The sequence below is a fragment of the Alligator mississippiensis genome, chromosome 15 (genome assembly GCF_030867095.1).
Source record: "Alligator mississippiensis isolate rAllMis1 chromosome 15, rAllMis1, whole genome shotgun sequence".
NCBI lineage: Eukaryota > Metazoa > Chordata > Crocodylia > Alligatoridae > Alligator > Alligator mississippiensis.
The window spans coordinates 23,303,784-23,366,995 of record NC_081838.1 but is presented as its reverse complement, the minus strand read 5'-3'; the positions used below and the strand labels follow the sequence as shown (position 1 = coordinate 23,366,995).

Genomic DNA, 63,212 nt, shown 5'->3' with positions numbered 1-63,212 from the left:
TCCCTGTGTGTGCATTGGTAGCATCACTGGGGCTGCTTCTTTCCCAGAGTGGGAGGCGATTACTCCTCTGCCCTGCTTTCTGGCATTCACGGCACAGTGCAAGTGAGCCACAGGTGCCAGAGCCAAAGGGCAGCACCATGGGTAGCAGGCTGTCAGGGTGCAGCTCTGCAGCCTGGCCTGACACGGTCAAAGCCAAGGCCTGCACGCAGCAGGTGGGGGCAGGAATGTGGGGTCCAGGGCAGGTGCTGGGAGACGGGCTGCCGCCCTGTACCCCTGCCAGGCGCCATCTCCCTTCTGCAGCAGCAGTGCCCTGCAGTAGACCTGGCAGCCCCACCATGTGCCCTTAGCACAGGAAAAAACTGCTTTAGTTCCTTTTCCCTGGAAACTTGGCCCTGCTGCCCAGACATCCCCTCTCTCCCACCCTTCCTGGGATGTAGGTTTCTCTTTCTTGTTCAGAGCAATTCCGGGTCTGGGCTAGATTGCCTCGTCTTCAGTGAGCGGTTCTGGGCTGGGGTGCGAGATACAGGATGCCGCTGGCTCTTGCAGAGGCCAGTTCTCTGACGCGAGCACTAGGTATGTCGCATGGAAACAGGTTTCATCCTTTATTTCACTCCTCTGCTTCTGAAGCCAACGTTTATTGAAGCTCAAAACTAAGATCTGCAGAGCGACCAGTAGCTAGCCCCGCAGCACTTATGCAGCAGCAGCCAGATGGCATTTCTCCTCTTTGCCAACTGGCCCTTTGCCAGGCAGTACAAGTGAGGCTCCTGGCACCCCTAGGACCCCCACTCCTCCATCACAGCATCTGTACTGCAGAGCCACAGGCGAGAGCAAGATCATTCTCCACAACATATTCTTGTAATTGAAATTACTGGAGAGCTTAAAGGGGTCGGAGCCTCGTTATGCTGTATGCTGAGCAAACAGCCTCTGCCCAAAACTGCTTACAATGTTCCAGCTGGGCTAGTTTTGAGTCTTTCACCCACTCCCTCCGGAGTGTGTTTGAAAACAGATCCCTAAGGGACAGTGATCCCTTCAGCTTCTTGTACTCATCAAGGTCTAATCGGCAATATATGGCAGCAGTTTGCTATTTCAGTCCAGTTGGGACAGTGTAACAGGTGAGCAGCCCGCAGTGGTGAAAGAACAGGTTAGGGACTATTTAGAAAAGCTGGACATGTACAAGTCCCTGGGGCCAGACATGATGCACCCGAGGGTGCTGAGGGGGCTGGCTGATGAGATTACAGAGCCACTGGCCATTATCTTTGAAAACGTGTGGCAACTGGGAGAGGTCCCAGGTGATTGGAAAAGGGTAAATATAGTGCCCATGTTTAAGAAAGAGAAGAAAGAGGACTCAGGGAACTACTGTCCAGTCAGCCTCACCTCAGTCACTGGAAAAATCATGGAGCAGATCCTCAAGGAATCCACTCCGAGGCACTTGGAGAAGGTGGTGATGGATTCATCATGAATCCATGGATTCACTAAGGCAAGTCATATGATGGGATGGGTGGGATACAGTCACCAAGGCAAGTCATATGATGGGATACAGTCTTCCACAATATTCATGCAAGCAACATAAGGAATTACAGGTTGGATGAATGGACTGTAAAGTGGACAGAAAACTGGCTGGATGACTGGGTTCAGAGGGTAGTAGTCAATGGCTCCATGCCTAGTTGGCAGCCAGTATCATGTGGGGTGCCTCAGGGGACATTGGATTTATTATTAATGCCAGTACCTGCAGAGGTCAATTCTCTGACAGCTTCTGACAGTCACTGGAAGGGATACCTCCCCCCTGATTTTTGGTTTATATAAATATATGTAAAAAGATATTTCTTTTACTCTGTTCTCAAAGCTTAGCCCTCTTTCGAGCTGACATGGGAATCGTGGGGAAGCGGGCGGGGTGTTCTGGATTCTGCATCCTCACTGCTGCCTCTGTCCTGTGTGTGCAAACAGAAGCAGGATGCCACGTAACCCCACCATGCCCCTGGGCTGATGGCAGGGAGGCTGGGTGAACTGTAGAGAGGTGAAGGGCACCAGGGGAAGATTATGATCAGGGCTTTGACCAAGAGTGAGGAAAGCCATTGGTGAAGGTGAGCATGTCTTTGTAGGGATGTTGCCTGGGGGGCTAATGTGTTTGGCATTGTCCATGTGAGATATTAACCTTTCTTCTTTGGCTACTTCACAAAGGCCATCTGCAAAAGGGCAGATTGATGCAAGGGCAACAAGTAAATGAGGTTTCAAGGGACAGCCCTGAGTTTGTGACCAAGAATATTACTTCTAGTCATCAGTTATCCCACTCCATTTTTTGGCCAGAGCTGTCAGAAGGAGTACGGGCTGTGCGCTGCTCTTGGATTGGGTTCTGCTGGCATGAGAAACATCTCAGGACTTGCACTGTCAGCACCGACTTAAGGAGGAGGCTTCAGCAGGGCTTCCTGTTTGCCTTTGGGGGTGGCTGTGAAGCGATTTGGTACTGGAGCCTCCTCTCTTCTCTCCCTCTTGCCCTTTTTCCCTAGAGGCCCTAGCTCTCTCTGTATCTGCACCCTCATTTCTCTATCTACATCAGCTGGCTCCCAGCCTTTCAGCCAGGCAGACCCCTAACTGCTGATTGCCTGTAGCTGGGGCTCAATCCCTGCAGGCTGAGCGCCTTTGTACGAGGTTCTTTAATCTTAATTGCATACAATGGCTGGCAGCTTCCAGCACCAAGCAAGGCCCCTGGGAGCAGGGGCTCACAGACACCAGGCCAGGGGGCACTGAGACACCTGAGCCTGCAGCAGAGATTGGCTTCCCATTACTGAATGCTGTGCCTCAATTTACCTGTCAGGAAACTGGGCAAAAAAAAAGCTATTGACTGGTTCTTAAGGATGCTTCTGGCTGGCAGAAAGTCTCTGTGCTTGGGAACAAGGTTGGGGTGTTCTTGGGGGAGGAGAGACTTCTGTGGGTCTCCAGTTTCTGGGGGGAAGACCCCCAGACTAGGATCAAGAGGTCTTAGGTGGTGGGAAGGGATCTGACAGCCCACAGACCCAGCTGAAGGAGCATGTACCGTAAGGCTGTAGCATGGGGGGGCAGTATCAGGGCACTACTCGGGGGGGGGGGCAGGGGGGAGCGCTGAGGATGTGGGATGCGGGCATGGAGCCTCTGCTTGTGGTTTAGGGCCACATGTGGCATTTGCTTTCCAGGCCCATCAGGAGCAAGGCAGCCCTGGCCCTCATGGCTGAAGCCTGATCCTTCCTGAGGGTCACATGGCAGCTCACCCACTTGTAGAAGAGGGATCTGCCATGATGGGGCATAGTGTTGTCATTGAGGCGTAGGCCTGAGGTCTTCTCTTGGGTGCCTTAGTTGCAGGCAAAGGAAAAGGAGGCTAAATGACCATGCACATGTACACACGCACACACACACACGTGCGTGCGAAAGCACACATGTATAAACATGCACATATGTACACATAAACATATGAATGAACACATGTGCACACGTACACATATGCACACACGCAGGTATGCTCATGTGCTTATGTGAACACACAGGTATGCATGTGTATGTGCATACATATATGCATACTTGGATGCCAACCTTCCCTGCAATGATGCTGAGTGCTAGGCAGGCCTGATCCTGAGTTCACCCTCTGCTTCCCTGATGGAAGGGGCCAGGGAATAAGGCTCAGCGGCCTCCTCTCCTGTGTCTGCATAGTGCAGGTTGGTCTGTGCTGCCTGAGCATGCTACACTCATGTGCATTACCCTCTTACATGAGCCCAGGGTGCTGGGAGGAGAGAGACAAGGGTAGCAGGGGCAGGCTGGGCAAAGGGACACAAGTAGCTCCTGGGGGCACCACCAGGTATAGGCCACCATCACATTTGCTTGGAGCTGGGATTCTGCTCTACCCTCCTGGCACCATCAGGAGCTGGGCCTTTCTGCAGGGCTGCCTGCCCCTGCCCTATTCATCAACTCCCCTGACTGAGCCCCCTGCCCCTCAGTGAAGGTCTTGTGATACTGGGACACAGTGGGAAACTGGCTGGAGCTCAGAGGCCTAACTCCTAACCAACTGGTCTCATGCCCTGGGTGGCTGGGGGGAGATGCTGCCTCCTTTGCTTGTAGCCAGTGCACATGTGGAGCAGCCATATAAACTCCCAGACAGAGGAGGTGACAGGTCCCCTGCAGCAGCCCCCCGCTCCCCACTCTGCCTGAGATGGGGCCACGTGGGGACATGCTGCGGGGGGGAGGGATCTCCTCTAGCCCCGCTCCAGCTGCCCCTGCCCTCGGCTCCATTCTGGCACCCCAACCTTAGGCACTGCCCAGGGCTTGTGCTCTGTTGGCCCACCCGTCCTCATGAGACTCTGAACTGCCCCTGCCATGACACGGCTGTGCAGGGTGCTGGGACTCATATCTCGAAGGGGCTTATTGGTCAGGGCTTTGCTGTCATATAAATCTGTATGGCTACTAAGGACACAGCTTTCCGGCCCCTGCCTTCCCACATGCCTCTCTCCTCTCCCTCCCCTGGTGTTGGGGTTCAGCTTCGACTCAGGGTCCCTTGCCTCCTGTTCGGGGTCTCATAAGGCCTGTCTTGTTGGCAGGGATGACCAACTGGTGGCCCCCGAGGGGTAGACCTGCAACCCCAGGCTCCCAGTGCTGTGGGCCCCTCCCTCTGTCCTCAGGGGTGGTCAGCATGGGGCGCACAGACCACAAGTGGCACAGGCAGCCTCACTGTGTGGGACATGACAGAGCAGGGAGGGAACGGCAGCACAGTGGCAGACAGGGCAGGGAGCAGAAAGCAGAGCAGCAGATTGGGCAGGGGAAGGGGCTAATTTGTGGATCACCTGCCAAAAGGTTGGTCTCCACTTCTCCAGCTCCTGCTTCCTGCTCCTGTTAGTGGGGGCAGCGTGGCCTGGAGGATTAGGGATCCCATGGCTGGAGGCTCCCACGTGGCATGGCACAGCGTGGCCTGTGGCCCACAGTCACTCAGAAGTTGGACAGTGTTGCTCTAAGGGATGCTCCCAGGTGCTGTGGGCATCAGAGCAGCCAAGCTGTTCTGGAAGGGAATCACCTCTCCAGGAGTGTTTTTGGGCTCTGGCAAGTTTTTTCTTGTCTCAATGCATCCAGGATGGTAGAGGAGGGGGCTGACCCACCCCCCCATAGAGAGCAGGGGTGGATCAAGGGGGTACTGTGGCATGGTCAGGGGCACCCCTCTTTGATTCTTGTTGCCAGGGTAAGGAGGAGGGATGGTAGAGCAGGGGTAGCTGCAAGAGAGCTGGTGCAATGCCCCCAGGTTCTCACAGCTCCAGTACTGGGTGCAAAAAGCGACTTTCACTCACTGAGTGGCATGGGGTGGGGTTGGGGATAATGTGCAGACCTCCTGAGAGCTGCAGTGGCATCATTACCTGACACAGCTGAGCTCTCTGCACGCCAGCAGCTGCGCTGGAGCACAAGCTGCTGCATGGGGTGCTACCATATCTAGAGGGTGCAAGTGGGGCATGCGCTCTGGGAGCCAGTGTGGAGGGGGCTCGAGATCGGGGGCCCTGGGGAGCCCACATGGGGGGAGTTCTGCAGCCAGGGCAAGGGGAGCCCATCCCCAGCCTCAGCAGCCGGAGCCAGCACCCACTCCTGAACCACAGCAGCAGCAACTGGAGAGCAGGGTGCTTGAGGCATGCTAGGTTACACCCCTGCTACTGAGCTCAGGCTACCAAGGTGCTGCTGAAGCCCCTGGGCTGGCAGGTTCCCCCAGGAGGGCCAGCAAAGAGAAGTGCAGGAAAGGTGAGCCCATTTGCTGCTGATACCACCCCCAGATGACCCAGGCAGAAGAGGAGCCCCAGGGTGGTGGGGGAGACTGGGGACTGGGTGGCAAGAACCAAGGGCAGGAACAGAGATCTGCCCACCACTGACAAGTCCAGGGCCCTGCGCAGCTGCTCACTGAAGCTGGAGCCCCTGGGCGGACAGGGGACCCTGGGGCCTAGTCAAGGACCAGATGCAGAGAGGAGGGACCCATTCACCCACTGCTGTACCCTTCTGGTCTAGGTGATGGGGAGCCACAGAGGTACTCAGCCCTGCTTCAGGCTGCAGGGGACATTTGCCCCATGTTGCATGGGGACAGCAACAGCCATGGGTATCTTCCTGCCACCCCTGTTGGTATCTCTTGCTGGGCCCGGGGCTTCAGTTGCACCTCATTCCTTCCTCTCATGATCTGAAGAGCAGCACCAGTGACATCTGCCACATCACACCCCCCTCCTCTTCCACCCATGACTACGGCTGACAGGGGAATGATGCTCCAAGCAAGGAACATACATTCCCACCATAGGCAGGAAGGTCTACTTCAGGTGATGTGATGAGACCTCCTTCTCGTCTCAAGGGCCATGAGCCAGGACCTTCCTCCAGGCTCTCCTGATGGCAGACAAAACCTCTTTGTTCCTCAGACTGTAAATGAGGGGGTTCAGGGCTGGTGCAACCACAGTGTAGAAGAGGGCCATCATCCGGTCTCGGAACAAGTCGAAGCTGGCAGCCGGGCGGAAGTATAGCCAGGCCACGGTGCCATAGAAGAGCAGCACGACGGTCAAGTGAGACCCACAGGTGGAGAGGGCTTTGCGCAGTTGGCTGACAGAGTGCTGGTGGCACAAGGAAACCCCAATGAGGGCATAAGAGGCCAAGATAAAGACAAAAGGACTCAGCACCGATATGACGCCCTCAGTGAATAGGGCCATCTCATTGAGGAAGGGCCGAGTACAGGAAAGTCGCATCAGGGTTGGCAGGTCACAGAAGAAGTGTGCGAGTCGGTTGCTGCAGTAGTGCAGCCGGGCGACCAAGGTGGTGTGCAGCAGGGAGTTCAGGGTCACCATGACACAAGAGGTCCCTACCATCTTGAGGCACAGGGCACGTGTCACTACAGCAGCATAGGACAGTGGATTGCAGATGGCCATGTAGCGGTCAAAGGCCATGATGGCCAGCAGGTAGCCCTCCATGTTGCCTGTGCAAAGGAAGAGGAACACCTGAGCCATGCATCTAGAGTAGGAAATGGCTTGATTCTGTGTTAGGCTATGCACCAAAGCCTGGGGTATAGTGATGGATGCAAAGCTCACATCCACCACAGCCAAGTGGCTGAGGAGGAAGTACATGGGGCTGTGCAGCTGGCTATCAATCCACACTGCACCCAGCAGGAGGGCGTTGCTCATCACATTCACCAAGTAGGTGGCCAGGAGCCCTGCAAATATCAGGGGCTGCAGGTCCCGGCGCTCTGACACGCCGAGGAGGATGAATTCAGAGACAGTGGTCTCGTTGATACCCTCCATCACAAGGGAATATGTTGGCACCTGAGGGGAAGGAGAAGGGAGTCAGTGATTGTGGAGAATGCAGAATTTTTGTCACGTTATAAACAGCAAACTCAGCTCTTGGCAAACTCCTGTGTGTGTTGCTGCCCTGCTGTTATAAATAGAGACATTGCTCATCAGAGAAAGAGGAACGTGGATACATTTTCCCATGAGAAGAAGTAAGAAAGGGTCATCAAGCATTGTACACATGAATAGGGCAAACTGGAGAGACCACAGCTGCTTACACAGGTGGGAAGAGTGGAATGGTTGATCAGGGAGATGAGAGCTCTTCTAACCCCTCTGCAAGCAGCAGAGAGCTTGGAGACAGAGACTACAGTGTGGACACAGGTTTATAATACTGGGAACAGACACATGGAGGGCCAGAAGAATTGCAGAATGATGTGGAAAGCTGGGCAGTCACTCCTGTGTCTATGGACCCTGTCTTTGGCTGTCTGGCATGCTACCCCAAGGCTCAGCATCCTGTACCCCTGGTGGACTAAGGCAGGGTGGCCAGTTTTGGAAAGACTGCCTACATTGCTGGCATTGCTACCCTTTGAGGCAGCAATGCCAGCAATGCTCAACACGGAGTTGAGCAGATTTGAAGTTTTTATAGATTCATAGATTCATAGACGTTAGGGTCGGAAGGGACCTCAATAGATCATCGAGTCCGACCCCCTGCATAAGCAGGAAAGAGTGCTGGGTCTAGATGACCCCAGCTAGATGCTCATCTAACCTCCTCTTAAAGACCCCCAGGGTAGGGGAGAGCACCACCTCCCTTGGGAGCCCATTCCAGACCTTGGCCACTCGAACTGTGAAGAAATTCTTCCTAATGTCCAGTCTAAATCTGCTCTCTGCTAGCTTGTGGCCATTGTTTCTTGTAACCCCCGGGGGCGCCTTGGTGAATAAAACTTCACCAATTCCCTTCTGTGCCCCCGTGATGAACTTATAGGCAGCCACAAGGTCGCCTCTCAACCTTCTCTTGCGGAGGCTGAAAAGGTCCAGTTTCTCTAGTCTCTCCTCGTAGGGCTTGGTCTGCAGGCCCTTAACCATACGAGTGGCCCTTCTCTGGGCCCTCTCCAGGTTATCTGCATCCCTCTTGAATTGCGGCACCCAGAATTGCACGCAGTACTCCAACTGCGGTCTGACCAGTGCCCGATAGAGGGGAAGTATCACCTCCTTGGACCTATTCGTCATGCATCTGCTGATGCACGATAAAGTGCCATTGGCTTTTCTGATGGCTTCGTCACACTGCCGGCTCATGTTCATCTTGGAGTCCACTAGGACTCCGAGATCCCTTTCCACCTCTGTGCCACCCAGCAGGTCATTCCCTAGGCAGTAGGTGTGCTGGACATTTTTCCTCCCTAGGTGCAGCACTTTGCATTTCTCCTTGTTGAACTGCATTCTGTTGTTTTCTGCCCACTTGTCCAACCTGTCCAGGTCTGCTTGCAGCTGTTCCCTGCCCTCCAGCATGTCCACATCTCCCCATAGTTTTGTGTCATCTGCAAACTTGGACAGAGTACATTTCACTCCCTTGTCCAAGTCGCTGATGAAGACATTAAAGAGTATCGGTCCAAGGACCGAGCCCTGTGGGACCCCATTGCCCACACCCTTCCAGGTCGAAACCGACCCATCCATCACGACTCTCTGGGTGCGACCCTCCAGCCAATTCGCCACCCACCGGACTGTGTAGTCATCCAAGTCACAGCCTCTTAACTTGTTCACCAGTATGGGGTGGGATACTGTATCGAAGGCCTTCCTGAAGTCTAAGTATACGACATCCACCCCTCCTCCTGTGTCCAGGCATTTCGTAACCTGGTCATAAAAAGAGACTAGATTGGTCAGGCACGATCTGCCTGCCACGAACCCATGCTGGTTTCCCCTCAGCATAATTTGTCCTGCCGGGCTCTCGCAAATGTGAGCCTTGATAATTTTTTCAAAGACTTTGCCAAGGATGGAGGTGAGACTGACTGGCCTATAGTTGCCCGGGTCCTCCTTCCTCCCTTTCTTGAAAATGGGGACCACATTGGCCCTTTTCAAGTCCTCCGGGACTTGGCCCGTGCGCCACGAGCGTTCGAATATTCCCGCCAGTGGCTCTGCAATGATGTCGGCCAGTGCCTTCAGCACCCTCGGATGGAGCTCATTCGGGTCTGCCGACTTAAAGGCATCCAGTTCTTCCAAGTGACTCTGCACCGTCTCAGGGTCTATGCATGGACGTGTGGTGCCTTGCTGCTGCCTCTCTACAACCCCAGTGAGTAACAAGGAGTAACAAGGAGTAACTGGGAGTTACTGGGAGTAACAAGGAGTTACTGGGAGTAATAAGGAATAATGGCCATAAGTTGATGGACAGTAAATTCAGGCTAGACATCAGGAGGCACTACTTCACAGTCAGGGTAGCTAGGATCTGGAACCAACTTCCAAGGGAAGTGGTGCTCACTGCTACCCTGGGGGTCTTCAAAAGGAGGCTAGATGATCACCTTGCCGGGGTTGTTTGACCCTAGCATCCTTTCCTGCCCATGGCAGGGGGTCGGACTTGATGATCTGCTCAGGTCCCTTCCAACCCTACCAACTATGAAACTATGAAACTATGAATAATCAACTGAAAATGAATTGAGACAAGACAGAGGTGATGGTGGGAGGCAGACCACATGACTTGTGGGGCATGGTGACACCAAATCATCAATGGCATTCAGCCTCAGGTTTGCAGCCTGGGAGTATTTATGGATCCTTTGCTGCTCCTGGATCTTAAGGTGGCAGCTGTGGCTAGGACTGCCTAGTTCCATCTGGTGACAGATCTGTGACCCTTTCTTTCAGACTGCTCTGGCCACCACCATTCAGGTCTTTAACCTCAAGGATAGACTATGGCAGTGCACTCTGTGTGGAAGCATCCACAAGCAGGAGCTGATGCAGAACACAGCGGCCTGCCTCCTGATGGGGTTGGGTTGCCAGGAGCATATCAATCCAGTGCTCCAGAGTCTGCACTGGGTCTCAGTAGCTGTCTGGGTGCAATTCAAAGTGTTGCTTTTGACTTAAGAGTCTCTAAGTGATCTGGGGCCTACATACCTCAGGAGTCTCCTGCAAGAACCATCGGTGTGCCACGTCCACTTTGTAAACCTTCATGGGAAGTCATTCTCTGCAGTTATTCCTCACCTCTGAACTCTGTCCCTTTTGAGGCTTGCAGAGCCCAAGCCTGGTTATCTCTTGGAAGCAGTGCAAGGCCTTCCTATTTGGGCAGGCATTTTCCAAACAAAACTAGTCGGAGGTGGTGTTTAAGGGGTCTCTGTTTCATCCTGCTGTTCCAGTTCCATTTTAAATTGCTTCAGTCCTGTTGTCACTCTCCTGTTTCCTGGTTCATGCAGAGATGCCTGGGAATGAGAGACGAGACTATTCCACTCTGAGATTGACTCACCTCAATGTGGCTAAATCAGCTAGTTCAGAGGGAAGAGAGCAGGATATGGGGCCTTTCCCTACTAGGGAACATCACTCCAGTTAAAGGAGAAATGAGACGATTTAAGGAAAAGGATAATATGTACCACCCCATCGTTTCCGCACTCTCTCATGTACCCAGTTGTTCATCTCTCCACTGATCTGATGTTTTAGAGAGGTGCCTACAATGACTCCAAGGTCTCTTTCCTGATCTGTAAAAGCTAATTCAGAACTCAGCATTGTGCATGTATAGCTTGAGGTTTTTTCCCCCGTCTGCACCACCTCATACGTGGCAATACTGAAGTTCATCTGTCACTTTTCCCCCCACTCATTTCACCTAGTGAGATCTTTCTACAAATGATCTCATAGAACACAACAGATATTTTTTTTGCAGGAACAGTGGGTGAAAATGATATCTTTTTAGGTAATTTTGTGAAAATTAATGGGATTTTCCAACCAGCTCCGGTCCTCTGATTCCACCACCTCTCTGGGTAACCTGTTCCAATGTTTTACTGACTTACTAGTGGGATTTTTTTTCCTAATATGTATCCTCAACTTCCCTTGCTGCAACTTGAGCCCATTGCTCCTTGTTCTGTCACCTGCCACCACTGAGAACAGTCCAGCTCCAGCCACTTTGCAACCCCCTGCAGGGAGTTTAAGGCTGCTATTCAACCCCCGTCAGTCTTCTCTTCTCTAGACTAAATAAGCCCAGTTCCCTCTGTGGCAGAAATGCCACCGTCTGGTCCCTCTCCAGAGATCTGTCTCTGCCAGAGTGAGAGGCTGGTGTTGAATCCCTCAGGGAGGGGGATCACAAAAGCCTGGTTCCTCGGAGGTGGATGCTCTGGTCACTTGGGGAGGGGGGGGGAAAAGCCCCGCTCACCGGCCCAGGTAGCCAGTGATGCTTTTTAAATTGGTTGGCTAGTGGCCAGCACTGGCAGCTTCGATTGGACCGGGCTGCTGAGGTCAGGAAGGTTATTTAAAGACCCGGTCCAGGAAGAAGGCAGCCATTAGCCATGCGGTTATCCAGGTGAATCTGAAACTGGGAGAGGAGCTTCACCATCTGAAACAGGCTCTCTCCTCATCACCGCATGCTCCAAGAGTGCCCTGCCTCCAGAGGGAAACTCCAACCACCTCTGGATGATGCGAGTGAGTAAGCTACTCGAGATCAAACTAGATATTTAGCTTACAATGACTCAGATGCGAGATCAAAAGGCTACCTCAGCCACACTGGTTTGCTCTATGGGATTCCTCTGATATTCCTCTGATATTCCTATGATACTGCTCTACCTTTTACCCTGTTTCCGCCCTACCCCCTGTGATCAATAAAGTTCTCCTTGTGACCGGTGTGGGAGACTTATTGAGGGGTGGGTCTAAATTATGCTGAGGAGGCCCCTTAGGTCTGTGGACTAAGGGAGGCTTCCCTAATAAGCCCCTGACTTGGGAAAGTGCCCCAAGTGCCTGTATTGGGTCTAGCACCCATTGGACGATCAGGCCTGCATTCTCCAAGGTGCGCAGAGCCAGAAGTGAGTCCAGAGCCTTGGATGGTGGCAGCGGGAACCCCAGGCTAGCGGGTGTGCTCCAGGGAAGGGGTCGGCCGGGTGGGAAGCACCCCAGGGAGGCACTCGGAGCCTGGAAGGTGGTCGGGCGCAGGGAGGTGGGCGGCTCAATGCAGGAGTGCCCCCTACTGGCCTGCCACACCCTTAGCCTCTCCTCATAAATCATGTGCTCCAGCCCCCAAACCATTTTTGTTGCCCTCTGCTGTACTCTCCTCAATTTGTCCACATCCTTTCGAAGGGGGGGGGGCAAAACTGAACACAGGACACCAGACGGGATGTGGCCAGCATTGAGAGGGTCCAGAGGAGGGCCACTTGCATGATCTGGGGACAGCAGGGCAGACCCTATGAGGAGAGGCTACAGGACCTTAACCTGTTCAGCCTTTACAAGAGAAGGCTGAGAGGGGACCTGGTGGCCATCTATAAACTTACTAGGGGGGACCAGCGGGGAATGGGACAGACCTTGTTCCCCCGAGCACCTCCCAGAGTAACAAGGAATAATGGCCATAAGTTGTTGGAGAGTAGTGTCAGAACCCAGTAGGTGAGTGCCTATGTCACAGTGGAAGGTTTCATTGATTTGACGCCTATAATGCAGGGGAATTTCTCGCCACAGTGGAATTTTCTGCTACGGTAGAAAACCCCGGTGCAGTGAAAAGTTCCCGCCAACTTTATGCAAACACGTGCACCACCATTGGCCGGTTATAAATTATTCATACTTAGTGACTAGTAATTGGCTCGCTAGCCATATAAAAGTTAGACCAGTTTCCACCCAAGTCGGAGAACTCTGTGCACATCTGAGTGAACTTGGCGGACTGATCACCCACCAACGACTCCCCATCGCTGACCGTCCTGACATACCCCCGTGCCCTGCAGGCCCGATAAGCCGTTCATGTCTTACTCAAAGAGCTCACGTTTGCAACTGTAACCTAAGCCAGTTTCTTCTTCCTGCGCTGTGTACACTGACGGCGTAAGTAAATAATCTCTTTGTTTAACCGATACGCTTCAGTGCCTAATTCCGCTCCATCGGTCAAAAGTACCCGTCTGACATTTCGGGGCTACTGGCCACAGCCCGGCCTACCACTCGACCGCCACAAGTAGGTTCAGACTAGACATCCGAAGGCAGTACTTCACAGTCAGGGTGGCTAGGACCTTGAACCAACTTCTAAGGGAAGTGGTGCTGGCTTCTACCTTGGGGGTCTTTAAGAGGAGGCTTGACAGTTACCTAGCTGGGGTCATTTGAGCCCAGTTTTCTCTCCTGCCCAGGGCAGGGGTTGAACTAGAAGATCTACAAGGTCCCTTCTGACCCTACATCTATGAATCTATGAATCTACGAGATGTGGCCTCACCAGTGCTGAATAGAGGGGAAGAATCACTTCCTTGGACCTACTGGCAACACACCTACCAATGCAGCCCAGGATGCCGTTAGCCTTCTTGGCAAGAAGGGCACACTGCTGGCTCATATTCAGCTTATTGTCCCCTGTCCCCCCAGGTCCTTTCCTGCAGAGCTGCTTCCCAGCCTGTCAGCCCCCAGCCTGCACCGGTGCATGGGCTTGTTCTGTCCTAAGTGCAGGACTTTGCACTTGTCCATGTTGAACCTCATGAGATTCCTTTTGGCCCAATCCTCCAATTTGTTTAGGTCACTCTGAATCCTAGCCCTACCTTCCAGCATATCTACTATTCCCTCCAGGTTGGTGTTGTCTGCAAACTTTGTGAGGGTGCACTCTGTGCCATCTTCCAGGTCGTTGATGAAGACGTTGAACAAAACTGGCCCCAGGACCAACCTCTGGGGCACTTCACTTGATACTAGCTGCTAACTAGACATCAACCCATTGATTACTAACCTCTGAGCCTGATGCTCCAGCCAGTTTGCTATCCACCTTTCAGTCCATTCATCCAGCCCGTACTTCCTTAGCTTGCCTGCAACTATGTTGTGGGAGACTGTATCAAAAGCCTTGCTAAAATCAAGGTACACCAACAACATCCACCAGTCTCCCCACATCCATGGAGCCAGTCACCTCATCATAGAAGGCAATCAGGTTGGTCAGGCATGGCTTGCTCCTGGTGAATCCCTGCTACCTAATCCTAATCACCTCTTTCTTCTCCAAGTGCTTAGAAATGGATCCTTGAGGATCTGCTACATGATTTTTCCAGGGACTGAGGTGAGGCTGCCTGGTCTGTAGTTCCCTGGGTCCTCCTTTGTCCCTTCTTTAAATAGGGGCACTATGTTTGCCCTTTTCCAATCATCTGGGACCTCTGCTAATCGCCATGAGCTTTCAAAGATGAAAACTAGATTTCCATGAGTGCTCTGATATTTGGAGCAGTTTCAAAAGGGGAATGGTGCAAAAGGGCAGCAGTAGGGTATATTCTAATTGTTATGTGTGAGCCAGCAGCAAACAGTACAGATGTAGCATAACCGCTCCAGCTTTAACAGCAAATCAGACTCTTAGTCCTTATAGGCACCTTACAAGTCTAACAGATAGAGATTGATAAGACCAGACAAGATATTAAAACCAGGATCCATGACCTGGCAAACGGGTCTTCCTACTTGGTGTGAAGGCTGCATTCTCTGGTGAGAGCTAGGATGTGTTTGCTGTAAACAGGATGCTCTTTTGACTGGTGCATAACAGAGGGCCTGGAAATCCTTAATGATTTTGTATAGGGCTTGGGGGTTACAGTAGCATATTGTGCTCATACCTTGTCTGCTAGTGACCAAGATAGCATCGTGTACCATGAATAGTCATGGATGCTAGTGACTAGGCTTGTTGGTTGACAGTGAATTTGGCTGAGCTGTTTTTTTTACTAAGAACCAAGCCTGGAGTCACTCTGTGGGTATAAGTAGGGGGGTCATTAGCAGACACACACTGGAGGCAGTAGCAGCTAGGGCTGTGTGAGGCTTCAGACAGAGCTTCGCATCCGGAGAAGCTTCGGACCCTTCGGGGGCTGAAGCAGCACATCGGGTCGAAGCGCTGGCCTAGAATACACAGTTCTTCCAGATGGTCCACAAGATCATCCCCCTCGGCCCCTGCTGACCACACAACACCCTTCATGCCCCAGAGAACACTTTGGATTCAGAGTTCAAAAATACTCCTTACAGGGCACCACAGGACAGTGACAAGAGAGCCAAGTGTGCAATGGCAGGGGTAGCCTCAGTCCAAACTCTCGCTGCTTCATCCAACCCCCCTGCTCACACCTACCCTCCACTTCTCCCATCCCAGCTCCTCTCACAAACTCAACCTCACCTGCGAGAAGTCAGATTGGAGGCCCGCCCCGGACAGCACGAGGAGAGAAACTGTCAGTCTGCAGCTCCCTGTAAAGATATATTCCAGGATAGAGGCATCAGGGAGACCAGACTTACCTGTAATTATCCCCTCAGGGAATGCTTTGGAGATTTCATTCATGCATTCATTTGTTATTTATTTATTGATTTGATTTCTGTGCCAGCCTCTCTGAAAAAGCTCAAGGTGGCCTACAATAGTCATAAAAATAGATAAAATAATAAAACAATCTATATACTGATATGCCAAGGCATAGATGGTCTGAGAACATTTTAGGGTATTTGCACAGCCATTATGTACCATTTTAAAGCTTTAAATGTAGATTTGCACAATCTTAAAAAATTGCAAAAGTCTAGAAAAAAGGCAAGAAATAAAGAAGTGGCTGTAGAAAAAACATTATATGATACAGCACGTGCCCTCATATCACCTAGAAATGCTGGCAGGCACTGCTGGGTTTCAGTCCACTGTGAGATTTCATGCAAAACAGATCAATACTGGATCTTCACCTGACAGAGTAATACCACCTACTTAGAACAAACTTTGTGTGCACACCTTCTAAACATGTTTAATCACAATTTCTTTTCTTTTCTGTACTTTAAGCTATAACCAATAATTTAAGCTGAAGTTACTGCATTTTTCTTTCTAAGCTAGAAGTAACTGCTTAGGTTACTACATGGTGGGCACATCTACACGTGCAATTAATGCGAAGCAATACATTTCAAACCTTATTGTTCACGAGTTTATTGCTCTTGGGCGTGCCATTTGCATGTGTGCCCAGGACCACAGCATGTTGAACCAGCTCAAAGCATCCCCAGCTGGCAGGGGGTCCCAGGGCTCAGCCTGCCAGCCCAGGGCTGCTCTGACCTGGCTCAATATGCTGTGGAGGAGCTGGCTGGGGCACAAGAGTGCTCCAGTGAAGGGCTAGCTGGCAGACAGGCCCCACACTGAAGCACCCTCATGCCCAGCCAGCCCTGTCAGAGCCTACATGTGTGTTGCTGTGGAGTAAAAAACTCTGCAGCAGGATAGCACTTGCATTTACAAGTACCATCCTGCTGTGAAGCTAAGTAGTTTACTCCAGCTTAATAGGGGCACAAGCATAGATGCGTGACATTTACTGCTAATAATAATATGACATTTACTGCTAGTTAATATGTTAACCCTATAACTTTTATTCTTATTCAATTTGTATGTAGTTAAGCCTTAACACGTGTCCTGGCCTTGCTCTATAGGGGAAGGAGGGAATCTGTGCCACAGGCAGTTTCCCCCTTCAGCGCACCTGCCCTGCTAACATTTCCTTCATTTGGAGAGGGGAATACATCATTGGGTACCACCTGGGTTACAGACAGAACTGGTATGTTCCACTTTATTGAAGAGGGATGCGGATAACCTGGAGAGAGTCCAGAGAAGGGCTGCTCGTATGGTTAAGGGCTTGCAGGCCAAACCCTATGAGAAGAGACTAGAGAACCTGGACCTTTTCAGCCTCCGCAAGAGAAGGTTGAGAGGCGACCTTGTGGCTGCCTATAAGTTCATCACGGGGGCACAGAAGGGAATTGGTGAGGATTTATTCACCAAGGCGCCCCCGGGGGTTACAAGAAACAATGGCCACAAGCTAGCAGAGAGCAGATTTAGATTGGACATTAGGAAGAACTTCTTCACAGTTCGAGTGGCCAAGGTCTGGAACGGGCTCCCAAGGGAGGTGGTGCTCTCCCCTCCCCTGGGGGTCTTCAAGGGGAGGTTAGATAGGCATCTGGCTGGGGTCATCTGAACCCAGCACTCTTTCCTGCCTATGCAGGGGGTCGGACTCGGTGATATATTGAGGTCCCTTCCGAACCTAACATCTATGAATCTATGAGTTCAAGGTTTTTTACATGAATTTTATGCAAATTTAACGCAGAATTTGACTAAAGATCAGATGAAAATGTAGAAAGAGCACAGCAGAAAGGAAGGAAGAGGAGAAATTGTGAGAATGAATTAAACAAGTTTGAGTGGATCAACAGCATGACAGATTTAATTGTGTGCTACAACCCAAAGCATCTTTTAGCTTTAAGCCTTGAGAAGGCTCACAGTTGTCAAAGAAATTCAGGGTAAAGAGTTATTTGAGGAAAAAAGTGTGTGTGTGTGTGTGTGTGTGTATGTATAAAGCAAATATGCAAGTACAATAAACAACTTTAGTGAAAAGTGGCTGGGCACACACTTTTAATAAAACAGTTCTCCAAGGCCCAAAGCTTAGCCCACCTGTTTAAAGCCTGCCCAAATAAAAAGGTCTTACATTGCCTCGTAAAGGCAGCCAGGCTCAGGCTGTTGCAGGCCTTAAGGGGAAGGAGCTCCAAAACTGAGGAGCAGCTACCAAGCATGACCTCCTACGTGTGTGAACTTGGCACTCTCATACAAGAAAGTTGTTCTTAGCTGGCCATAGAGACAGTGATAGAGTATAAAAGAGGAGGGGGTCCCCATGGTACATAGGTCCAAGGTCATTTAGGGCATTTTAGATCAAGACCAGAGCCTTGAATTGTATCTAAAAAGCTATTGGAAGCCAGTGCAGCCTCTGAAGCACTGGAGTAATGTACCGAAGACAATGCACCCCTGTCAGAAGATGGGCTGCTATGCTCTGGACCACTTACAGCTTCCAGATGGATGAATATGAAAGAAAGGGTTACAGCCTTCGCACCAGATGGAGATGGTGAAAGGGACTCCTAACCACCACTGTAACCCAAGAATCCAGGTGTAGCAAACCATCCAGGAGCACCCAAGGCTGCAGACCTGAGTGTCCAGGGGAAGCTGAAGTCCAAAGTCAAGTGGTCTGCCCACCACCATCATCTATATGGTCTGGATTCAGCATAAGTGGCACTAGAAAATATTATTTTGGGGGAAAGTGGGGCTGGGCAGTATGGAGCATGCCCACCTGATGGCATCCCTCCCCCCTGCAGGGCTGTTCTGGGGCTGGCGCATGCTGTTGCTGTGTGTGCGGCAGTGGAGGAGCTCACAGTGGGGAGCCTGGTGCTGCAGTGGTGGTGGCACTGCAGCCGCTCTCACTGGCCCAGTTTGTGGGGGCTAGGCCCCATTAGCCCTGGTCTTCTGCCACCTATGGGATTCAGCTTCAGTTGGTTCACCTAAATCCAGTCCCAGCTGTAGCCACTGGGTAAGGACCAAGACTGCCAAGCCTGGGCTGGATGCAAAAGAGAAACAGAGATGGGTGTCATCAGTATACTGATGGGACCCATGAGGGTTCAGCCAGGATGCAGGCAACTGGGCCTGCGACAGGTCACTAGGAACAACCTGGGGGTCAGCAGGGTCAGGGCACAGGTTACTAGAGCATTTCATCAAGGTCTAGGTTGGCTGAACAACACCTTTATCCACATGTGCTAGAAGAAAGACCTACAGCCACTCATTTCTAGTGACTGCTCTATTCTGAAAAACATCTGGAAAAGTGGGTCAGATGGGGAGATCTGCAGCCTACATTTTCCATGTCAATAGAGGGTATATAAAAAAGAGTGAGACAAGACTGAACAAACACCTCCAGACTGCAGTCACTGAGCGGGGGATCCTCACTGAATGGGAGCATTTCTTATGGGATTCTGAAAGGATTGGATCTAGGCCTGACATTGTTCAAGACGGTCATTCATAATCTAGAAGTAGTTCTTAGTCACAGGGAGTTCTGCTCCCTGCCTGGCCCCCTTGGGTGTCCTTTGCCAGCCTAGGGAGGGCAGAGCTCACTGTGCTACAGAGAGGAAGGGGACGAGACCACACCACTGCCCCCCTTCCCTCGATCTGCCCCTGTCAGGGCCCCACAACACCAGGGGCTGCACAGACATGTGGTGACCAAGATCAAGGACCCATCCTGCCAGGTGCTGTGCACACACACTCAGTGATGGGGCTCAGAAACAGTGTGTGCTGCACAGAGCACTTCCAAGAGGTGGGCCCCACTCTTCCAGGTGCTGCACAGGATGCAGTGACTGGGATCGGGGCCCTCTTATGCCAGGTGCTACACAACCAGCAGTGACCGAGATCGGGGCTCTGCAGGTTCCTGGCTAGAGGGTCGTGCCCCTCCACTCAGGTCAACCCAGTTGCCAATTTTGGGATCTAGAAGGTATGCTACCCATGGTCAGATCAGCAAGGACTGTGGGGTGTTTGCCTTCCTCTGTGGCGGGGGCATGGTCTTCTTCCTTGGGTCCCTCAAGTGCCTTTTAACAAACTCCCTTCCTGTCCTTGCAGTGGCAGGACTTTGGCAGTGGCCTCATCCCCCTGCTTTCCCTGGGGCCGGTCAGGATGGTTTTGGTGTTTCTGCGCACAGTGCCTGGTAGCAGAGCAAGGCTGTTTATGCAGGTTTAAGAGTAGGGTGGACAGACACTTGTCTAGGATGCTTAGACCGGACTGATCCTGCCATGAGCAGGGTCTTAGACTAGATGTGACCTCCAGAGGGCCCTTCCAACCCTAATTTTCTATTATTCTAATTTTCTGTGTTGGGTCCTCAGGCAGGCTGGACTCCCTGAGTGCTCATTGGCTTGAATGGGAGAAAATGGCCCAGGACTAAACCAAAAAGCCCTTTTCCTTTTATAACCCTCCAGCCTTCTCATTCACTAGACTTCCTGGTGACCCAAGAAGTGACCTCATACCCTGACCACACATCTTCATTGCCAGACAATGGACCATTAATTGAGGGGACAAAGAATGCACGTGCACATCTGCAATGGACTGTGCACCCTTACAGAGAGGCACCGACAGCCGGACATCAGGCAGGAACATCCGGTGAGTTGTGGAGGCAGATTCCCCACATGTGCCCCGCACAGAGCCCTGCCAGCTTCAGGAGTCTACCCGTGACTTAGTACGGAGAATGCTCCGTGCTTCTCCCCCGTGCTCCTTCCCCTGGAAACACGTGCCCTGCCACTGCTGTGTGGAGGGTCCAGGAAGGTTCACACAGCTCGTGCGGCTGCTTTCTGGCCGACTGCTCTCCTCAGAGCTGCCTTGACATCTTTGTTCCTCAGACTGTAGATGATGGGTTTCAGCATAGGGTTGATGACAGCATAGCAGATAGAGACCAGTTTCCCAGATCCTGCAGAGCCCATGGCCATGGGCCTCATGTGTATGGAGATGATTGTCCCATAGAAGATGATGACCACAGCCAGGCGAGCGCTGCAGGTGGAGAAGGCCTTGTGCCGGTGCTCAGTGGAGCGCATCCTCAGCATGGCACAAAGGATAAGCACATAAGAGACCAGGATCAAGGAGAGGGGGCCCAGGAGGATAAACAGACCAGCAGCAAAGATCACCAGGCCAGCACGGTGCGTGTCCTCTGAGGACAGGTGGAGCACAGCAGGGATCTCGCAGAAGAAGTGGTTAATGACATTCGGCCCGTAGAAGGGTAAGTGCAAGGTGGATGCAGTGTCCAATACTGAGACGAGGAGGCCAGTGCCCTCGGACCCAACTGCCAGATGCATACATACCCTCCTGGTCATAATGGCCACGTAGTGGAGTGGGAGGCAGACTGCCAGGTATCAATCGTACACCATGACAGCCAGCAGCACACACTGTGTGCCTCCTATCCAAAGGTATACAAAGATCTGGGCTGCACACCCCAGGAAAGAGATGGCCCTCCTCTGGGCCACAAGGTGGATGAGCATCTGTGGGACAATGGTGTTCGTGTAGCACAGGTGTGCAAAGGACAGGTTGCTGAGGAAAAAGTACATGGGAGTGCAGAGCTGGGGATCGGCCCAGACTATCGGCTCAGCAGGTTTCCTGCCAGTGTCACCAGGTAAATGGCTAGAAACACCAAGGAGAGTAGCACCTGGAGGCTGCACTTGCTGGAAAGCCTCAGCAGCATGAACTTGGTGACAGAGCTTCGATTCCCTTGGTCCATGGCTCCTCTGTCCACCTGTAGGAAGGAAAAGGAGTGCTGTTGGGGGAGTCCTTTTCAGCAGCACCCAGCTCTCTGCACCAGCCAGCCCACCCCGCTGGCCTGGCTTGGCAATCTCACGGCCTGGGGACAGTGCAGAAAAGCTGTACAAACTGGGGTAATGAGTCACATCTGAGCCTTGCTGTGTTTGCTGGGCTGGGCATGAGATGCTCTCAGAGCCAAAGGATCCTGTTCCATCCTGCCAAAGTGAAGGAATAGATGGTCGCACTGTTTCTAGAGGAGAACAAGGCCAGCGCAGGTCCCCCTCAACACGTCAAAGCTACTGGGCCCTTCTTCATTCTGAGACGTGTGGTGGTTTGGGAGAAAGAAAAGAGCTGGTGGCAAGGGAATAGAGAAAGAAGGGACCTAGAGAGAGGTGAAAGGAGTTTCATGGAAGGAGGTGGGAAGGTGAGCAAGAGTCAGTGATGAAAGTCCTATAGTCTGCCCTTGGCCCAGCATCCTGTCTCAGTCCAAGTCAGCTGGTCCTGACGATCTCCACCCCAGGGTGCTGATGGAATTAGCAGAGGTCATTGCAGGACTCCTGGCACAGCTTTACGAGCACTCGTGGTGCCCTGGCGTGGTGCCAGAGGACTGGAAAAGGGCCAATGTGGTTCCCATTTTCAAAAAAGGGAGGAAGGAGGACCCAGAAAACTATAGGCTAGTTAGTCTTACCTCGGTCCTGGGTAAGCTTTTTGAGAGAATTATCCTGGCGCATGTCCGCGAGGGGCAGCAGGGGATATTATGCTTAGGGGCAACCATCATGGGTTTATTAGCGGCAGGTCCTGTTAGACCAACCCCTTCTATGACAAGGTCACAAAATCCTTAGACGCAGGGGTAACAGTGGATGTAGTCTTTCTGGACTTTAGGAAGGCCTTCGACACTGTCTCTTACCCCATTCTCATTAAAAAACTAGGAGACAGTGGCATCGACACCTACACAGTCAGATGGGTCACTAACTGGCGGGAGGGCCGCACCCAGAGAGTGGTGGTGGACGGGTCTTTTTCAGCCTAGAGGGATGTGGGCAGTGGGGTCCCCGAGGGCTCAGTTCTTGGGGCCGCACTGTTCAACATCTTCATCAGTGACTTGGACAAGGGGGTAAAAAGCACCCAGTTCAAATTTGCAGACGACCCTAAGATGTGGGGGGATGTGGGCATGCTAGAAGGGAGGAATAGGCTGCAATTGGATCTGGACAGGTTACAGGGGTGGGCAGATGAGGACAGGATGGGGTTCAACACTGATAAGTGCAAGGTGCTGCACCTGGGGAGGAAGAACCAGCAGCATATCTACAGGCTGGGAACTCCCTTCTCATCAGTGCAGAGGCAGAGAAGGATCTTGGAGTCATTATTGATGCCAAAATGAACATGGGCTGACAGTGTAGGGACGCGGTCAGGAAGGCCAACCACACCTTGTCGTGAATCCACAGATGCATCTTGAGCAGGTCCAAGGAGGTGATCCTCCCCCTCTATGCGACACTGGTCAGGCCGCAGTTGGAGTACTGCATCCAGTTCTGGGCGCTGCACTTCAGGAGGGATGTGGACAACATTGAGAGGGTCCAGAGGAGGGCCACCCGCATGATCCGGGGACAGCAGGGCAGGCCCTACAAGGAGAGGCTAGGGGACCTGAACCTGTTCAGCCTCCACAAGAGAAAGCTGAGGGGGATCTAGCGGCCATTTACAAACTAGTCAGGGGGGACCAGCAGGCATTCATAGATTCACAGATTCATAGATGTTAGGGTTGGAAGGGACCTCAATAGATCATCAAGTCCGACCCCCTGCATAGGCAGGAAAGAGTGCTGGGTCTAGATGACCCCAGCTAGATGCCTATCTAACCTCCTCTTGAAGACCCCCAGGGTAGGGGAGAGCACCACCTCCCTTGGGAGCCCGTTCCAGACCTTGGCCACTCGAACTGTGAAGAAGTTCTTCCTAATGTCCAGTCTAAATCTGCTCTCTGCTAGCTTGTGGCCATTATTTCTTGTAACCCCTGGGGGTGCCTTGGTGAATAAAACCTCACCAATTCCCTTCTGTGCCCCCGTGATGAACTTATAGGCAGCCACAAGGTCGCCTCTCAACCTTCTCTTGTGGAGGCTGAAGAGGTCCAGGTTCTCTAGTCTCTCCTCGTAGGGCTTGGTCTGCAAGCCCTTAACCATACGAGTGGCCCTTCTCTGGACCCTCTCCAGGTTATCCGCATCCCTCTTGAATTGCGGCGCCCAGAATTGCACGCAGTACTCCAACTGCGGTCTGACCAGTGCCCGATAGAGGGGAAGTATCACCTCCTTGGACCTATTCGTCATGCATCTGCTGATGCACGATAAAGTGCCATTGGCTTTTCTGATGGCTTCGTCACACTGCCGGCTCACGTTCATCTTGGAGTCCACTAGGACTCCGAGATCCCTTTCCACCTCTGTGCCACCCAGCAGGTCATTCCCTAGGCTGTAGGTGTGCTGGACATTTTTCCTCCCTAGGTGCAGCACTTTGCATTTCTCCTTGTTGAACTGCATTCTGTTGTTTTCTGCCCACTTGTCCAACCTGTCCAGGTCTGCCTGCAGCTGTTCCCTGCCCTCCGGCGTGTCCACTTCTCCCCATAGCTTTGTGTCATCTGCAAACTTGGACGGAGTACACTTCACTCCCTCGTCCAAGTCGCTAATGAAGACATTAAAGAGTATCGGTCCAAGGACCGAGCCCTGCGGGACCCCACTGCCTGCACCCTTCCAGGTCGATACCGACCCACCCACCACGACTCTCTGGGTGCGACCCTCCAGCCAATTCGCCACCCACCGGACTGTGCAGTCATCCACGTCACAGCCTCTTAACTTGTTCACCAGTATGGGGTGGGATACTGTATCGAAGGCCTTCCTGAAGTCTAAGTATACGACATCCACCCCTCCTCCTATGTCCAGGCGTTTCGTAACCTGGTCATAGAAAGAGACTAGATTGGTCAGGCACGATCTGCCTGCCATGAACCCGTGCTGGTTTCCCTTCAGCATAATTTGTCCTGCCGGGCTCTTGCAGATGTGAGCCTTGATAATTTTTTCAAAGATTTTGCCAAGGATGGAAGTGAGACTGACTGGCCTATAGTTGCCCGGGTCCTCCTTCCTCCCCTTTTTGAAAATGGGGACCACGTTGGCCCTTTTCCAGTCCTCCGGGACTTGGCCCGTGCGCCACAAGCGTTCAAATATTCCCGCCAGTGGCTCTGCAATGATGTCGGCCAGTGCCTTCAGCACCCTCGGATGGAGCTCACCTGGGCCTGCCGACTTAAAGGCATCCAGTTCTTCCAAGTGACTCTGCACCATCTCAGGGTCTACGCTTGGTAGTCTGGCGCCCTGCTGCTGCCTCTCTACAATCACATTGAGAGACTTGTCTTGCCCTTCTCTTAGGAACACTGGGGCAAAGAACTCGTTGAGGAGTTCAGCCTTGTCCCCCCTGTCCGTCACCAATTGTTTCTGCCCATTTAGCAGCGGTCCTATTCCTCCCTGGGCCTTCCTTTTACTCCCTATATATCTAAAAAACAATTTCTTGTCCTTTACTTGGGATGCCATCCTCAGCTCCATGGTAGCTTTGGCCCGCCTAACTGCCTCCCTACAAGCACGAGCAGAGGAGGTATATTTGTCTTTGGTGATCTCTCCCTGTTTCCACTTTTTATGTGCTCCCCTTTTGGCCCTTAGGCTGCTCTGCATTTCTCTGGTCAGCCAAGGAAACCTCTTGGCCCCTTTCCCTCTTTTTCCTCGCACGGGGATCGTCTTGCTTTGTGCCCAAAGGATCATTTCCTTAAGGCACAGCCACCCTTCTTGGGCTCCCATCCCTTCAAAACTCCTACTCTGCAGTGCGTCCTTGACTAATCACCTGAGTTCATTGAAAGCAGCTTTCCTAAAGTCTAGCACTTTCACCCTACTAGTTACCTTACCCACTCGACGTCTTATGAAGAATTCTATTATTTGGTGATCACTGTCCCCCAGATGGCTACCGATCTGTAGGTCCCCTACCATGTCATCCCCCATTGCCAATACCAGATCCAGTAAGGCGTTCCCCCTAGTGGGACTGTGTACCTCCTTTTGCAGCATTGGGGGAGTCCCTGTTCCCCCGAGCACTACGAGGAGTAATTAGAAATAATGGTCACAAGCTGGCAGAGGGTAGTTTCAGGCTAGACATCCGAAGGCGCTACTTCACTGTCAGGGTGGCTAGGACCTGGAACCCATCTTCCAAGGGAAGTGGTGCTGGCTCCTACCCTGGGGGTCTTTAAGAGGAGGCTGGATGAACACCTTGCTGAGGTCGTTTGACCCCAGCACTCTTTCCTGCCATGGCAGGGGGTCGGACTTGATGATCTGCTCAGGTCCCTTCTGACCCCACCAACTATTAAACTATGAAGTCTGGCATGATCTGCTCCGGAGGGGGAGGTAGAACAGCAGCAGACCTGGGGTGACCTGTCCCCACATCGCGTGTCTTACTCGTCTCTCACACCCAGGGACTGGTTGAAGCCCTGAGGAGGTCTGGAGTTTCAATGTTCACCTGAGCTTTTGTTGTCATTAATTATACCTGAAGACAGGGTAAAGATGCATCTGTGTGTACTCCTTGGGCTCTAGTCTTGCTCCAGCCTGACTGCAGCCCTGCTGCTGCCTTGCTTCAGTTTGCTCTTGCCTGATCCCAGCCTCGCCACAGTCCTTGTCCCTGCTATTTTTGGACCTCCTGGCTCTGGACTGTGGGGCACACCTGGGGACAGGCAGGAAGCAGGAGTGTCTGGAAGCGGGGCAGTTGTCTACTGTTGTCGCTGTCCCCAGCCCTGCCCAGGTCTCCATGCAGCTGGATCCCCTGTGCCAGTGGGGGAACACACTGGAGAAGGAGAGAGCAAGAACTTGACCCTACCGCTACTGCCACCCCGGCACCCCATTCAGCCGCTCCTTCAGCCCTTGGTTGCACCAGATCAGAAGCAGTCCTGGGGCTCCCCCACCACTGGGTTAGCTGGGGATGGCAGCAGCAGTGGGTTTCCAGGCGCTTCTGCTCCCTGGCAGTCTTCCCATGTGTCCCCTGCAATCTGGGAGCAGGCCCTGGAAGGCAGGACCCGCCTGCCATCACTGCCACTGTCCCTGGCCTAGCCTGATGCTGCCATTCCCCAAAACCCCTGGCAGAAGCAGTGCTGGGATCCCCTGGCTCAGGGTCAGCTGAGGACAACAGCAGCAGCAGCGGCAGGCAGGTCCCCCCTTCTTGCATCCAGAGGCAACCCCTGCTGCAGTGGGTGAGAGGGGAGGGAAGGTGCTGAGAACAGGGGGGCGCAGGGGACGGGAATGTCGCCTGCCTGAGAGACTCCAGCAAGTCCCTGGCAGCTGCTCCTGTGGCCTGGTCTGCCTGCAGGAGGGAGGGGGGCTGCCGCCTCCCCTGCAGCACTGGTGGCATCTCCTGTCCCCCTGTTATCAAATACCTAGCTCTGGTCAAGGCTACCAGTGCTGGGCTCGGCCAGGTGCAGAGGACTGCTTTTAGAAATGCGCTAATAGGACTCCACTGGAACAGCTGCAGTGACTTGATGTTTTATCTTTTATTGAGAAGTACTGAATTCTGTGTGCAGGTAGGACCCCATGGAGATAACAGTGTTTCCTTGTCAGCTGCATCTGGCAATGTAGAATAACCTATTGCCAGCGCTGTCCTTTTTCAGGGGGATCGAGATGAAGCTACAGAGGTAGAACTGAAGTGCAGGAGCCCATGGCCTCTTTCTGAGGGACCACAAAGTGAACCTTTCCAGGTATGATAATTTTCCTGGTCAGCCAAAGCCAACTTCAATGGACCATAAGGCCTGAAAGGAAGCATTCTGTGATAGACTTCACCATAGATAATCCAAATAGAGAATACTGTAGCATTAGTTTAAATTGTTAGCAGCAGTGACTGATTGAATCAAATGCATTAGATGTACTTCTGCTCTAAAGGATGTATTTAGGTTTCTGACATAAGTTCTAAAGCAAGCACCCTTGTCAGTGAAGACCCTAAACCAGGGTGAAAAGGCAAGAGAATGGCAGCAAGCAGCATTTTGATACAGGGAAAGAAGGAGCTAAGATGCCCTCCTCTCCTGAATGGCAGTGCTCACATGGATATAGTTTCATAGACTCACAGGGCAGGAAGGGACCTCGAGGGCCATGGGGTCCAGCCCCCTCCACAAATGCAGGAACACTACTCCTAAATCATCCACAGAGCTAACTGACGTGTACTGCAATGAAGCGGCAGATTCTTGTACTGCCATTTGTTGCCCCGCTGACGTTCCTGTGGCGTAACAAAGGGCAGGGACGAATATTTGCTCACCATTTGTGCATCTTAAAAATGTTATGGCAGCACAAATGAAATGTCAGGGGGTGTCTGGTTCCACCTGCTGTTTCAGGCTAAAATTACCTAAAGTTACTCATAGCTTTGTGTCAGGAGGATGCATTGCAGAGTAGGTGCCCTGTGTCCCCTGCCAGTTGTTTGTGGCACACGGGCTTCCCCTGCCACCTGTGCCCTGGGGCTGCAGTAGCACCCACATCATTAAAAAAAAAAATTAAAATATATCTCTCTATTGATATATTTAGGTATATATATACATTCTCTATCATAGACTTCCATCACATCTTTTCTTTTTAAAACCACCTTAAGAAACCCATGCACCTGTTACAATACTGCACCCGCTCCCCTGAGCCCCTGCATACCCACCCTCTGCCCTTCCCTAACCCAAACACACTCCCTTAGTCCTGGCCCTGATTTGGGGTTTCCCTTCTCAGTTCATTCACAGTCCTGGCCCTTGTTGCTGTCACTTCTACTGCTGCTGATCCTGTTGTTGTCCTTGCTGTCTTCAGGTCCAGTTGTGTCGTTGTCCCCTTTTTTCTCCCTGTCCACTTCCCTTCCTGGAGGGGGCTTTGAACAGCCTGTCCCTTTTCCAGATGGAGTTGGCTGCATCCTCCCCGTCCTCTCCCACCGCTTTCCAGTAGTAGGACTGGAGATTGCTCAGAAACATTTTAACACAGTCCATTTGCTCGAGCTTAATGTGACTGTACATCAGGAGGTTCCTACATTGCCACAGGGTGCTTCTGATGCAGGACATAAACAGGTTGAAGCGGGTTGCCTGAGACCCCTGAAGTAGCACCCATGTAAGTCAGCTGGCTTGGGAGAGCTGGTCCTTTCTTTGCTCGTGACTGCAGAGATGCAGCCGTCGTGTGTCCTCACCCTGGGATCTGTACAGTGAGCAGAGATTGAACCATGCACCAGGACTCAGCAATGGGAATTCATTGGCCTCAGCTACATGGACCTTTGAGGTGGCTGCATGCTCCTTGTGACACTGAGAAAGTCTTGCCAGGCTTAGAAGATGCTGGCTGAGGGTCTGGCTCCTCATTCAGTGAGGGGGATTCATCCACCACAGCCTGATGAGTTCTCACAAATTGGGAGATAATGCCTTGGCTCTAGCTGCTTATGAGGCTCATGGCTCTGAGAAGAGGCTCCATTTCCTCGGGAACACAAGAGTGTAAGAACTGCCTTTAACTGGGTCAGCCTGGAGGTCCACCTTGCCCAGGATCCTGTGTCACACAGTGGCAAAGAGTGGATGCTGAAAAGGAGAGTGGACAGAGGCTGACCAGGGTTTTTCCACTGTTCCTCTCCTTCTGGCAGCCTCCAGCATTTAGGGGATAGGAAGTTCTTATTCCGAGGCTGTATCCCTAACTGCTGTGCTCTCATGAGAAGTCTCTGTCTTTGCCACCTCACTCCGAGATCTGCAGCGACAGCCCTTTGGCGGGTTTCCCTGGGATAGTTTATGCACTAAGTACACCTGGGCAGGGTCAGAGCTCACAGGTGGTAGGAGGGTGACACGAGCACCTGCCTGTTCTGACTTTGCAATGACACCATGGCCTGATGACCTGCCAGACACCAGCACTCAGGCTCAGCAGTGCCTGAACAGTGGCTGTTTGTGGTTTCAGCTCCATAAGCCTGGCACAATCGATTTCTTTTCCTTACTCCTGACCAGCACACTTCTCTTTTTCCTCTTCCTTGTCTGTAGGAGACTTGCATGTTCTTAGGTAGGTGCAAATCCAAAGCTGAGAGTAGAAGCAGGAGCCAGGCTGAAACTGCTTATAGGCAATGAGGCCCAGATAACTTAGGAGTCCAAAAGGCATTGGCTCCAGGTGCACAGATGTCTCTGCTTGATAAATCTCAGATTCCCAGGTGACGCTTAGAGATGGGTTGAGTGCTGCAGTTGTGTCATGTTCAGAAAAGGGGCAGTGTAAGGACTGGGGTAATTTCCAGCCTGACATAAGCCCTGGACAAGATCATGGCAAAGCTCTGCTAGATTCAACAAGAAAAGGGTTTGGGGATAAACTGAGTAGCTGGGAATGTCAGGAATGCCCCATTATGTCGGGATTCAAGGAAATCAGTCTTGTTGAACACACCTGATGTTATTCTGTGACAAGGTGACTGGGGTGGCTGATGAGGGTAAGCACGCAGCCTGTCCTGAGGGTGAGCATAAGGGCACTTTGCAAAGGAGGCCAGCAGTGCTGGGTGCTCCCAGGTCCATGGGTCATGGGCCTGTGCTCCCACCTCAGTCCTTTTGCTGCAAGGGTACTGGCAGGAGCGAGAAGCCTGGGGGCAGGTGATGGGAGCCTGGTCAGCTCAAGCTGAGCAGGGGGCTCAGAGCCAGGCATGGATTCCCTACTCAGGTGTCCCCTGGATGACCAGCCCCACTCTGGCAACAGACTCTGCTCCTTGCTCCCTATGCATTCCCTGCCCGAGGCTGGAGTCCTCCCTCCCTGCCTGACTTCCCAGCAGGGATGGGAAGCCTCCTGTCCCGTGTCCTGACCCCTCCAGTGCGTGTCAGTCCCATGACACCAGCTCCTTCCTGAGGAGATGGGACACTTCACAGCTGCTCTGGCATGAAGCTCATCCACTCTGCAGGCACCTGGTCCCAGGATGCTCCAAAATGACCCCAGCCCTAAGACTGGCTTCCACCGGACATTGCAGCCACCTCTCCCACTGCGGCAGGAAGCAGCCGCGTCTTTGGGAGAAGAATGTCCCTGTAGGGATTGTGGGACACCTGGGATTGTTCCTTCTGCCAAGTGGGATCCTGGCAGAACCAGGAGGGTCCCTTAGCCCTCCGCTCTGTGTGTGCAGCAGGCTCGGAGGAGGAGGAAGAGGAGGATCTGGTGGAGACAGAGACAGGCCTAGCTAGACACCTGGTAAGTGGTGCCCCACAAATTCCACAGTCCCCTTGTTGGCTACAAATGTCAATTCTAGTTAAATTAAATTAAATTAAAATTCTAGTTTATTAGGCTGATTGAAACACTGTAATCATAAACCTTGGGGCTGGTTCCCCCCCCCCCCACAGAGTAGCAGGCTACAGAGTCAGGTATACCTATCCTACAAGCACTGGAGTCTGTCGTTGAGGCTTCTTTCAGCATGGTGTTATCTTCCAGAAAGGGGGCGCCGGCTGGTCCTTCTGGCTGGACAGGTCTGGTCGAGTTGGAGATCAAGAGGGCGCCCCTGAGGGTCACTTTTCACTGCCTTTTATCTGTCCTTGGCAGACTTTGGTGACTCCCCAGTTTTCAGCTTTGCCCAATCCAGGGGTCATTGACCCTCATGGGACTTCCCCCCCTCGGTGGCTACTGGACGGCATCTGTCAGCCCCAGGGGTCGTCCGTATGTACGTGCAGGTTTGGGAGTCTGTTGATGAATTTAGAATAGGGCTCTGGGAGCAGTTGATCTGGAGATACTCAGCCCAAAAGTTGGTCTCTGGCGCTGATTAACTCAGGCCAGGGCTTCTAGCCCTTGATCAGTGACGTTTAGAGATTTCCAGGTTGCTACATTGTCTTCTACTGAGTTCTTCTGTTGGTTGATCTGCAGCTTCCAGGTGTTAATTGCTGTCTGCTACCTTGTTACACATTCAATCACTGATTCACTCGCTCTTTCAGGGGCCAGCCTGATACAGAGAAGGACAGTTTGATTCCTGCCCTTGTTAACATTGTTACAATGTATAATTTACTTATGAAACTAAACACATTCAGTTGAAAGTTGAAAGGTGAGGAGTATAAAATATAAGCTACAAATGCCATGGCACACAAATAGATAAAAAATACCAAAATACAAGGGGAGGTACAAAATGCACACATACAAATTTTAAAACACAATTCCTTATCTTAAAGTGAAAGAGAGAGGAAGGAAGAAAAGATAGAAAAAGAGAAACATATCCAAAGAGAGGAGAGCAAACGCAGGCAAGAGGAAAAGGGGGCTTTCTGCTACACCCTCATGTAGTGTCACGAGGTTCATTGCCACCTGACCCCATTAACCCCTCTGGCTGTGCAGCCAGCCCGTGCAGTGACCCCACCCACAGTCCCCATCAGGATTTGGGTCCTGGAGCTTCCACACTGCAGTCTGGGGCTCCTGCACTGGCAGAAGAGGAAGCTCCATGTGCTTGCAGCACTAGTAAGCTGTTATCTTTCGTGTGGATGAGCTGCTGGAGCAGGCCGAGTCAGCAGGCACTCTCTTCCCTTGTCAGCTGTTAGCCAGGGTCACCTCCACCTCCAGGAAAATGAGGGAGTCAGGAGGAAAAAATATTCCTTGTTTGGGCAAGCAAAGTTTTATTTCCCCCCGCTGCCCCATCCCAGCCCCCACACCTTCCCCTGTGTTTTGCCTGGAGCTGAATGTACACACAAATCCCCCACATCCAGAAACCCGCAGCAATCCCAGCTCTTCGGCATGCACTTGCCGATCTTGCCAGGAGCTGTGATCAAAGACTGAGTGCGTTAACGTGACTCTTCACCGCTTCACCATCTGTCTAGAGCTGATATGCAGGAGTTACTTCCCACAGCCGGCCGTCCTGGGAAAGCTTGCTGGGTTGCGCCGCTCCCACCCAAAGACTAGATCTTTCCCTAGAAATCCCTGTGGACCTCTCCCTCTGAAATCCAGACAGAGAACAGCGAACACTGACTTCAGTTGCTAAAGCCTAAGGCCTAAAGGGTACCCTTTAGTAGGCTACTTAACCCTTTAGTGATGTCACCATCATCAATGCTAGCTAAGCTGATTATAATATTTTAACTGATAGATTCTAAGTAGACAATAGCATATCCTTACCCAAACGGTATATTTTTCTATTATGTTTCCTGTTATTATCCTGTTCTTACATTTAATTAGTCCCAATGGTCACCACGTTATAGTCCTATTGTTCTATTTTAAATATGCAGTCTGTATTTTACTGGGGTTAGCTTCAGGCCACAATCATTGCCAATTCTGAATCATCTCAAAAAGGCTTCTGGGAGTTTGGTCAACTTAACATGACCACATTTAATTTTCCTTGCAACAGTCCTCACTACTTCACATTGCATTTTTATATATTTCTCACAGTGCATTTTTATATTTCATCTGTCTCATTTTTGCCATGGCATTTTGTATTTTATATTTTATACTTTTAAATCCTTAAGGAATGTAGTTAGAATGATGTTACACCCTGGACCATTGTTAAGAACTGCAATGCAATTGTAATTGTAAAGTGATAAAATCTATCATATTAGGCTGGTCCCTTGAGTGAATGTGAGTGTGACAGGGGGGGCCTCCCGGGGCCGAACTCTGTGGACCGCCCACCTGTCACCGTGACAGCAGGCCTACTCAGGGCCGAGCTCTTCATGGCCCGCCCACCTGTCTCTGCGCAACCGCCCGCTCATCTCGCCCGCCACGCCTTTGATGATAATGAGTTCAATTAAGATGATAATTAAGCGGGAGGCTGCCCTTCGACTGCCCCGATGCCCAGGGGCGCTCTGCGGCTCTGACCTCCCCTAATACTGCAGCCCAAGCCTTGCAGATGGCATCATGGTGTTCAACATCTCACCGGCCCCACACTGGGCCCCAGAATCTTCCACGTGACCCCACTATGGTCTTCCCTACTCAGGCGGCCACTCCGCCGTCATCTGGGCTACCTCACCCACCCGAAGTCTTGTTCCCCTCTCGGGTGTGGTTCCCCCAGAACCTTCGGCTACCAGCCCTGACCCACCTCCAGGCCAGTCGGGACCCCAGGCCCCCGGCTCTTGGGCGTCCCTCGCGGTGGGCCCCTGGCCCTTTTGACCCTCACTGGTCCTGGCCCCAGCATGGGCCAGTCGAGGGGACTCTCCCCTTCGGGCTGGGTCTCTCTAGCCACTCACTAACACTGGGCCTCACTGTGCCACTACTCCCTTCCTCCTAGGAGCAACCGCGGCACCTCGCCCACATCACTCCCACTCTCGGGGTCCGCCCTCTCTGGGCCCCTCACAAACACAGGCCCTCTCGGCCCTCATAACCCTGGCCCTCTCGGCCCTCATCCAACTCAGGGGTCACCCACCCGGTGGTGGTGGGAGCTAGGGGTTAAGGCGCCCCGACCCACCTTTCACCGGTGTGATCACTGGCCTGGCATTTCCTGGGGGCTCCCGTGCCACTGGGAGCCCCACCAGACCACCCACTCCCGGCAGGGTACAGTTTCAGGTCATGCCCAGGACCAGGAGCCTCCTGCCAACCCCTGGCAGCTCCCCCTTACCTCCAGGTCATGCACAGCAGCCCTAAGGCCAGGCAATGTTGCTGCCTGACCTCCTGCAGCCAAACTGCCTGGTTTATATAGGCCCCAAAATGGCTGCCCTAATCAGGCACCTGGAGGCTGCCAGCTCCAGGCCCTTAAAGTGGCAGGAGCACCTTGTGCTCTGCCACAGTGAGTATGTATGTGTGGCAAAGTGGGGCTCCCTGACTAGCCACAGGGCTAATTTCCCCACCTGCCTCTGGGCACAACACTCACCTGTCTTGCCTGCCATGCCTTGAACATAATTGAGTTGTTAATTAGGCGGGAGGCTGCCTATTGTACACCCCAATATTGGGGGGGGGGGTGCTATCCGTGGCTCACTTCCATCCCTATGCTATGGCCCAAGACTCGCAGATGGCATCTCAGGCAATCAACTAAACCATCCCCTTCCCCCATTAGCTGTGGCCCTTTCCATGGGACCTTCAGCTTCCGTTTAAGCCCGGCCCCGTCTCAGGCCAGTCAGGATCCTGAGCTTCTTTGCTTTATATGGGCATCCCTCGTGGTGGGCCCCTGCCCTTTTGACCCTTCCAGTCCTGGTCCAGCATTGACCAGTTGAGTCCCTCAGTTGGGTCTATGCCTTCTGTCTGCACTCAGGGATTGGGATCCCCCATTCCTGGCTCAGGTGCTTCTTGAAGCATGCCTGGCCCCATGGGGTCACTCCCCCAGAAGGCTCAGGCACTCCCTGAAGCTTACCTGGCCTTCCCTGCTCTGATGGTATAGATAGCACACCTGATGGTGAGGGCTGGGATTAAGGTGCCCCTACTCACCTTTCACAGGGCTGGTAACTGGCCTGGCATTTCCTGGGGGCTCCCGCACCACTGAGAGCCCCAGCAGGCCACCCACTCCCAGCAGGTGCAGTTTTGGTCATACCCAGAACCAGGAGCCTCCAAACTGTCCTCTTAAGCTCCTGCCCTTACCTCCAGGATGTTGCATACAGCCTTGCAGCCAGGCAGTTTTACTGCCTGGCCTGCCAGCAGCAAACTGCTTTGTTTATATAGGTGGTCAGAGATTTAAAATGGCCACTGCAATAAAGCACCTGCTGGCTGCTTGGCTCAGCCCTTAAAGTGGCAGGCACCAACAATGTCCTGCCACAGTATGATGATCGGTAGGTAATTAAATGACAATAGCCTAGCCAGAGGAATTTACCATTACAAAACTCTACTCTACAAGTCTTTTTAGGCTAATCAAGTCAAGGAACTGATTCCTGGAACTGAGCACCCACCCTATTGACTATTTCTGCAACCCTTAACAATACCATTGTTAATGAATCAAAATCACAAACTGACTTCTGACTGCACTACTGGCAGGCGAGACCCTTGTGACAAATAGCTGTCAGGCACTACTCAAGACCCATGTGGGACAGCGACCTCCAGATTAGGCAGCCAAGATGATGTCGGGGGATCACACAAGTCTGCCAGAAAGGGATAAATGGCAGTGAAGCGTGACCCTCTGTGGTGCCCACTCATCCAGCAACTGACCTACTGAAGCAGAAGGACAAGCAGGCGACGCCCTTCTGGAGAAGACACCACCTTGAAGAAAGCTGACCATCGACAGCCGACTTCAGGGCCTTGGACGGGTAGATATACTGACAGAACTCTGCAGAGGAAAACATCTATACTAAAAGAAGAATAGTAAACACCACCCCAGGAGGGGTAAAGGGACGAAAGCAAGGAGCTTTCTCCCTTTGAGACTCAGAGGAGTCTCCACACTTACCTGAAGTAAAGGAGTCGAGAGAGGCAACCGACAGGACCCAGCAATGAGCAACCATCACAAAGCCGAGCCTGTGGTAGAAGAAGACATCAAAACCATGAGTGAGGGTATTGCAGGCAACAGCGCTTGTGCAAAGAGATGCTCTGAGCCCAGCAGCCCTCTGAGACACACATCTGTACTCACCAAAGAGTGGCCTGTCTATACCCAGCCAGTAACAGCCAACTTACCGAGCATATTTAGAAAGGATAACAGCCAAGTAGGGTAGGTAGCCTCCCTCCTTCTTTTTTCTTTATTATACCAAGTTATGGCAGGCAAGATTGGGTAGATAAGCTAGAGTAAAAAGAACCCTCCCATAAAACTTCATCTGTAACACCCTAAATACGTTAGCTCCAGGGAGCTCTAAACCACCCATCACATGAGTAGAGAGTCACGTCGGGTAGGGACACTCTCACAGTAGCCAACAATAGCTCATGGCTCATGTTGCCTTTGTTGCCTGTAGAGCAATGGGGCAGCTGGGCACAGATCTCCATGAAGGTGGCCCTGCTTATCTTGAAGTTCTGCTGTCCCTGCCTCCATCTGAGGTCCTGGGCACCAGCCACTGCTTTCGCCTCTGGTTCCAAAGCAGCAGCAGATCATCTGCAGGGAAGACCATTCTTTATGTCTCCCAGGTAGTGCATGTTACTTTCAGACTCACAGATCACTGGACAGAACTTGAGGAAGAGCCTTTCCAGTGCCTGGGTCATGCAGCCTTAAGCTTCCATGCTGAAGAGCTGCTCAAAGATGGTGAGACATGAGGACATGCAAATGAAGACTCCACCCTGTGAGCCAGAGCCTTGAGGCACTGCTTGGCCAAAGACAGTCAGTAGAGAAGACACTAGGCATCCTTTGTCTATCTTAAGGTCCAGGTCATGGGTAGCTTGACCAATGATCTTGTCACTGAGGGGTGACTGGGGGACCAAGAACTGGACAGATTCTGGAGCTGAATTGCCAAGTCCTGAAAGAAATCCTGGTGCAGTGTCCAGAGAGTGCCAGTCAGGAGAATTGCCCTGGCAGACCAAGTCAGAGCTGATGACTGGCCATGTGCAGTGTGGATGGATATGCATGCAACAGACTGCTGACCATGCTGAGCTTGACAACCCTGGGCTGCAAATGCCTTTGTCTTTGCATGCGCATTGCTGGGGGAAAGTAAGTCCTGAAATTGGAGCCAGGAAAGAGCACATGAGTAGCAGGTGTTTGGCACCAGAGGAGGAGGGCCTCCCATGGTTCAGTCCCACAGTTCTGTGGTTGAGGCATTAATCCAGGGACCCCCATTACCTGTTTCTCAGGACAGTGCTCCACCAGGCCACCAGTCAGGTATTAGGCAGGCCTTTCTCCAGTCCTCCCTTGATGCTGGCCCACAGCAAGGTGAGGCAGAAGTGTGGGGTGAGGAGAAAGAGACTCAGCAGGAGGATGGGGTGGCTCACTGCACCAACTTCTCTGCTAGTGGGAAGGAGGAGATGGGTATTAATGCAAACCTGCGCCTCCCAATGAGGCAGAAACTCTCCCATTGACCTCCATTCATTTCATCCAGTAACTATTAAACGGCAGGTGCAGTGGCTCAACCAAAAAGGATGGCTAGTGAGGGGCTTGCATAACGCCTGAGCTGTGGCTTGGTGACCATAGCCCTGTCCTGGGAGGCAGGTTCAAACCCCTCTGGGCAGGGGCACTAGAATCTGGGTTTCCTACTTTCTGAGGGAGTTCAGTAACCAGGATTGTAAAGGAAACCTATCCATCGAATGGGACATAATGGAAAATAGCAAACTCATTGAAGAATCACTTTCTTGCCTGCTTAGCTGTGCCATGGGTAGATTGTTCAGAACTTTGTAAAGAAGAGTAATTAAGAAACATTCTTCTTCTCTTCAGGTTCACGTGTCGAATTAGGTAATAAAGACTGCCTGCCCAAAAAATACTGGGTCACTCTGAATTTCAAATAATTATTTATTCACTATAATCAGCCAAAATTCCAGAAAACTTGAATGTTTCTCTGGGAATATGTAAAGAAAATTTTCAGTAATTAAATTAAAAAAAATTATTTGAAAAAAAACTATTGAGATGGGTATTTCTCTATGAAACACTTCAGCTTCAATAAACATTTCCTAATTAAATAATAAAAAGTATCTAGTAGCTCTGTTCAACATATCTGCTTTATACTCCACTGAAAAAAAAAAAAGGACGGTATAAATATTGTGAGAAAAGGTTTAAATTACAGATAGACTCTGCTAGGCCAGACTGTCCTCTCCCATCAGAAGCACTCTCATTTTTCACATCTTTAATGATGGAAAATTTTAACATGAATACAGTAGTGTGAGCGGGTGAATGTTCCTAATGGGGTTTCCCTCTGGACTCGCCTGCCATGACTTAGATGGGAAGAAAAAAGAGTGTATCAGTGATCTTATGGGGTTAGGAAACACTCCCGTCACTCTGCTGTTAACTTTGAACAAGATGGCTTTATTTCTTTGCAAGAGGTTAGCTGGCAACAACAGTCCCGCTAATTGCCTCATTAGTGGTGAGATTACAAGTTATAGATAAGAACTCAGTGCCCCCAAGTCTTTACAAATACTTTGTAACAAATATTGTTGCTCAGTAAATGGCCTCGTTAATCAGACACATTCTCCACGTTCAAAAGGACTGTCCCTTTAAGAGCAATAATGGTCACTCCGCTGCCTCTTTCACCGTTGCTTCTAGTGCTGGAAAAGCTTTTAGGCTATCTTGGGCTTAGAGAAGCTCTTCCAGCCCACACATCTTCTAGGGGGGACCCTCTTCATTCGGGGTTCCCTTGCTGGGCTGTCCCATGAAGACCCAGCTTTACCACACTCACCAGAGACGCCATAATTCACTGGTATGTAGCCTGCCTTAATTTGAACAGTCAAGTCATTCCCAGCACCATATTCTCGGTGCCCTTCCTGCTCATGGGCAGTCTCCCCATCCTCCCGGTCCTTCGAGACAGACTTCTCTCCGTACTTCTTCTTGTGCCTGAAGGCAAATTGTGAATCCCCCGTCGCCACTTTTATCTTGGTCGTGGTGCGCTAATCACCCTGTCTTGCCCCCGGTGTGTGATTCCCTTACCTGGCGGGGCATTGTCAGCTCACGCTCACCTGAAACTTCCTTAGTAAGAGGGCTCCTGCCTGAGCCCCTGTTACAAGTAGGTTCACATTTTACTTTGAAAATAAGAAGCAAAATTATAGAGGCCAGGCTTCTGATTCAAATTGCAGCCTAAACACATTGTTTGCTTTCTATTGTGTGCTGTTTTGGGCTCTATAGTTTTAAAAGGTGTAGCAGAAAGCCCCCTTTTCCTCTTGCCTGCATTTGCTCTCCCCTCTTTGGATATGTTTCTCTTTTTCTATCTTTTCTTCCTTCCTCTCTCTTTCACTTTAAGATAAGGAATTGTGTTTTAAAATTTGTATGTGTGCATTTTGTATCTCCCCTTGTATTTTGGTATTTTTTATCTATTTGTGTGCCATGGCATTTGTAGCTTATATTTTATACTTCTCACCTTTCAACTTTCAACTGAATGTGTTTAGTTTCATAAGTAAATTATACATTGTAACAATGTTAACAAGGGCAGGAATCAAACTGTCCTTCCCTGTATCAGACTGGCCTCTGAACGAGCGAGTGAATCAGTGATTGAATGTGTAACATGGAAGCAGACAGCAATTAACACCTGGAAGCTGCAGATCAACCAATGGAAGAACTCAATAGAAGACAATGTAGCAACCGGGACATCTCTAAACATCACTGATCAAGGGCTAGAAGCCCTGGCCTGAGTTAATCAGCGCCAGAGACCAAATTTTGGGCTGAGTATCTCCAGATCAACTGCTCCCAGAGCCCTATTCTAAATTCATCAATGGACTCCCAAACCTGCACGTACATGTGGACGACCCCTGGGGCTGACAGATGCCATCCAGTACCAACCGAGGGGGGGAAGTCCCACGAGGGTCAAAGACCCCTGGATTGGGCAAAGCTGAAAACTGGGGAGTCACCAAAGTCTGCCAAGGACAGATACAAGGCAGTGAAAAGTGACCCTCAGGGGTGCCCTCTTGATCTCCAACTCGACCAGACCTGTCCAGCCAGAAGGACCAGCCGGCGCCCCCCTTCTGGAAGATAACACCATGCTGAAAGAAGCCTCAACGACAGACTCCAGTGCTTGCAGGATAGGTATACCTGACTCTGTAGCCTGCTACTCTGTGTGTGTGTGTATGTGTGTGCATGTGTGCATGTGTGTGTGTGGGGACCAGCCCCAAGGTTTATGATTACAGTGTTTCAATCCGCCTAATAAACTAGAATTTTAAGGATCCCGAGTTGGACATTTGTAGCCAACATTATTTGGTGGAGAACGCAGGCATTCTAGGATTATTAGCGGATTGGTAATTGGGGAGACCGTGTCTCCAGATAGAACCCACGTCCACAGAGGTGGGTGGGGAATAGTCACCCAAGGGGGTGGACTAGGATTTAGACTCACCCAAGGGGGTGGGCAGACTCAAGGAGGGTCTGGATTTAGTAGTCACCCAAGGGGGTGGATTAGGATTTAGACTCACCCAAGGGGGTGGGCAGACTCAAGGAGGGTCTGGATTTAGTAGTCACCCAAGGGGGTGGACTAGGATTTAGACTCACCCAAGGGGGTGGGCAGACTCAAGGAGGGTCTGGATTTAGTTGTCACCTAAGGGGGTGAGCATATCTCAAGGAAGGGATTTGGTTGTAGAACTGCAGGGACAGAGGTGGTTGGGAGCGCGAGGGCTCAAGGAAACTGAGAGGCTTGAGGCATGTTGAGGAAAATGTCTTTGTTTAGGAAAAAAGCCCCTAAGGTTGGAGCAGGAGGCCAAGAAGATAAGTGGGTACAGAGGGAGGAAATTTCCCCTCTCCATAGGGAGATTCTGAAGGGTGGACCCAGCCCATGGAGGGAGGACGTGTGCACCCCAGGCTTTTTCATAGGGGACACTGAATCCCAATTTGAAAGATTTTGCCTTTGTGAAAAACCCTCGGTTCAAAGGCAACACAGTGCCTTGGTCTGGCTGCTGTGGCATGCTGTAAAAACAGCAGTTGAGGAAAAAGCTCAGCGAGCCTCTGAAATTGAGGAAAAGGAGGAGCTAATCCAAATTCTAAAAGATAGATGTATTCAATTGGAAACCAGTAATCAGACTCTAAAGGGGTTGTCTCGGAACTTGGAAAATGAAAATGAGCAATTGAGAAAAATAAATCAAGACAATGCCCAACAACTGGAATTATTGGACCAAGAAAAGGCTAGTCGAGAAGGCCTTGCAAAAATTGGTAAAAACAATGGCTAAAGACCAAGCTGAGAAGGGAGCCAAGGCCAACCATGGCCCCTGTCTAAATACCATTAACTGTTTGAAAAAGGAACTCCAGGAGCGCAGCCTGCAAGTAGCAGCTGTCATCCGGGGAGACCAAGCCAGGGATCCAGACATCCCCTTCAATCCAGGAGAGATTTGGGGTGGGGAGATATGGGGAGATCCAGAGGATGCAGGGGAGCCCTCTCCTGAAGACCCTAAGTCAGATCAGGAAAGGACCCTGGTGCCTGAGGTGAGCGCAATCACGCGGACCTCAGTCACTCGGGATGCTCAGGGAAAACCCACAGAAACCACACAGGTAACAGTCCCCCTCAGTGGAGCTGATCTAGCAGCCCTGGGCAAGACCCTGGGATCTGCTAACATTAGGAATTTGGGACAGTGGTTGCAGAAATCCCTGAATGTAGTGGAGTGTGAAACTCTGAGTGTCCGGGAATGGCACCACCTACTAAGGGCTTGCGCCACTCCAGAGATTCAGGCAGCTATGGATCAGGAGGACAGCTTTGGAGGAGACAATATTCTCCAGAGCATAGTGGGTTTGGGGATCAGTTTGGGAAGAAAGACATTTAAGGGACAGTTTGGGGCTAGCCACCAGACACCTGGGGAACCTGTTAGGGACTATGTGATTCGGTGTGTTATGCTGGGATTGCTGTCAGGGACGGTTCTGCCCCTAGACAAGGAGAACAAACAGACATCAGACGTAAGAAGTATAGATTACCCTCCCGGGTTTTGGAAGAAGGTACAGGAAGGCATGCATCAGCCCATAATTGGACTGATGGGGATGCTCCGAGAGACCGGGAGATATGTACTGGGAGAAGTCCTAGCCCGGGCTCAGGATGCAGAGAGGTTAATTGGACGTCAAGGGGGGGCGATTGCAGCCACCCAGTTCAAAGAAAAGCTTAATGACACACCGAATTATGCGGTTACCTATTCTAATGAAAGTGCCTACCCCAAAACTGATAGTGGGGTTGAGGGTCCAAATTATTGCCCCAGCCCACACTGGGTTAACCCGAGGGTATCAAAGGAAAGAGAGGGGGAAAACGGGATTCGATCAGCAGTTTGGAAGTTTTTAATGCAGCATGGGGAACCGAAAGGGAGATGGCATGGAAAGCCTCTAGCCGAGCTGCTTATCAGAATGGCAGAGCTGACTGGGGAGGGAGCAGCACCTCCCCTTTCTAACAGGGTAGCAGCCTCAGCCCCGGTCTCCAAGGAGCACTGATGGAGCCCCCGTAATGGGACCCTGGAGCAAAGCCCTGGCTCATGGGAGAAATTGGGGACCCTCAATTGGGATCCAGGAGGGAGACCCGAATACCTGTTACGGTGGGAACTCAAGGGCATACCAGTGCACTCCTGAACACCGGAGCTGCGCTAAATGTATTAGGGAGGAAACGGGACCTGAATCAGGAAAATGGGTACGTGTCTCAACTGAAACTGTTTAAGGGGGCAGAATAGATCTAACCCTGAATCTAGCCTTGTTAATAGGTCAGTTCAAATAGATATGATATCATAAAAATATAATAAGAGTAATTGGTAATACCACCTCTAAAAATTGGACCTGTCTGCGGATCCCAGACCAGAACACTTCCGTCCGGTTGGACTGGAAAGTTGTTCTGATATTTGAAACAAGGGCAGCAATTCTCAAAAGGTTTTATATTCCACTTGGTTAGCAAAAGGATATTTATTAAGGGTCATGTGTACTTTGTTTTTTGGGTTTGGTTTTGTTTTGTTTTTTCTCTGTACTTCTCTTAAGGATTTAAATGCTACTTAGAATATCAGTATAACAAGATGGTGTAAAAAACTGCATTCAAAGTCATATTTTAATAAGCAAAGAGACAACTATACCATTGTAACTGTTCAAATCAACCTCGTTATGTTATTTTCTCTCTCCGCCCCCCAAGGCTTTTCTCTTTCAATATCTTTTAACTGCCTAAGTTTTGTTTTAACTTCAAACCAGCTGAAGATGACACACCTCCTGTCTATATAGCTGAACAATGGTGTTCAAACAGTATAGTGACATCACCATTGTGTAAGGCCGATGTCAAGGGGGGGAATAATGTAGCAGAAAGCCCCCTTTTCCTCCTGCCTGCATTTGCTCTCCCCTCTTTGGATATGTTTCTCTTTTTCTACCTTTTCTTCCTTCCTCTGTCTTTCACTTTAAGATAAGGAATTGTGTTTTAAAATTTGTGTGTGTGCATTTTGTATCTCCCCTTGTATTTTGGTATTTTTTATCTATTTGTGTGCCATGGCATTTGTAGCTTATATTTTATACTCCTCACCTTTCAGCTTTCAACTAAATGTGTTTAGTTTCATAAGTAAATTATACAGTGTAACAATGTTAACAAGGGCAGGAATCAAACTGTCCTTCCCTGTATCAGGCTGGCCTCTGAAAGAGCGAGTGAATCAGTGATTGAATGTGTATCTCCAACTCGACCAGACCTGTCCAGCTAGAAGGACCAGCCGGCGACCCCCTTCTGGAAGATAACACCACGCTGAAAGAAGCCTCAACAACAGACTCCAGCGCTTGTAGGATAGGTATACCTGACTCTGTAGCCTGCTACTGTGTGTGTGTATGTGTGTCCATGTGTGCATGTGTGTGTGTGGGGACCAGCCCCAAGGTTTATGATTACAGTGTTTGAATCCGCCTAATAAACTAGAATTTTAAGGATCCTGAGTTGGACATTTGTAGCTAACAAAGGGATGTGGAGAAGTTGTAGAGAGTACAGAGGCAGGTGACAAAAATGATAAAGGGCATGGAAAGGAAGTCATATGAGGAGAGGTTGAAGGAAACAGGCATGTTCAGCTTGCAGAAAAGGTGCTTAAGAGGGGACATGATAGCAGTCTTCAAATACCTGAACGGCTGGGAAAATAGAGGGAAAATACTTTTTCTCTTTTGCCGTAGAGTTGAATACAGACTCATGGCTTGAATTTGCAGCACAATAGGTTTAGATTAGATATCAGGAACAGTGGTGAGGCAGTGGAACAGACACCCAGGGAAGCTGTGGCCTCTCCAGCACCGGAGGTGTTCAAGAAGAGGTTGGATAGCCACTGGTCAGGGATGATATAGGAGTAGCTATGCCTATGCTCTACTATGGCAATGGCTCATGCTGCCTCTCACCAGTGATTAGCAGAGTGCCCCTTCACTCAGTCTACGTCACTACCACTTTTTTGCCCTTCCCCTTGCCACCGACTGGTTTTGCAGGAAATCATGGCCAATGCAGAATTCCCGGCAATCACAGCAATTGAGGATGCTGCTTTTTGTGGTTGCCATGAAATATGCAAAACTGCAATTTAGGTAGATCCCTAGTGATAATAAGGTGACAGGCTCTGTGGATGGGGAGCAAGTAGTAGATGTGATATATCTTGGGTTTAGCAGGGCTTTTGATACTGTCTCCCATGCCACTCTTATTAAGAAGCTAAGGAAAAACAGACTAGGAGAAAGTACTGTAAGGAAGACACATAACTGGTTAGATCATTATTGTGGTGGGACAATAGGGGGTGCTACTACACTGAGCTACCTGCCTCACTGTGCCTGACCAAAACCCTGCTTTGGGTGTGTCCCCTGGGGCACCTATGTCCAACTGACCCCGTTCCTGGATCACACCCGCAAGCCTGGGGTAATTGCTACTACCACCCAGGCGCTGGTCTCTGTTAGGGCTCTGTGAAGCCTGGGGTACACAGACCCTGAAGACCTTGTGGGTGCTTTGCTCACTGGTAGTACTTCTGGTTGCTCCTTGTAGCCTGGAGCCACCCAGGATCTTTTCAGGTGTGACAGAATCAGATAATAATCAGCCACACTCCGCTAGGAGCAAAAAGGCCTGTCCCTCCTCTCAAGCATTCATAGTTAGGTGTATTGTAACAGATAGCTTTTCTTAATGAGAGAGAGGGGGAATGGGGAAGGAGTACAAGATAGAAGAGTATTAGAAAAAAAAACTGCCTTGAGCAAAATAGAATGGGCTTGCTGGCTCTTTTAACAAGTATCAGGTAAGATACTTACATATATATCTAGAGGATTCTGGAGGCCCATGCTTCTGTCTGTGTTTCCAAAAATGCCTCCCCAGTGGAAGAACCCCCAGACCAGGTGAACTGACCCTTAAATATCTTTTCTGACCTCATCACCTGGCTCCAACGAGAAACAGATAACCTATGAACACTGATGTTGTAGCTCAATCCTTTTAAAAATCATCAGCAACCCCTGGTGGAGTGACTAGTGTCACAAAACTGGTCCAGCAGATCCCTTGGCAGGAAATTTAGGACAAAGAATCTGGGCACAGGAAGGGGGAGATGGGAGGAAGCAAAGCACACAGTCCAAAGAAGACACACAGCCAAACAGAGACACTAAAAAAAAAGGGGGATTTCTTTACAATTATAGTCAATAAGTAGTCATCAATGACTCAATGTCTAGCTGGGAGGAGGCATCAAGTAAGGTTCCTGTGGCAGGGCACTGTTTGTACCTGCCACTTTAAGACCTGAGCCAAGCAGCCAGCAGGTGCTTGCTTGCAGCAACCATTTTAGATCCCTGGCAGTCTATATAAACAGATCAGTTCCCTGCTGGCAGGCCAGGCAGCAACATCACCTGGCTGCAAGGCTGCTTGCAACAACCTGGAGGTAAGGGAGGAGCTGTAGGGGATGGCTAGGAGGCTTCTGGTCCTGGGCATGATCTAAAACTGCACCCTGCCAGGAGTGGGTGGCCTGGTAGGGCTCTCAGTGGCACAGGAGCCCCCAGGAAATGCCAAGCCAGTTACCACCCTGGTGAAAGGTGGGTCGTGGAGCCTTAATAACCCCAGCTCCCACAAATGGGTGGGTCACCTGCTAGTAGGGTCCAGCGGGAGGACCCAAAAGAGAGAGTGGGCTGGAGGCACAGAGGCCTGACTTAGAGTACCCTCGACTGGTCAATGCTGGGGCCAGGACCAGAATGGTCAAAAGGGCCAGGGGCCCACTGCGAGGGACACCCAGAGCTGGGTGTTCTGGCTGGCCTTGGAGGCGAGGCCAGGGCCTATGCGGCCAAAGGTCCCAGGGGGACCATGCCCAAAAGGGGAAATAGTTTCAGGGAGCTAAGCAGCCCTGAATGAGGGTGGGGTAGGCCGCTTAAATGGAAGGATCTTAGAGGGGTCCTGATTGGAAGATTCTGTGGCCCAGTGTGGGGCCGGTGAGATACCATTTGTGGATACCATCTGTGAGGCTTGGGCTGCGGTGTAGGGGAGCAACGGAGCTGCAGATAGTGCCCCCTGGCATTGGGGCAAGAAAATGGGCAGCCTCCTGCCTAATTAAGATCCTTAATTAGATAACAACAAGGCATGGCAGACGAGAAGGTGGGCGGGCCAAAGGCAAATCGGCCCTGAGAAGGCCCCCTGTTACAGTTCCCCATGGGCCTATTCTAGGTCTGATATTGTATCATGTGATCATTACATTGGTGGTTTTCAACATTTTTTCATTTTCAGATCCCTAAAAATGGAGGTGTGGATCCTTTTGGAAAATGTGGGTATTCACATACTTTTGATTGATCGTAGTCATCTTTCGCACACCCTTTAGACATAGTCTGTGGGTCCTCAGGGGTGCACGGACCACAGGTTGAAAAACATTCAGCAAATTTATAGATGATACCGAGTTGCATGGAGTTGCAGATACTTCAGAGTAGGGCCAGGATACAGGAAGACCTGGCTAAACTGGAAAAATGGTCTGCAATCCAGCATGTGAAATTCAACAAGGACAAAAGCAAAGTCCTGCACTTGGGATGGAATAATTTTATGCACAAATGTAGACTGGGGAATGAGTGGCTAGGTTGCAGGTCTACAGAGGAGGACCTGGGGGGGGGGGGGGTTACAATAAACTGTAAGCTGAATATGAGCCAACAGTATCCTGTTGCTGTAACAAAAGCCAAGAGCATATTGGCTTGTAGTAACAGGAGTGTCACTTGTAAATCAAGGGAAGCGGTTCTTCTACTCTGTTCAGCTCTGGTGAGGCCTCCCCTGAAGTATCATGTTCAGTTTTGAGCCCAAACTTCAAGAAGGATGTGGACAGATTGGAAAGAGTCCAGGGCAGAGCAGCAAACATGATTAGGGGTCTGGGATGCAAACCTTATGAGGAAAGGCTGGAAGAGCTAGGGTTATTTTGTCTGGAGAAGAGAAGACTGATGGAGGATTTGAAAAGAGTTTTCACATACCTGAAGGACAATTATGGAGAGGATGGAGATGGGCTTTCCCCTGTGGCCGTAGGATACAGGACTAGAAGGAATGGCCTCAAATTGCAGCAGAGGAAATTTAGTTTAGATATTAGGAGGAACTTTCTAACTATGAAGGTGGTCAAGCATTGGAACAGGCTGCCCAGGAAATGGTAGCATTTCCATCCTTGGAAGTTTTTAAGAACAGGTAGGACGGACACTTGGCTCAGATGGTTTAGTTAAGGATGATCCTTTGTTGAGCAGAGGGCTGGACTTAGAAGACCTTGTGAGGTCCCTTCCAGGCCTACTCTCCTATGATGAAGTTCCTACAACTCCAAGTCAATGAAATAACTGCAGATTCTCGTCTCCACTGCATATTAAGATAGTGTTAGAAACTTTAAGAATTACTTTATAAAAGAAAATATATGGCACTTCATCATTTATGTTCCTTTCTACAAAAATAAAATGTTTACAGTTTTAACTCAGAAAGGTTTTGGTGGACATATGTATTATTCATCTAGACTGTGATTTACAGGCTCCAAGTACATGATTTCTTTTTGATCATATTTATTACCAGTGAAAATGTAAACATTATGTGGATCGAAAGGATTGATGGCTGCCTACACAATAGTCCACTGAGCATGGGAAGATACAGCACATCATTACTCAGGCCCTGATTCAGCAATATATTTTTATCTTATCAAGTGGTTAAGTGCATGCTTATCTTTACTTTTAACATAATATGAAGTGTGTTCCGAAGTGTTTTGCCAAGTAAGGATGGACGTACACATATGCTTAGATGTTTTAATGAGCTGAGTCCTCAGTCAGGTTTCTGAGCATCAGTGCCAGGTGTAGATTTTGACAGGTGTACATGAACACAGCATGTCAATGTGCTCACACAGTTCCTGCCCAAGACTGCCCAGACTCCAGGCAGCACACAGACAAAACCCATGTCCAGGAGATGACAGATGAGTGGCATGAGAAATAAGGCTTGCATTTTAGAGTGCATAGTTTTGGCCCTCTTCCACTGTTTTTTAAAATTTTGGGTTTAAACTGAGAAGGGGATGTCTTATGTGAGGGGGAGAAGATAATAAGAGGGAAGGTAAAGGAATGGAAAGAGAGAAACATGAAACACAATTTGTAGGTCTGGTGCAACATGAAGTGAGAAGTGCAGAGGACATAATTCTGTAGCCACCAGCCATGAAGACGGAGGCCCTGGGGGTGAGGCTTCAAAGACATGAAGGGCTGGTGGTATTGCCAAAGCATTTGGGAATTTTATAACCTGTACCTGAATGACTGCTGCCAGTAGCAAACCAGAGTGGTGTAAAGATGCTGTGATCCTCTATCCTTAGATGGCTCCTAAACAGTGGCTAGACTGAAGCACAATCTAAGTCATTGTTCTGGGACCACTACCTGGAGTCATGTGATTATATATCAGAAACTAGGGCTGGGTCTGCCTTCCTTCAGGCTTTAATTTGAGCAAGTTGGTATGTATTTCAATTTATATAATTCCATGCACATTGAAGGTTTGGACCATGTTAATTAAATTTGATGATGATGCACCTTCAACTCTGAGTCGAGTCCACTCTGAGTGGAGACAAAACCTCAGATGTGCCAATACCAAGACCCCCACTAACCTTGCCTTGATAGTGGACTTTGTGTGTAGTAGAAGGGGAAGGTCTTAGCAGGTGCCACCCCTCCACCTATGCAGATGCACTCTGGCTGCTGGAGTAAGTGCTGGTTCTGTTGCCTCTTGGGAGCGAGAGGACACTGCTGTTCTCAGAGGGAGAGAGTTCCTGCTACTCCCTTTCCTGGGGCTTGGGCTGTAGGGAAATGAGAAGGAACACAATAAATAATAGGAGTAAGAGATAGAAAATATTGCAGGAGAAAGGATGAAAAACATTAAAAAAGTTAAAAAGGGAGGGCACTGACCAGAGCATTTTATTGTTTGTTTATGCTTTGTCTTTTAAGTTAAGCTGTATGTGACCATGCTCCCATAATGTTTAATTCATAGGAGGAGATAGCATTAAAGTTGATCATGCTTTTAGTGCTAAGTGTAGAATATCAAAAAGACAAAACGTGTGATTTTCTTTGGAAAACATATTCAATCTTACAGTTTCAATGAGTAAGCAACATTTCTAGGTGTTTCTGTAACTTTGGATGTTTAGATTAGCAGCCGGCACAAACCACTCTGCTGAAAAAACCTGGAACTACCTCTTCTGGAGCAGGACATGCCAAAAAGATACAATTACAAGAAAAAAGTAAGGCAAAACTGAAAGAAAGATTTTGTGTTTTTGCTAACGGTGAACACGAGTGACAGATGAGATAAAAGTCTGGGGCAGAGCAAAGACAGTGTGTTGTATGCTGTAAGCACAAGAGTGTAGATAGTTATAGGCTGGAGACATAAACGTTTAAAAGCTGAGTCAAGACCATTCCATCTCAGTGCCACAACTGTTGCAGCACACCGTTTCTAAAGGATGGGAACAAAGCATGTGTTGATTGATGATTGAGTCTCTTTGTTAATAGTTGTAATCAATTAAGCTGAATCAGTTAAACTGGGTCAGTTTGGATGAGCTAAACTGGAACAGTTGTGTCTTCTGGACTTCTCCTTAAAACAATAAATAGGAAGGAGAAGAGCAAAAGAGGGACAAAATGTGCCAGAAATAAAGTAACAATAACAGAAAAAAAGACATGAATTGAAAGAGAAAGGGAGGTGCAGATGTATTAGAATGAACAACCAAAACTGGGACCGGATCGGTGAGAAAGCAGAAAGGAACCTGCGCACCCAGAGCGGTGTTCAGACAGGCTGCAGGATCAGACGCTTGGAAGGAGAAGCGCTCACATAGGATGCCAGCGCTATGCACTGGTGTTTACCATTCTTTTGTGAGGGATTTTCCTTTTTATTGCATTCAGTATTTCTTTGTTCCGTAGACTGTAGATGACTGGGTTGACCAAAGGAGTCAAAACAGCATAAATCACAGCAAATGCCCGGTCATAATCCAAGGAATAACTTTCTTTCAACCTAACATACATGAATGTAATACTCCCAAAAAATATCAGAACCACAGTTAGGTGAGAAGCACAAGTGGAGAAAGCCTTTCTTCTCCCCTTAGCTGTGCGTATTTTCAATACAGTTTTTATAATCTTGACATAGGACACCATGATGAACAGAAACGTCACCAGAATGATAAATGAGTTGATTATAAAATCGACCAGGACATTGATGGAAGTGTCTGTACAGGCTAGGCTCAGCAGTGGGGGGAAGTCACAAAAAATATGCTGAATTTTATTAGGGCCACAGAAAGGCAGCTTGGAGACCAAGATGACTTCAGTAACTGGACATATAAAGCCGCAAATCCAACAGCCGGCGGCCAGCCGAGCACACATTTTTGTGGTCATAATGGCAGGGTAGTGCAGGGGATCACAGATAGCTAAATACCGGTCATAAGCCATTGCTGTAAGCAGGTAACATTCAGTGGCTCCAAGTGAATGGAAGAAATATGTCTGTAAGAGGCACCCAGTGAAAGAGATGCTTTTCCTTTCGCTGAGTAAGTTTGACAGCATTTTGGGGATAGTAGTTGCCGTATACCAGATTTCCAAGAAAGATAAAGTGCTGACAAAGAAGTACATAGGGGTATGAAGTCGAGCATCTGACCAGATGACTGTGAAAATCACCACGTTGCCAAGGATGGTGAGGAAGTAGATGAGAAGCAGCAGGATGAAGACGAGGGCACGGAAATCCTGAAGGTTTGGGAATCCCATGATGATGAATTCAGTTACCCTGCTCTGGTTGCTGATTCCCATACTGCCAGGGGATTAGACTATAATCCCTGGGCTACTCAGAGTACCACACAAATCCAGACGTCTCTCAAGTGATGGGTCAATTGAACAAAGTGCTGGAAGTGCCCAAAGAATCATTACTTAGGTTTGGTGCATTTGAGGCTGAGCCCCACCACGACCCATCACCTCCTTTCCTCCTCATCTTGTTCCCCTTCTTTCCTGTATTAATCCTAGGAGGATGTGGAAAACTAGAACAGAGAGAAAGAGCAGCAGAAATCACAACCTCTCCCACATCTTGCAATGAGTCAAGCAAGGATCCCCATCACCATTCCCCCGCTGCCATAAATAGCGATCCTCTTCTGCCCATTCCCATTGGGCCCCACTCCTAGCTTATTTCTGTTTTGGCTTTTTTGGCTATGGATTTTTTCATTTCTTTTAATCTAAGGCCAGCTGAGTGTAAAATGGTGACTGGTCTAGAGAGCTGGAACATAAGCCTGGATCTTCCCGCTCATAGCAGAACAGTCTCCCTCTGGCTTGCTTCAGGCTTTGCTTTATGAGCTGCATGGTGGCCCAGCTTCAAGTGGGCCTGCTGCTTCCACCCAGTTTAGCTTGTAGCTTGATGGTTCGGGCACTCCCCTAGGAAAGGTGAGAGGTCTATCTGGGAGCTTCCAAACTGGCAAGAGCAGAACCCAGGTCCCAGAGTCCTGGAGCTGGAAGGGGCCTTCGGGGTCATCCCCTGCGGCTCCCTGCACAAATGCTGGATGCGCTATGTTCTGGGGAAGCGAGCTGCCCATTAGGCTTGAAAAAGCCTCACCCCACTTGTTTCTGAGTGACCGCAGATGTCTATGCTGTCCTCATGGCTGTGCTTAGTGATGACGGTGTGCACGCAGTGCGCTTTGAGTACTCCTTCCCAACAGCACTCCTCCAGCGTGGAGCACAACAGAATTTAGGAAGGAGGTGACTGCTCAGACTGGAGACTTTGGTGCATGGGCAGAAGCCTGAATCCAGGTGCTGGGAGGGCACTGCCATCCAAAGGAGTCTCTCTGCTTGCCAGGGGCTAGCGGGATGTTCTGAATCAGGTCTTATGATTTAAGTGCCTACATTCTGCCGCAGAGTTTATTTATTTCCTGCAGCCTAATTGGGCCACACGGTAGATGCTGAGACAGTTACTGCAGAGCTAATTAGTCTACTGCAGAGTAAATGTCTCATGTAGACGTCCACTGAGAGGTAGTCTAACCAGAGCAGCTCAGAGTACATACAGATGACTTTGTCCTACTTCTTTGCTTCCTTCTAACAAGGGTTTAATATAATGCTTCAGTTCAGAGTTCTCTGCTGAAATGATAGTATTTATTCTTGTTCAGAGTAAAGGTAGCTGGGCTGGATATTTTCTTACTTTGACAAGAATAATGCATCTGTTATGCCAGCAGTTTAAATCCTTAAACACTGAGCCTCTTGATTTTAAGTTCTGAGGCCAGATAAGGATAAACCACCTTCATGACAGCAATGTCGTTCGCTATGTGGATATTAAAAATGCTTTCATAAGGAATTTCCCAATATTTTTAAAAGCATATTTATTTTGTTTATGGAGGCTACTTTTAACTAATTGGTGGGACAAACCCTCAAGTGGCTGCATTAAAAGGATGAGCAGCACTGATCAAAATAATGACTTCTCAGATGACCTGCCCCATTCAGTGTGCCTATGAAAAGATATGCAGATTTGCTATGCACAAGCCCTACACTGCTTCCAGTCAATTGGAAAGCTGGTAAAAAGGGTAATAAAAATGAAAGCTTAATCTTTAAAAAGAGACCTAAGGGACTCTGTCATTCAGTTTCTATTGTATCCAAATATTTCCAGGCATCCAAAGATGTCAGACCTAGTATGTTTTCTTTCCATAGCTAATGGCTAACTCAGTAGCTCACAGTGCCTTCCAGCCAAAAGGCTCCACTTCCATATTCCTTAATTACACCAACAGACCCATATAGCTAATAATACTGATTTGCACCTGAATGGGTGTTTGTTTTCTGTAGCTTGCACAATGCTTTAGTTTTCCTTCTCTGCCACACATTTTATATCTCTCCTTTGCCAAGTCACATACAGTAACATTTTCAAAATTTTAAATTGCCAACTGTCAAAAATATTTGGCCCTCAAAAATGCAAATATGCACGTAGCAGTACTTCAAAGGTGCCTTTGGAGGTAAGGCTCTTAACTCCCAGGCAATGAGGTAGGTGCCTTAGACTGTGCTCCAAAACAGCCAGGAAACTCTTTCCATGAGTTAGCCCAGGGATGGCTAACCTGCAGCAAACATGCCACAAGTGGCACGGGCAGTCTGTGTGTGTGGCACAGGACAGAAAAGGGAGGGGGCAGGCAGCATAGTGGCAGATAGAGCAAACAGCGGAAAATAAAGCAGCAGCTTGGCCAGGGAGCACAGAGCAGGGAGCAGAAAGCAGAGCAGCAGCAGAATCAACCAGGGCAGGAAGCAGAAATCAGAGCAGCTCAGTGAGCAGGGGAAAGGGACTGGAGTGGCACTTGTGGAAGGTGCGGGGCCAATTTGTAGCACACCTGCCAAAAAGGTAGGCTCCCGCTGCCTTAGCCAGTGACTGCTACACACACACACACACACACACACACACACACAGTCTTGGTAGCAGGGACCAGCAGCTAGTTCTCCCCCACCCCGATGCTCCAAGCCATTGGCTACACAGTCAGGCTCCGTCTTATGTTCTCTTTCTGATATAATAAAAGTTAAGGTCTTTTCTGCCTTGTGACACAAGGGGTGAAGATTTCCTGCCCACCATGACTCTCATCTGACAGTTACAGCAGGGTCAGAGATATGGGTTTAAACCCCCACAGAGCATTGGACTGAAGCTAGGTATCCCACATCCCTTGAAAGTGCTCTGACTACTACACTGCTTTTGAAAGGGTGCCCTGAGCATTTTAAAAGAAAGCTCATCCTCCAGCTTTTGTATCCGACTGCACCTTGATCCGTTAGGCTGAGGACTGCATTATAAAATTCCTGTTCCCATGGATGTACTGTGATCAAGTTACCCTACAACATTTAAACATTTTAATAAACTAAATTAATCTGTCTCCTGGAGTCTTGCACTAAAAGGCATATTTCCAGTCCTCTAGAGTTTATTGAGTGATATAAAATAGCCATTAATATCAAACACAGCAGCCAAATACAGAGGGGATATAATCTCCTTCTTCCTACTCAATTCTGGTAGTTTATCATTTATTATTTATACATCAAAAAAAATCACAATGGACCTTTTGGTCACAGTGTAACACTGGAGTCTTATGTTCAGCTGATAAACTACCATAATTCACATCCCTAAATTTGACCTTAATTCTTTGTTTCTTGATATACAGCTTTATATTGGACTATATCAAACACTTATTATTTGTTTATAGCCAATTTGCCAAGTGATCAAGATACCTCCGCCTTGTTCATTATCATTTCTGCCAACTCACTGTTAAATGGTCTATATTGCTTCCAGGTGAGAGCATACCACTGAAGTCTGTAGAATCACACCGGGATTTAACTTAGCCTATTGTGCCACATCTGGCTGGAAGTCAAGTTAATTCCAAAAGAAATCAGTCTGCCCTCCTTCAAGTCTCAACCCACACCCTACCTTGTCTGTAAAAAATGTACATGAAAGTGCAGCCTGAGAACGGCTTGCTGGGAAGGGAGCTGTGATCCCTGCTCCAGACCACCTAGGAATTGTGTACCGCCTGTTACACTGGTTAGCAGCGTGTATGCTTCTCATCTGGCCACTCTGCTTATGCATCCAAAGAAACATCTAAGTTGATAGCTCACAAGAGTGGCAGGCATCCCTGCAATCCTGGTTAAACAGGAAAAAATAATGAGAAGGAAGATTAGCTGTCAGAAAAAGCATTCATTATTTATTTTGCTCAGGCACAGCAAACCAGCCCCTGCAACTTTCTCTGACAGAGCAGGACAAATAAATATTAGGGAAAAGTCAACTTTTCAAATCCAAGTAATTTTTTCAGGTTAGATTTTAAGAGCTCAACATCAAGAGTTCCCATTTAGGGAACCAAAAGAAGCTGCTGGATTTCAGCAACTCTCCAGTAGAGGCTAGAATCGTGAGCACTTATATAAACCTCATTGTGAATGCCTTGCAACTCAAATGCTTTGAATGATCTTTTTGAAACTTTTATTTCAGGCTGAATTAATTTTCAAAGACTAAGGGCTTCTGCCTGAAAGCTGGCTTCACCCTTAACTACAGACAGAATGCTGCCTGTTCTCATTAATGTGTCTTGGAAAGCTGCATTGGATGCATCAGAGAGATGCTACCAATACAGGTCCCCCAAACATTTTATCCCCAGTCAACCATGAGCACAAGGGGGTATAATCTTGTCTGAGCATATATTCAGTGAAATGGAGTCCTCCCTATCTCCTATCCTGTAATTAGTCATGAATCATTTGTGTTCAACAAATCCAAGAAATTTAGGAATTAAATCCTTTCCTATGCTTTATTCTGAAGTCTTCCATCAGATAAAGTAGTCACAGAAACACAGCGCATTCATCACTAAAGAGCAGTCTCCATCAAGAGACAGCAGTTCTGGTTCATTAGAACCAACTTTCATCCAATATTTATTGCTGTATTCTTGAAATCCAGCAATAAAAATTGCACATTTTCTCTGGAGACGTATTTGCTTGAGATGAACAAGGTGAGGTTTTCAGAGCTCAGAAAGTTTGATGGCTTTCTAGATAACTCTTAGAGTGAAATGCCAGGGGTCTCTAATACTCACCATCTCTTCTCTCCATTCAGCTAGCCATCCTGCCCGGGCAAGAAAAGCAGGGATAGCAAACTGACGGTGTTGCATATACTTTGGTTATATGAACACAGACTGTGCACGATGCTGGTGCAGAACATACAGCTTTACCATAAAATCTGGAGCACTGTGAACAAGTCACGTGGGAGAGATATTGAAAAGGAGCTTGTGTCTTTGGTGAGAACCTCAACAGAAAAAGAGCATCAAGTCCATTGCTTGGCTACTAACCTGTGACATCCCCTTTGTTCAGAACCCCACTGTGTCCTCACACAAGGTGCTTCAGGCTCTGGATGAAAGAGGAGTCCTTCCTCAGATTTATCTGCTGCTCCAGAAAAGATTGTTTTGTTTGCCCAGGCTATTAGAGACCTAAGAGGACAAGCACTCCCTCGGCTCATAGTTTTGGAAGAAACTGCAGCAAAGCTCCCAGGAATTCTCTATCCCAGATGGATAAGCACCAAGTTTGCACAAAATATCATTATGCCTGAACAACAGACCACTGTGCCCCCTCCTGCCCACAGCTATTGTAACAGTTACATGCAGTACGTTTTATTGTGCTTTGCAGTTTCCACGTTTCCAGTCAGACGACGACACACATGAACAGAGCTTTGCTTTGAAGTACCTGTAAAATCAGGGCCTGGGCACCGACTTCCATGACAGCTGGATGTCCATTGAGGTGATTAGGTGTTAGGACTCTGAACAGGTGAGATTGTGGTGAATGTAACACTGAGCGAGCTGTGTGTAATGCTGCAATGCCTGTGGCTCCCTGGATATGCCATCTTCCCTGGAAACAAAGAAAGCTACTCATTTATGCATACTGGGGAGCCAGGCAATAACATCCTAGGGCACGTCCAGTCCAGAGGCAAAGGTTCTCATTATGGCAGAAAGAATAGTTAAGGGCTGCCTCATTTACCAGAAGGTAGCCATGGTATTTCTATGGTAGCCTGAAAAGCTGAACTGGAAACCAGGTGAAAATCCAGATGAAGACAGAGGTGTACAAGGAATAAAAGAGCCACTGGGCATACTGGGAGAGCAAAGCTGCATGCCACGTTGGCCAGTGAGAGGCAGGTTGGCACCAGGAGGCATCGAACATGAGACACTGGTGGAGGGAGGGGCACTAAGCATCAGAAGCAGGGGGACCTTGGGGCCAACATCCTTTTCTCCCACTAGATGAATGAGTGTCCGTTACCCACCACCACCTATCTGTAACTCCTTGGGTCTGTTTCCTTCGTTTTGAGTTCAGAACTGCCACTATGTAGTTATGGCCATTACACAGGTATAATTTACTTTTCATTTTATTAATGAAAAAAAATGTCTATCCAAATGGCTCTAGTTGTGCTGTGTTATCCATTAGTGGGCCGTGAACTCCACAAAACTCATGTGTTCTTTATCCCTGAAGGAACCACACTGGACCAACTATGAGATCTGTTGTGGCAATAGGAAACATGGACAGAACCAGAGACAGATATAGCAATGATGTGGTTGTCATGGGTGACCTAAACTACCCAGACATCTGCTGGGAGGAGCAGTGAGCCAGGTGCGACTGCTCACATAGGTTCCTAGCCGGGATGCAGGACCTCCACCTAACCCAGGAGGTGTATAGTCCCACCAGGGGAAATGCCTTGCTGGACTTGGTCCTTGCCACAGAGGACGACCTGGTGGGGGGTCTGTGGGTACTTGACCACCTGGGCGACAGTGATCATCGCTTGCTGGAATTTACTATCCAGTGCAGGGTGGTGAAAGCAAGCAGCAAGGCAGAGGTCCTTGATTTCAGGAGGGCCGACTCCTGTAAGCTAAGAAGGTTAGTAGGAGAGGCATTGGGCTCTTGGAGCTTCGATGAGATGGGAGTCCAAGACGGGTGGTTGTTCCTCAAGGAGACGATCCTCCGAGCTCAAAGAGAGTCAGTCCCAATGTGCACCAATGGGGGCAGGAGTGCTAAGAAGTCCCCGTGGCTCAGCAAAGGCATCCAGGGATACCTGAGGGCGTAAAAGGGGGTGTACAAACAGTAGAAGCAAGGGGCTATCACCAAGGAGGATTACACCTCCGTTGCTTGGGACTGCAGGGAGGCTGTTAGGAAGGCCAAGGCAGAGATGGAGCTAGGGCTGGCGACCAGAATTAAGGATAACAAAAAGTCCTTTTTCAAATGCATAGGAAGTAAGAAGAAGGCACCGGGTAACATGAGGACCCTACAGGGCAGGCTTGGCAATCTGGTGATTGCGGCAAATGAAAAAGCTGACCTCTTTAACAAATTCTTTGCCTCCATATTCCTGAACAGGGACCAGGACATCTCCCCCGCTAGAATTGCGGACGGACCCAGGGGAGGCACTGCCATGCCTAGGGTCAGGGACGACCTAGTTAGGGAACTTTTTGAAGGGCTGGACATGTTTAAATCAGTAGGTCCAGATGCTCTTCACCCGAGGGTGCTGAGGGAATTGGTGGGGGTCATAGTGGGGCCCCTGGCATGGCTGTATGAGCGCTCATGGAGCTCTGGCCAGGTACCAGAGAATTGGAGAAGGGCCAATGTGGTCCCCATTTACAAGAAGGGGAGAAAGAAGGACCCTGGCAATTATAGGCCAATCAGTCTTACCTTGGTCCTTGGGAAGACCTTTGAGAAAATTACCAAGGAGCACATCTGCAAGGGCCCAGCAGGGGAGGTAATGCTCAAGGGGCAACCAACATGAGTTCATTGAGGGCAGGTCCTGCCAGACTAACCTGGTTTCTTTTTATGATCAGGTCACAAAGTCCCTGGATGAGGGTGTTAGGGTGGATGTCATCTTCCTGGACTTTAAGAAGGCCTTTGACACTGTATTCCACCACATTCTTTTAAAAAAACTAGGTGACTGTGGTTGCCTACACAGTCCGGTGGGTGGCAAATTGGCTAGATGGTCACACCCAGAGAGTGGTGGTGGACGGGTTGTTTTCAGCCTGGAGGGATGTGGGCAGTGGAGTCCCCCAGGGCTCAGTCCTGGGGCCTGTACTGTTCAACATCTTTATCAGCAATCTGGATGTGGGGGTGGAAAGTGCGCTGTCCAAATTTGCTGACAACACCAAGTTGTGGGACGACATGGGCACACTGGAGGGGAGGAACAGAATCCAGTTAGATCTAGACAAATTACAGAGGTGGGTGGATGAGAATAGGATGAAATTCAGCACAGACAAATGCAAGGTGCTGCATCTAGGGAGAAGGAACCAGCAGCACACCTATAGTCTGAGGAACACACTTCTCAACAACACGGTGGCAGAAAGGGATCTTGGAGTCATTGCTGACTCCAGGATGAACATGAGCCGCCAATGTAAGGAAGTGGTCAGTAAGGCTAACTGCATCTTGTCGTGCATCTACAGATGCATCACAAGCAGGTCCAGGGAGGTGATCCTTTCCCTCTATGCAGCGCTGGTTAGGCTGCAGTTGGAGTACTGCATCCAGTTCTGGGCACCGCACTTCAGGAGGGATGTGGCTAACTTTGAGAGGGTCCAGAGGAGGGCCACTCACATGGTCAGGGGGCAGCAGGGCAGGCCCTACGAAGAGAGGCTGAAGGGCCTGAACCTATTCAGCCTCCACAAGAGAAGGCTGAGAGGGGATCTGGTGGCTGTTTACAAACTAGCCAGGGGGGACCAACGGGAATCAGGGGAGGCTCTGTTCCCCTGGGCACCACCCAGGGTTACTAGGAATAATGGCCACAAATTGTTAGAGAGAAGTTTCAGGCTGGACATCAGGAGACATTACTTTACAGTTAGGGCTGCCAGGCTCTGGAATGGGCTCCCAAGTGAGGTGGTGCTCTCTCCTACCTTGGGGGTCTTCAAGAGGCCACTGGGCAGATATTTGGCTGGGATGATATGTTCCTGGCACCTGTTCCTGCCCGGGGCAGGGTGTTGGACCTGATGATCTGCTTAAGTCCCTTCCAACTCAAAGCACTACGATACTATGATACTATTAATCCCTGGCCACCTCCATTTCAGTCCAAAGGAGGATGTAGAGGGTGCTACCTATGCACAAAAAGCCTGAGAGCACCACGGATAGGTTAAGATTGCCACAGAAGTACTCAGAAGGTCAGCATCCTAACAGAGCTTGACTTGCCTTCCAAGACCATGCATCTGAATGGCTCCAGGAAGAAGCTGGACAAGTACAATCAACTCAGAGCAGTAGAGAGCACTCGGCATACTTCCCACCATGTTCATTTCACCCCGGAGAAGACTCAGATGTGACAGGGATCTAGGACCAAATACCCAGACATATTTGATGTTGTAGTAGACAGCCTAGGCAAAATCCTATTTCACTGCTAAGACATCTAAGGGCATTTGTAGACAACACTTTAAAGCGGGTTAAATGCCTTTTGCACTGCTTTAATGGCATTGCTGTTTGCACATTTGGCAGTGTATTGTGCGTTAATGCCAGCCACTGTATCATGTTCAGTGGCATAATGCACCTTAAATGTCTTTGGGATGCAGCAAATGACTTTGGGGTAGTGCAAAATAAAACACCTCCAAGGAGTTTTAGTTTCCTACCCTACAACCGTGGAGGGAAGCCCTGGGCTCTGTGCAGCTCAGGGGCTGTGCAGGCAGACCGTGCAGGCAGCCCAGCAGCAGCCCTGGAAGGCAGGCTCCACAGAAGAAAAAAAAAAAGGCAAACCTGATCTTTCCCCGCCTGGAGCCTGCCTGCCTGTCTGAGCTGCATGGGGGCCCAGTGCTTCCCTCTGCAGCCGTGGAGCCCCCTGGGATTGCCCCAGTCGGGTTGCCTGTGGGCAGGTGCTGCTTGACGCGGTACCGCTGCTGCCATGTTGGGAAGCACCGGCACCCCCCCACAGCTCAGGGACTGCTCTGCCCGCCAGCAGCTCACTTTCCCCTCCCCGCTGCTGGAGAGGCAGGTAAGGATCGGGCTCCAACATGGGTGTACATGACATGGGGGTTTACTTTGCCCTAAATTGAAGCGGTGTTTTTAAAACAACACCGCTTCAATTTAGGGGGAATTAAATCCCCATATTGTGTACAAGTGCCTTAAGACGTAGCTCCTGAAGAGTCCTGGCTTATATGAGTAGGTTCCAGTGCTTATTATACTTCACCTGTCTAGTTGTACAGATCTCTCATTGCTCCAGTGGTCATATATGGGCTCCTCTGGAGATGTGCCCTATTTTACATGGGCAGGGGGTGGATGGCACAACACCCATTGAAGCAGATGGGTACTTGGCATGCCCCATGGGTGGTTCCAGCAGCAGCAGTTCACAGACAGTGCTTCCTGCAGTCAGGTTGGCGATGTGGCCATTGTCACATCCTTGACAAAGATGTGCTCACAGGTGACACCCATGTGCTGCTGGACAAGGCAGGCAATGGGCGTCTTAGAATCAAGTTCCTTGAATGCAGGGAGCTACTCTGAAGATGGCACAGACACCTTTTCTATCGCCTGAAGATGCATTTGGGAAGACTTTCCAAAGCAGACAGAGTGGCTGCACAGCTTGTGGTTCTGGGTACCAGTCACACTGCCTTTGTGCACCACAGGTAGCAAGTTATACTCTAAGTGCCTGGGCTCATGAGAGCTCCATGGACCTGGTCATACAGCAGCTGAAGCAGAGCCAGGAAGAGGCAAGAGACCAGCAGAGAGGCAAGGAGGAGCAACTGCTCCTTGCTCAGCACCACAGCTTGGTTCTCCCTCTTGCTTCCCTATTGTCTCAGCAGGGGAGAAGATCCAAACCCAACCCAGTACATACTCTGTAGTGGGGTTCCTCAATCCTTTCCCAGAACATAGCAAAGTTGACCTCTTCTGGATGGCCAGTGGCTGACCATGGGTCTAGGAGGCCTTCGAGACTCTCATGAGAACTTGGCTTTACAGAGAGTAGAAACACAAGTCTTTTCTTTATAGGGCAGAACTGAAGCTGTCATCTGACTGGGACAGACCCAAATCCTGCAAGCCTTGCTACTGGACCTCTCCCTCTCCTTGCCAGAGAAATGCAGGTGGCAGGTCACTGCAGGTGTCTGCACTGAGGCATGGACCTCTCACCAGGCACTCTTACCCAGTGAGGGTGGGGACCCCCAGCACTCTTTGCTAATCCTGCTCTCCAGCACCTCCTTCCAGCAGCCTACCATTTTGTTCACTTCAGGGCACCTTGCCAGCCCCTCAGGGCACGCTCGCAGAGCCCCTGGGCAGCTGGACTCCGAACTGCTTGTGAGAACCATGGCCATGCGCGGAGACCTGTCAGACCTTTGCCGCACACAAGCGCGCACGAAGCTGCACACAGCCAGGGCTCTGGCACCTCAGCTGCTTGGTGCTGGGTTTTTGAGTGAGACCAAGGGAGGACTGGGTCCTCGGAAGACGGGGAAGAGCGGGTAGAAGTATGCAGTTGAAAGCTATGCTGCACAAGTCTGTCTCCTCCATCCTGGCACTGAGAAGCTGTGGAGGTCTGAGCCTGAGAGCAAGGTTCTCCCAGACAGCCTCAGGGACAACCATCAGACACGTCTGCTAGGGAACCCCTGGGGTCCCCTGCCCAACACCTTCAGCCAAACTGGTGCAGCCGGACTGCTCGTTGGAGTGGCTCCTCAGGGAGTGATACAGGCATTTGCAGAGAAATCACCACCCAGCCAGCCCTGGGCTCACCCACCCAGGGCACTTGTTTGAGAAATGAAAGATCTGTGTTGGAGTCACTCCAAGCTTTGAGGAGGCTAACTTCAAAAGAAGTACTGGAGAATGGCTAGTTAATGCCTAACCTGTGCTGCGGTGGTTGGGGTGCTGGGAAGTCTATAACAGGTTCCAGGTCTCTCGAGGGTAGCTTAGAAACTATTCAGCTAAAAAAGGGAGGGCTGTCCTCCTCTGGCACCTAAAATCCAGTAGCTGGGGCATTTTGCCCAGCATTTTCATTATTTACCTGCATGTATGTATCCACAGCAGCTACACATAGATGGGGGTGTACCCACCTGGCTAGCAAGTAGATTAGTGTGCGTGCTCATCTTGTGTGCACACACGTAGGCATCAGCACTGCAGGGGAAATAGAGTCGCTACCCTCTGTTGGTGCCAAAGATGTCACTTGTGTAGCTAGATGGTTGCCATTTAGGAGCACGTGTGCAGCTCTGGTCAGATGCCTGAAGTCCAAGGAGAAGTGGGGTTTCAGACATAGTTCTGGGCCTAGCGTTTCACACTGGCTCAGGGTTAGCACATTCCTGCTCAGAGACCTGATTCACCCTTGGAGGTGACTGACTGTCCTCACTGAGTGCGCAGGGATTGTATTTGTTTCACTCTTCCAGGACAAGGCTCTTAATTTTTTGGCATGGCAGTGCCTGTGAGAGCAGTCTGGGTCTGGCCCCAGGTGCCTGTTGTCACAAACAGACTCTTTCCAAAGTCTCAGGCAGTTTGCAGATTAGGGCTGTCACGAAGGTCACTGCCCCTTTGATTAGATCCAAACCTGCAAGTCTCTCAATAGTAATATAAACCATTTTCAATTTGCCTTCTGGTGGGGGCTGAGTGAAAAGGGGAAGCACCAGGACTGGTCTGCAAAGAGTTTTCTTCAA

The 63,212-nt window shown here is 50.1% G+C and overlaps 2 protein-coding genes and 1 pseudogene across 2 annotated transcripts; all 3 read right to left on the bottom strand.

Annotated features, from left to right (window-relative positions):
- Positions 1-6,323: 6,323 nt before the first annotated feature.
- Positions 6,324-10,397, bottom strand: LOC102561242 (olfactory receptor 1361). Its single transcript, XM_006266326.1, has 2 exons — positions 10,341-10,397; positions 6,324-7,283 (listed from the first exon to the last, which is right to left on the bottom strand). The coding sequence occupies exons 1-2, from the start codon at positions 10,395-10,397 to the stop codon at positions 6,324-6,326; spliced, it is 1,017 nt and encodes a 338-aa protein (XP_006266388.1).
- Positions 10,398-20,441: 10,044 nt separating this feature from the next.
- Positions 20,442-21,382, bottom strand: LOC102561013 (olfactory receptor 2D3-like; annotated as a pseudogene).
- Positions 21,383-50,001: 28,619 nt separating this feature from the next.
- On the bottom strand, positions 50,002-50,949 carry LOC106740198 (olfactory receptor 6N2). The gene has a single exon (XM_014608878.1). It carries the CDS (start codon positions 50,947-50,949, stop codon positions 50,002-50,004), a length of 948 nt encoding a protein of 315 aa, XP_014464364.1.
- Positions 50,950-63,212: the final 12,263 nt, after the last annotated feature.

Excerpts from the sequence above, each read along its gene's own strand:
- LOC102561242 (XM_006266326.1), bottom strand. The coding sequence starts at position 10,397 with ATGAAGGTTTACAAAGTGGACGTGGCACACCGATGGTTCTTGCAGGAG. Across the intron at positions 7,284-10,340 it reads TCTTGCAGGAGACTCCTGAG|GTGCCAACATATTCCCTTGT; the intron begins GTATGTAGGCCC and ends CCTTCCCCTCAG.
- LOC106740198 (XM_014608878.1), bottom strand. The coding sequence starts at position 50,949 with ATGGGAATCAGCAACCAGAGCAGGGTAACTGAATTCATCATCATGGGA.